This window comes from Amblyomma americanum, chromosome 9, assembly GCF_052857255.1.
Source record: "Amblyomma americanum isolate KBUSLIRL-KWMA chromosome 9, ASM5285725v1, whole genome shotgun sequence".
Lineage (NCBI taxonomy): Eukaryota > Metazoa > Arthropoda > Arachnida > Ixodida > Ixodidae > Amblyomma > Amblyomma americanum.
Window position 1 is genome coordinate 110,417,634 of NC_135505.1, and position 71,647 is coordinate 110,489,280.

General features: G+C 49.3%; 2 protein-coding genes and 1 pseudogene across 4 annotated transcripts; all 3 read right to left on the minus strand.

The window, feature by feature from the left end:
• Positions 1–2,578: 2,578 nt before the first annotated feature.
• On the minus strand, positions 2,579–55,598 carry LOC144104055 (TNF receptor-associated factor 6-like). 3 transcript variants are annotated; one of them, XM_077636838.1, is made up of 2 exons: positions 14,188–14,494; positions 2,579–4,731 (listed from the first exon to the last, which is right to left on the minus strand). In XM_077636838.1, exons 1-2 carry the CDS (start codon positions 14,455–14,457, stop codon positions 3,619–3,621), a joined length of 1,383 nt encoding a protein of 460 aa, XP_077492964.1. In that variant the 5' UTR covers positions 14,458–14,494; the 3' UTR covers positions 2,579–3,618. The 3 variants fall into 3 exon arrangements, with proteins under 3 accessions (XP_077492964.1, XP_077492965.1, XP_077492966.1); XM_077636839.1 differs by lacking the exon at positions 14,188–14,494 and adding an exon at positions 55,292–55,594 and having other exon boundaries at positions 2,589–4,731; XM_077636840.1 differs by lacking the exons at positions 2,579–4,731; positions 14,188–14,494 and adding exons at positions 44,768–46,082; positions 55,292–55,598.
• LOC144105340 (uncharacterized) lies at positions 21,911–24,235 on the minus strand. The gene has a single exon (XM_077638484.1). It carries the CDS (start codon positions 24,233–24,235, stop codon positions 22,424–22,426), a length of 1,812 nt encoding a protein of 603 aa, XP_077494610.1. The 3' UTR covers positions 21,911–22,423.
• A 13,434-nt stretch (positions 55,599–69,032) lies between the features above and the next one.
• On the minus strand, positions 69,033–71,111 carry LOC144105341 (uncharacterized; annotated as a pseudogene).
• Positions 71,112–71,647: the final 536 nt, after the last annotated feature.

Below are 71,647 nucleotides of genomic sequence, written 5' to 3' on the forward strand. Positions count from 1 at the left end.
CGGCCACACTCTCGTGTGTTGCAAGTCATATTGGGCGCTATAGTGCGTCAGGTTATCGTACAAAGCATACAAGGCACTCTTTGCCTACTTGAGAACGACTGGACTGAGTGACAAATTGTGACAGCGTTGTGCGTGTGTGTGTTATGCCTTTTTCCCCTTCTCTCTTCCTCCTTTTAGCCCCCTAATCCCTCTTCCCCAGTGCAGAGTAGCCAACCGGAACCCCTTTCTGGTTATCCATCCATCCATCCATCCATCCATCCATCCATCCATCCATCCATCCATCCATCCATCTCCAGTAACTGCTTGAAAATTTCAATAACTGCTTGAAAATTGCGGGCGCAAACGACATCTTTCGGATGACTATTCCAGTAAAGAATTTTGTTAACCAGAAATGAATACTTGAACACAATAACACGGCATTGATAATTCTTAATCTTTTTGTATTGTCTACTCTCTCCGATACGTAATATGACTGCTTTAAATAAGTGTTTTTATTAATGCCGGTGCATTTATATACATAATGCAAGAACTTCAGCTTGAAGATTTCTCTCCGGATGCACAAAGTCTTCACTAAACACTGTCGCGAATTTGACCTTTTTGTTGGGAAGTTATAATTCGCTGTCCAAAAACTTGCGGCGCATTTCTGTACCCTTTCCAACTTTTTGATCAGAATACAGGTGAAAGGACCGCACGCTACGCAAGCATATTCCAACACTGGCCTGACATTTGTCAAAATACAGAATTTCCTTCACTACCAGGAGAGCACTTAAAATTCCTTTTAAAAAAATACCCAAGTCGAGACCCTTTGGTAATTATCATGTCAATGTGGGCTGTTCATTCAAGTGTGCTGCGATTGTGAAACCAGGACATTTAACCTTTTCTAGATATATTCTTCGAGCTGCACATAAATGCCTGTAACCGAGAGAACCACTCTCACGTTGCTTTTGCTGACTTACATCTCTCTTGAGCAGCTCTGCGGCAGGGAACTCCCTCCAGTCGACGTCTTCCTCCTGGCACTCGCAGTCATCCAGTGGACATACGTGTAACCCTTTTTCGGTACACTGCTCGTGGCACGACTCGCACAGCGTGTGGGAACACGGAAGCAATAGAGTCTTCGGGCGCACCAATGCACAAGCACTGCATACTCTGTTCGGTGGAATGGGCTTCACGAAGCGCAGAGGCCTCCAGTCTACTGCCGCAGAGAACCCGACCAGAGTGTACAACATGCTTTCAAAAGGCAGCGGTCTGCACGCGCATACAGTTCGCAATAAAAGAACTGTGGTATACGCCCCGCCACCACGTGACCTTATCTTTCCTTTTCGTCTGTTGTGAAGTCAATAATTATCAGTTCGCAAGATATGATCCCATGGCGCCACTGCATCAGCCGGTTTTTTTTTTTGGCGGTGAACAACGTCCGTGCAACCGGGAAACTCATTTGAAGACTGGCTCTTAAGTGAAACTACAATGCGTGTAATAGAATGCACAGTGTCTGGTCCTCCCGGCATTTGCACCAAAATTTCTCTTAACGAAATAATGTCGCCTGTTTCTGGTGATGGGCACGGGTGAGAAAATATATAAAGTTCAACAGCACTTCTTTGTGTTTATTAGGGGGTCGTATCACTAGCGCAAGACAAATCTTAGCAATGGCAATGCGGGTTTTTGAAAAGCGATTTTGATTCTCACGTGCTTTGACATCCTGCTCCTGAAGCTTCGAAGCAGTCCCTGTTTACTTCGTATTTGCTTGCAGCGCATTTACGTCCCTCGACAGCATGGCGGCTTATTCAACTCCGCACCCTGGCCTGTGTTTTTTATTTCTTAATTGCAGCGTATTTTTCATAGGTGCCATCCGCTGCCGAGGGCTCCTGGGAGTGGCCACTGTTATTTTCTTTTTCCCTCTTTGGCGCCGGTTGTCATACCCTGTACACTTTAGTCAACCTTTCTGGAAGCTTTGAATGAAACTATCAGGGCATTTCTATTAGTCTAGCATTTATAGGTTTCGGTTAATTTTGTCATGGTGTTGCTGGGTAATGAGATGGAAATGATTAGAAGGATAAGCATGGGATGGAGCGCATATGACTGGTTCTCTCAGATCATGGATGGCAGTTTACCAATATCCCTCAAGAGAAAACTGTACGACAGCTGAATGCTACCAGTACTAACCTATGGGCAGAAACCTGGAGGCTAACGAAAGTGGTAAGCTTAAGTTAAGGACCACGCCGCGAGCTGTTGAAGTAAATATGGTAGCAGTGGCGCCTTCTTGCGGAGACTGCCGCGATTACGAACAGGGTAGGTCAGAAGTGACCAGGCCACAGGCTCTGCTTTTATGCACTGTCGACAAGCAGTTACGAAACTCGCGAAGCTCATATCTGCGTAGAGTAAAAGAAGCATCGTTCTAACCTCTTACTGCCTTGATAGCTTTTTCGGCATCCTGATCGGCAGGATATGCCGAATAAAATCAGGTCTGGCAACTTTTTAGCAACCCTGTACCCGGAGCGCAGTCAACCTGTCGCCGACGAGATGCCCATAAGAAGCGGCGACTTCGCAGCGGTGAAGCATCGCCGAACACGCAGCGAGTCGTGAATAGAGGCGGTGGTTGGCTTCAGTGGCTGAAAGGTCTGCAGACCCCGTTCCTTGTATACCGTGGGCCAAGCCTGTATTGGCACGGCATTATTCTGATCGTCCCGCGTGGTTTTCATTTGTTTTATGCAGCTCAGACATTTTGGCCAAGTTTGCTGTGGCTAACACAGCGTTGCATTTTTGCCTTCCCGTGGCCGCATGCCGGGTGGTCTGGAATAAACCGGTGATTTTATACCGCTTGTTAGGGTATCTCTCGTAGGGCACAGAACGACACACTGACCCGTTCAATTAGAGGGCCTAACCTACAAAATAAGTAAGTGCTCTAGACGAAAGCAGATTTCATTTTCTTCATTTATCGCATATTTTTATCCGCTTTTGCTTTTACAGCCACAAAAATGGCGGATCTTCCATGGACATCATTTGCTTTGTTTTCCAGAATGCAAGTTCACGCTCCTTGATCGCTTGTTTGGCATTCGTGTTTGTCGTCAGGAATTAGGCTTCTTTAGCGTCCCGGTTTGACAAATCTGTCAAAAGCTTCAGAGTCTTTATGATGTCTGGGGGGTCGATGGGACAAAGATTTCGATAAGCGCGGTCTTCTGAAACTACGTATAACCAAAATATCTAGGAAAGCAGCAGCTCCCTTCGGCAAAAGGAACTGTTTACTTTCGCATAGCTTCCGCCAGGGGTTTTCCAACAGAAAATACCGTATTATGAACACGATAAGAAAACCTCATTAATGTCGGTATGTGTTACGTTGGGTTTAACTTCTCGAAGCGACATGAACATGATTGTATGTGTTACACACATTCTTTTATTTGTGACTTGACTCTGTATTCGGAATACTAACAGAGAGTCGGAAATTTGGCAAGAAAGTCACTTTACTACCTCGGTGATTGACACAGAATATAAAGAAAAGAAACAAAGTGAGGAATGCTTTGGCAACTTTCGCAAAATGCTGCGGTGTGACAAATAGCAGTGGGGAGCAGTGGTTAGGAAATGTAAGCGTGTTGCCAAATGCAACCTGTTTCATTCAAGCCTCCATCATGGAAGAAGCTCGAATCTTATGCGAAGCTGATCATTTTCTACGTAACCATCTGCGATAAGGCTCTTCATCTCAAGCGTCTCTTTAGAAAACTTAACAGATTCGTTACTGGCCGTTGTTCGCTTTTGGTAGTATTTTAGAGAACGAGAAGTCTTGTTCTTAACCACGCGTTCTTCATCATATATGGGATGCACGACGCTCAGCTTTATCGTGTGCTCGAATGGCCACACAAGAGAGTCGTCCATGTCGCCCATGTGGAGGCAGAGCATTGCTTTCAGTTTTATAGTTTCGCCGTTCTTTTCGAGACACACTCCAGGTGAGATGCAATATCCGCGCAAGTACACCTGCTGGCTTTTGTACCTGGCCCAGCCTTCTTTCATCGCAGTCTCCTGTAGTGATTCCACATTTGTGACAAAAAACGTGCAAAGCGCCACACACTGCTCTGAGCGCCGGATAATGTTTTGGATGTAGGCCAGCGCCTTCTGACTGTTTTCATTCTCGCCAGCTCTGACGGCTTCGATAGCAGTGGCGATTTCCGACAATTTATGCTGCGATTCTCTGGCTGCATTGACAACTTCCTCTCTCAGGATTTTTTCCAATCTTAACATGCTCGCAGAAAGATTAAGGGAATCGGCGCTCCCGGATAACAACTCGAGTTGCCGGTTGGATGCCTCTATTGCACGCATGATTTGCGCAGAACTATTCTCATTTTGCTTTGCTCTGTCCGCCAGTTCTTGTCTCAGGGTTTCTTTTGAACTGTTTATGCCATGAGAGATTTCGTTTAGACGATCGCCTTGTGTGGTGATATCACCGAGTATTCGCGCCAGAAGTTCTTTGACATCGGCGGTTTCTTTTTCAAGGCACCCTCGAAAAAGAGTGCTGAATGCTCTTTCGTTCTCTAATCCTGAGTGAAGTTGGCTATCAGAAGCCGAAGTCGTCCCGGAATTGCATAATCCTGATTGCAAGTGGGCGATTACGCCACTGCAAGGAACGGTGGCAGAGCACTTGGGGCAGGAAACGGAGTGGTGACCACACTCGCGATGGAAGTGCTGGGCGATTCCCGAAGCAGGCGTCACGCACTGGCAACCGCTTTCTTCGTTCCAGCAACGCACCTGCAAGAACCGAACAGTCATCGTTTAAAGTTGGGTCTTCAGGAGCTGCAGACTCCCTAGCACACCCTTTGCGAACTGTGAGTTTTAAATGACTATATACATATAATTTGGGTGGCATGTTTTCTTCTACACAATGATGCGGAACTATCTACTATACATGAATCACCACGTTGTATTCTCCTACGACCGCGAAATAATTTATAATGCAATTTTTCTCTCATGCTGTTTCGGTTTCAACATCCGAACCACGGCTGTGACGTCAAATTCTAGTTATATGTCACGTGAGCCATGAAAAAATTGCAATATATTAATTGTTTCATTGTTTTAATTCAGCACAGTGTTGAAGCCAGCCTTCCTTGAGAGCCGGAATGACAACGATGTTGAAGCAGCGATTAGACTGAAGTTTTTCATGCCTTACGCGACCTACAACCACGCTTTGACCTTACAGTCATCGTTCGGCGGTTGAAACTAAAACAGCGCGAGAAATAATTTCCATTATCAATTATTTAGCGCTCGTAAAAGAATACCACAATTTAATCCATGTATATTAATGCCTTACGCATCATTACAAAGAAGAAAACACGGCGTCTATATTCTCTTAAAGCCCGGAAGCAGCACTTGGGCTGCAAGGGATGCCATAGTGGAAGACTGGAAACTCATTTAGACCACCCGGTTTTCCTTAGCTTGCGCTGACATCATACGGGCGTTCGTGCGTTTCTCCTTCACCGAAATAGGGCCGCCGCGTGTGGGGTTGAACACGCGCCCTTAGCATCTCCAACTGAACGCCAAAGCCACTCATCGACAGTTTTCGGGTCCAGGACACGCACTCTAATCCTTAAAACATAACCAGAGAAGGATGCATAGATTTGCACACATCAGAAACACTGACAATTTTCTTTATGCGACGATAAACTTCTCACTGATGATTGGACACTGTTGCTGAAAGGCATGCACAGAATGCTGGCAGAGAGAATGCCGCTGCTGCGTGCAACTGCACTGGCAATATCCAAAGCAGCACTGGTGATCGGCTCTAGTATTGGAAATGAATGGTTTTACTGTGGTCCTATCCAGCACCGGCCTTTGTCAATACATACCAAATTTTGAAACGATTACCTGCATTGGTTGGCATGTCGAAGCGCTACAAAATACTGACTTAACGTCTGCTTTTTTGGTGGGTTGGTAGCTATTCACGAGAATATAATTCAGTTCCAACCCTACTGAGAAATGTATATAGGTTTGAACGGGTCAGCAAATAGGATTATGGCACATTTGGTTTGGCTTTATAGGATGGACGCCCCAAAGCGGATCAGTCTATCAGGGACGCCGTAGTGGAGGGCTCCGGATAATTTCGACCACCTGCGGTTCTTAACGGGGACTAACAATGCACAGTACACGGAATTTTCACATTTTTCCTCCATCGAAGTGCTACCGTAGTGGCCGGGTTCGAACCCACGACTTGCATGCACTGTGTGATGTAAGTGCCCGGTAATTAACCACGGGTAATGGTAGTTATACGGAGCCCTCCAGTAAGGAGTCACTCAAAGGCTGAATCGCTTTGGAAGCTTCATCCTATAATGTTAAACGAAATGTTCCATAATCCTACTTGTCTCCTATTAAAACCTGTAGACATTTTTCAATAGGGAAGTTAGCGCTCGTCCGGTGTCTGCCTCGTTTGTCTCACGCTAAGCAAACCTGCAAATCTTAATTCACGAGAAGCTAAGCCTTACTTTTTTAAGCCTGATATCACAGGTCTGAAGATGACATGACCTTGTCCTGCGGAGGTTGGATGCTTAACTTAGCTTTGTTTTTCGATTATACAGCTAATTGTTAATTCACCGCTTGCACGTGTCTTTCTTTTCTCTTGTCCTTCACATAAGTTGCGCTCTTTCAAGAAGCACGTCTGAGGGCGAGGCTGTTTGTTCGGAACCTGTATTAAGTGGCTGGTGACCTTTCGGAGCATGTTATGAACTATAATCTACCCGACAAGAAAGTGAACTAACCACAGGCGTGCGTCTTAAAAACGACCTTTATGAGCTATTCTCTGAAGATCTTCCAGTCTTGTTATCACGAGGTGCTCGCCCCCATGCGCGCGCGTGTCTTATCCATGTGTTAGCGCATGGGCCTCCGGCATCCTTGATGTTAGTTTTTTTGCTGCTTGGCTAACAAGCCCAAGGCCCAGAAAAAAGAGGGCAAATGCTTACTGCTAACGACTTTTTTCAAAGAAAAACCATAGAAAAACCGCTCAATTACCGTGCACCAAAAATACAGCCCTTTCAGAATTATTGCCCGCTAGCAAGAATTTCTAGATCTAATCGCGTAACATCCTGAAGAATATTAGTTCCCCCAGCTTATTTACACTAGCAAAACCCCCGTTCAAGGAAAGCCTCTTAGGCGTCGTTGCGAATTTCGAAGCGTGTGCCGCTTTCTGCACTGCCACCTCACAATACAGGAGAATCGGTTCCTTATATCACTTAGAGGTGGCGCAACCAGACCTAGTCAGTAGCTCTATTTTCGAACTCAAGGCTTTCAAAACGCTATACGCGTCCGTTGGCAATGCGGCTCCTAATAATCAGTTCTGCGGAATGTGTCGCCTTGATCATGGCACATGTATAGACGCGCCGGACTGATTAAAGCGTTCCGCGTGATTGCGTGCGTCGTTAATATTAAAAGCTGCTGCTGCCAGCTAGCTGCCCAATATATGTGGCAGCCCAATATATGTGGGTATTTGGTTCCACTAACGTCTCTTCTCTCTATATCGTCGCTACTCGGGTATTATTGTGCACCCCCCCCCCCCTGCGCTCAACAGAAAACAGTACGAGAATAAACGCCAAAGCTTTTCGACCACCCCCTAAAGAGAGCGACTACTAGTGGTATCATGCCCAGGCCACGCTCCCCTGCAGCCAGCAGGGTTGATTGATGTCCCATCCTACAGGTCATGTGACTGCAGACACATTGTGAACAATGCCAGCTCCACTGCAAACATTCCCTTTACGGCTCCCGTTTATATTCCAATTCAATTTTATTCAGGAATGCATGTGAAACAGATGAATATAATAAAAGTAGTACAGCAGGAGGTCCTATATTACATGACTGTCGAGGGGACCTCCTAGAACAAAACAAGTGAGTAGAATAACAAATAATTTGAAGCAGTGAAGTACGTAATTAGTGTTAAGATACAACTCTCCAATGGACCTGTCTTCAGCACCTCCATCCGTGCCACCGGCTTCCCGCAGCTCTCAAAAGCGCCCATCAGGGGACGCTGCACAAGATTCGTCTTCTGCCAACTGCCGCTCACAAGGCAAGCGTTCCTGCCCAGCGTTTGCCAACCAGGTGACTATGCCGACATCGGGATCGGTATCGTATAAAGTGGCCATTAAAGCTCTGGCAGCCAAAACCCTGGCAGACATTCCGAACAGGATCCTCCAGGCGAACCTGGACGCGTGTCTTGGGACCAAAGGTTTTCGTGGCTTCACGTCATGAACGAAATATAATGCCATCGCTGTGTAGCTCCCAACTTTGGCTGCTGTCGAGCGTGTGCAAACACTCAAGTGCATATCGATTACAGGCGAGGTCTCGGTGCCAGTCTAGGTGTACCTAGTAGAAGGTTCGGACCTACAACGCTGTGTTGTTTACAACGTCGACGTTGCCGAAGACCAGACGACCCTCCAGCGTGAGCTGTACTATCCAACCCACCGTATCATCCAAGCGCGGTATATGGGAAAGGGGCGCTCGTGCATCGTCACGCTACAGGGCCCACCAACTCTCCCAGAACGACTTTACTACTATGGCTGTATTTCGCGGCCTCGCCCTTACAAACCGATTGCTGTCTATTGCTACAGCTGTTTCAGACCTGGCGACATGGGCCGATCATGCCCTTTTGCAACGCAAGATGAGGCTCGGCCCCAAGGCACACAGTCTTACAGGTGCGGACTTTGCAAGACTGACGACCACGAGATCACCTCTCCAACTTGCCCAACAAAACAGAAAGCAACTGAGAAGGTTCGGCGTGGGATCCGCAAGCAAGTGCCTCCTAATGAAAACTGAGCCCCGATGCAGACATCCAACAGGTTTGCGGCTCTTCAGTGGGATGAACACGACTGGCCGGAGCTTTCTGAGCCCAATCCACCTGCAGCCCCTGCCCAACAGTCGTACAGTGATAAAGTGCGCAAGAATCGCCGTCGCCTTCTAGCTACACAAAAGCACAGCATACTGGAACCGTGAGGACATGGCAGCAGTTGACGACCAAATTGCACGCCTTTTAGCCGAGGTCTCCAAGCTACGGCAACGCCGTGAACTGCTTGCTCGCCGCAGACAACCAGTGGAATCCCACTCCACATTAATCAACGCTGCAGCGCCTTCGACTACGTCCAGCCCTCATGCGTTTTTCGCCAACTCTACCAGGTCTTCTGCATCAGTGCAGGATAAGTCAACAACATCCCTCCTCCGATTGTATCTAACCTGGCATCAGTTCTATTACAACGCTTGGAAGCCTAATCGAAAGTGTCGAGTACACGTAGTTCTGGTGTGCTCCAATGGAACTGCAGAGGCCTCTCCACAAAGCTGGGAGAGCTCAAATCTCGACTTCGCATGAACAAGCTCCAGGTGTGGGCTCTGCTACTGCAGAAAACCAGTGACTTGCCATCCATTCCGGGCTTTAATGGATACATGTCTCCTTCAATGGACGACCGTCGTGTGCACACTGTTCCCCCTCCGGGAAAGGCGGCGGTGTACGTTGATGCGCATTCTCCTCAAGTTCGCCTCTCTCTAGAAAACTGGTGCACCTCGTATCAAGAGGTAGTCGCCGTGGCTGTGAAGCTTCCCAAGGCAACTGTTGTGGTCGTGTCATACTATGTAAGACCCGCCGGTGGAGCTTCCTCCCGCATTAATCTGGGGTGGTTATTAATTCTACGACGACAGCACCCATGGTGGTCTGTTTTAGTCGGTGGTGGCTTTAACGCCCCTCATCCGGACTGGGGGTACCCCATTTCAAGCCCCCGTGGTAGGCGTGTGCGGGACGCATTCGCGGATGCGATGTTTGTTTTACTCAACCATCCAGATTCAGCAACGCGGACTGTGCGCCATGCTCGCAGTCCAACATATGCTCCGGACCTTACGTGGTGGTCAGGACCCGGGGCTCCAACGTGGCACCTGGAGCCAGACTGCTGTGGTAGTGACCACCATCCTATCATCGGTCTCCATCCATCAAGGGCCGGCCGATTACGCCGTAGGTGTTCTGTGGTCAATTGGGACACGTTTCGCACCACCGTCGAAGATCTCTCTCTGCAATCATCTATACTACTTGTAGACTGCTTACAAACTGCGCTGAATAAGGCTACTGCTGTCACCTGGACGGACGTGAATCGCCTGGCGCCGGATGTGGGTCTGCTTAACCTGTGGGCTGCTCGCCGACAAGCGGACATGACAGCTTCCCGAGACCCGACAGCTTCCCGAGGCCCGTCGGAAGACTGCGCCCGGTCCGGACTCCATTCCGTACGAGGTTTACAAGAAATTAAGTTCCGCTGTACTGCCTCAACTCCTCGCCACCATTAACATGATGTCTCTGAGATTAAGTCCTTAATGTATGCTGATGACATAACGGTGTGGAGCACTCACAACGACCTGATGACTCAAGCAGCAGGCCTACAATCAGCCATATATATTACGTCGACTTTTGCTTCTTCAATTGGTCTGCAGCTTTCAGAGAGCAAGACCACGTTCGTGTCAGTCGCCAACCGCTGGGGGCGCCGTAAACTGGCTCCAACACCAATTCGTCTCCTTCTATCCGGAGCTCCAATTCAAGAAAGTTCGACCGTAAAAATCTTGGGCTTGACAATACACGAGTCAGGAACAGATACTGCTTGGCTTTCTCTGGCTAAAAAGCAAGCAATTCAGGCGTTGGGTCTGATTAGACGCATTGCTCCTAAAACAGGCGGAGCCCGCTCTCATGTTGCACGTCAGTTGGTACGGACGGTTGTGCAACCGCGCCTCGTTTACCAAGCCCACTTCCAGCATTTGACGAGGGCTCAATGATATCGTCTAGAAGCTGTTAATCGAAAGGCAATGAGGGTCATCACTTGCCTTCCCCGCATTACCCCGATCGTGACACTCCAAGAACATGCTCAGCTGAATACACTAGATGAGCTGGTGCAGCAACGACGCGATGCTCGCCGTCTAAAGTCAAGCCTTACACACACAACGTGTGCACTCAGGGTATATGCCTCATCGCACTCCATTCTACAGCCGCCCCCGCCAGTTCTTCCTCCTTGGCGTTTTGTGCAGCTAAGCGACAACAGGCCAACTGATCTACGTCGCCCATCATCTACTCGCGCGGCATCGTCGTTTCGAGACCGAATTACAGAGCAAGACGCCAATCTTCCGCATGGCTCCATCGTCATGTATGTTGACGCAAGCGTCCAGGCCTGCGAAACAACAACGGCAGTTTACTGTCCTTGCAAGCCTGCTCTGAACAAAAACTCCAGGTTTCGCCTCTCAGAACCTCCTTCCTCCTTCTGTGCGGAGATGCTTGCAGTTCAAGAGGCACTTTGCTGTGTGACCGCCGTTTCCATGCTACCCACGGCCCGCACTGTCATCCGCACTGACGCCCTACACGTCACCCGCCTACAACGACAAGTCAGTAGCACCCCAGAAATCTGTCAAGACATCCATCGTCTAGCGGCACGCATCCCGCAGCAAATCCGTATTGAGTGGGTCCCGCGTGACCTCCTGAGCGCACAAAGCCGCGCACATTCTGCGACCCGCCTTTCGACCCCCACCTCGTCTTTGCCTCGAGTCCTCACTCTGGATGACACCACCCTCCTTTTAACAAGAAAGGAACACCTCCGGCGCCACACACGTGCTCTAATCCACCCGTGTGCGGTAACCCTCCCCCGTGGTCTTACCCGTGGAGAGGAGGTTGCGCTTCGGAGGATACGGGTCGGGGTTGCCCTAACTCCAGCTGTGACACGCAAGTGGCCGCATTTCAGATTTATATCCCGGCCCCGGGTGTCCAGTCTGCAAGAATAGAGACTGTGAGGCGGATATCCACCACCTGTTGTTGGTTTGCCCGACGATGAAGCCGACGAGAATTCGGCACCTGGCGGCAATGGGACTCTCACTGGGCAATCTGGGTTGCTATATCACCTGGACACAGGGTCCATATCATCGTTCACTTCTTGATTTCATTAAATCAGCCCACCTATTTTCATTTCTTTAAGCATCTTAATCATCTCGCACATAGTTTTTATGCTCTGAGGCAATAAACATCGCTTCAAAAAAAAAACAACAACGAGGGAATCGACAACGGACGATTTTGCTCGGTGTTTGAACTCATCGAATTACGCACTAATCCGGCGGCCGCCGCGAAACGCAAAGGGGTCCCTGTGCTGTCCGATTTCACTGCACGTTAAGGACCCCAGGTGGTCGAAATTACTCTGGAGCCCTCCACTACGGCACCTCTTTCTCCCTTTCTTCTTTCGCTCCCTCCTTTATCTCTGACCCAACGCGCGGTTCAGGTGTCGAACGATATATGAGACAGATACTCAGCCATTTCCTTCATCAAAAACAAATTTTCATTTTCTTTTGTATCTCCGGCAGGCACGGGCACTGCCGGTACAATGAGAATAAATCGAGCGAAGAAAAAATTTCAGCCCCCTTTAGGCAGTCCGAAGTGTCACCAGTACGACGGAGAGAATAACCATGCTTTCGGGTGATCTCATTTAGGCGGCGGTCAATAACTCAGATTCCCACCTTTCTCCCTTCCCTTACGGCGCGGTTCAGGTGTCCACCGAGATGCAAGAAAATTACTGCGCCATTTCCATTCCACAGTAACCAATTTCTAACCAAGTTTCAATCGCAAGCTGCTGGGCTAGCCGTGAAAACCTCCATGCGCGCAACCATTCCACCCCCCCCCCCCTTCCCGACCCGCTCATTATCGCAGCTGCGAAGGTCATCGGCCCCGTGAGCCGATATAATCGGTTCTATGTTTTTCCCTACCCCGGAGGGGCTGCACATTGGATGCACACTGCTGTGACAGCGCGCGAAACCAAACTTCCCTCGGCGGGTGGCCTCAGAAACAAAATAAACCGAAGAACCGGCGCGCGCGCGCATGGCGCCAGCACATGACGAGCCGCGCTCCTACGGGCGATTCGGAGGCCTATCGTCGCGCTCTCGAGGCTCCCCGTAGACAAGATCCAGTTGCGCTCGCTGCGGATCGGCTGCGTAGCCACACCGAGGAACGGCGGACGCCGAAGTCTTAGCATCAACGAGAGCGGCGACTGCGCGCAAAGGGCGAACGTTCACCTTCGGGAACTCCCGTCTCGGACGAGAGTCGGGCTAGGGGGCCGCGCTTGGGCGAGAGCGTAGGAAACGTCAGCACGAAGCAGTAGGAACTCAACGCATAATCACCATCATCATCAGCCTGGCACCCACTGCAGGGCAAAGGCTAATCCCAGATCTCTCCAATTAATCCTATCCTTTACCAGCTGCGCCCGCCCTATGCGACTTCTTAACCTCATCCGTCCACCTAACTTTCTGCTGGCCCCTGCTACGCTTGCCTTGTCTTGGAATTCACTCCGTTACCCTTAAGGACCAGCGGTTATCCTGCTTTCGCATTATATGCCCTGCCCAAGCCTTTCTTCCTCTTGATTTTGACAAGGATGTCGTTAACCCGCGTTTGTTCCCTAACCACTCTGCCATCTTACTGTCTGGTAACGTTGCACCAATCAGTTTCTTTTCCATGCCTCGCTGCGTTGTCCTTAACTTGAGCTGAACCCTTTAGTTATCGACCATGTCTTTGCCCCGTAGGTGAGTACCGGTAATGTACAGCTGTTCTACACTTTTCTCTTGAACACAGAATGCAGTGAAGCAATAACAACAGTGCTGTCTGTGAACGCCTCCCACGTTGCTTAAGTCATGAAACTATCACTGCAGTTACGACATCCTAGCCCCTGTCGTCATCAAGAATTTGGCTGTCATGCCAACGTGCATTATGCGATCGCTGACGGGATATTTTCTCAGTAAAACCACATACGGACCTGCCTTTGCACAGCAGTGATCGACTGCTTATTGTTTTAAACTGAAACAGCTGGCTCTCTTTCCCGGCATTGGCTGTTCACATTACTAATGCCGTGCTTTTTATATTTTATTGAGTATTAAAAAATCTCTATCATGTAGTCAATTCTGAGCAATATTTTCCAGGTGAAAAACAAGTAGCCGGTTCCCCTGAGATACACCTGGCTACCCTTGCATGTTTATATAAATGCGAGAAGCAAGACCCCTGACAAATATGTCTTTACTATTTAAGCTCATCCTGGTTACATTCTCGTTCGGAACCATGAGAGCGGGGCACTTTATTTTCGATATGCTACGACACCAGCGACGCATACTCCACATGCAGTAACAGTATCCGTGCAACGGTGCGATATCGATACAAAAACGCCCGCTTCCGTCCTTGCTTACCTCTCTTTTGCGCAGCTCGTCGACTGGGAACTCCCTCCATTCGATATCTTCGTCCTCGCACTCGTAGCCATCGAAAGGACAGACGTGCAGTCCTTCTTTGGCGCACTGTTCGTAGCAGCAGCTGCAGAACGTGTGCCCGCACGGGAGCAACGCTGTCTTCGGGCGCACCAGACCACACCCACCGCACACCCTGTTCGGTGGAATAGGCTTCACAAAGCACAGGGGCTTCCAATCGAACTCCGCGGAAAATCCGACCAGCGTGTACCGCATGTTTCCGAGACGCGTACTACACCGTTCGCAGCAACTTCCGACTGAAAGAACTGCAGCACAAGCGGGTCCCGCACAAGGCTCGCTCTTATCTTCGCAACTCGTCGCCGGTTGTCAAGGCGACAATCGCGGATGTGTTTCCTCCCTCGCGGTCTGCATATGATGCAGCGACAGAACGCTCGCTGTGAATTATCAGTTCTGGTACCGGTGCTGCTGCCTCGTATCCTGTTTCCTTTCTTAAATCGTCATGCCCGCTTTGAGAGCATAGTTCTAGATTACTGTGAGCACAGTGAAGCCAACGACAGTAAAAAGTTAACGGTCTCTCTGCTCCCGTCGACATTTGTGCCAGAAAGTATTTGATGATAGCGCTAGTAGCTGTACCTGGGTCCTTTTGTCGAAGTTCAGTGAACTCGGCCTTGAGTGTTCACGCGACAGCGTTAAAGAGCCCATGCCGCAGAAAATCCGGTGGCGGCGTTGTTGACGTTGTAACACGATGACGTCCAAATAGAACGAAATTATGAACACACGAGGAATCGAACCCATGTCCTTAAGACTGCGAGGCGAGCAGGCGTAGAAGACGCTGCGAAGGCTTTTATTTTTTCAACATACGATTTATAGCAATAATGCCATGTTCTATGCACATGAGGTATCTACAAACGTTAAGAAAACAGTTGGAAATCAACGCACATAAGCAAGGAAGCACGAGAAAACAGTCAGGAGCGCATAGCGAATACACCATTACCATACACATCTGAGCAACAAAGAAATAGAAAAAAGGCAATGAACCTTACAGCACTAAGAGTGAGGACACTACTGTTCAAACTCATTCTAGCCATATAATTCTCTTGGTTTGAACTGAATAAAAGTGTACCTAGTGAATTCGTTGTGGCCTTTTACTTAGCGATGTCTCTTTGTGTACTTGAACACGCTCTCGCGTAAAGGCGAGGCATAACCGTCCACCATTTTTTTTTACCCTCTGTAAAATTGAGAATCCCGTATCCTGGAAGGAAATTCCCTGTTTTAAATGTTCCCCGAATTAGAAGGATATGCTGCAACTGAGGTTGGCGGCTCAGTCTGACTTATTCGCTCCAACTTTCGCAATTCATATTATCGGCGAATCGTTACAGATTAAAGTTGCACGCAGTAAGGGAGTAATTACTCATTGGCATCCAACCAAGCGCAGGCATACGGCTACAAAGGAAAGCTATACAGCTTTCTCAAAACATTTGTAGTTAAAAAAAAATTCCTCCCTGTCCGTGGTTCAAACACGTGACCACCGCTTCACCAGAACAGTCGCTCTACCAACCGAGCTAACCGGGTCGGCAAACTTATGGTAGGGAGAGAGGGAATTGATCAATAACTCGAAGTAGGAACGAAGTATACCCTATGGCTGCGCTTGGGTGGATGCCAATGACCAATTACTCCCTTATTACAAATCTACTCCACCTTGGGGGATTCCCTAAACATTTGACCAAAGTTGCACGTAATGATTCCTAATAAACCGTTGAAATCGCTCGGATAACACAGAATCTTGAAAGCGACCGCTGACTACAAGTAATTTTCAAAACTTGCAAAACTAGTCGCAGTCTGATGAGTGCTTAGTGTTTGAACAGAAGTAAATAATTCCTCACAAACAGATTGATTATTTCAATTAATAAAAATAGGCGTGGGACTTCCAACGCCACTTCCCACACACAATTGTGGACAAAAACATTTTTAAGAGGAAAACCGTTTATGAACGCAGTTTTTTCATATCATGTAAGAGTTCGCTATAACAATCAACATATCCGCTGATCAGCCGACAGCAGTCTTGTATATTTTTTTCTATTCATGTTTTTGCTATATCATCAAAAGCGATCCCCATTGGTTTTCTGTGACAGTCTTAACTCTTCGATGCGATCGATGGAAACCCTTTAACAGAAATATCTTGTTACATATCAGATTAAGAGACAATTACCTTCAATATTATCTAACAGTGTGTTACAATTTTCCAATTTTCAAACATTTGGCCAGAGAGAGCTAGACATGGAGATGGAATCAGTTCGGCGCCGCGGCAATATTTTCTTCTTCAGTATTTGTCTTAAGCTCAGCGCAACCTGATGGCCTGCATACGCTACTTGCTGTGGGCCTGCATTGGATAACCATTCTTTTCATCCGCGTGCACTGTGCGTTTCTTATAATAAACCTGTAAAGAAAGTAGGACAACAGCTGACTGTTTTACGTGAGAAATAACCACACGTCGTTCCGCTAACTTACCCCTGTGGAAGACATTTCGCAAGCTCCTGATACCGAACTGTTCATCGAAGATGGGCATACAGCTTTAGCCTCGCATTTGTATCAGTTTTGCGGATAGAGACGAGGTTCTTGGGCCGTTATCAACTATTCTTGTTCCTGTAGCCTTTGCTGCGTTGTATCTTTACTGAAAGCAAACTCTTCTGGCCGATTTCGCGAGCTCTTGACATCGAATATATGAGTGAGACCGTAAAATATAGAGTTTATCGTAACAACGCGAGTTTCCAGCCTCCTCTGGCCACAGCAGTTCTCTTGGCAGCGGGACACTGTTAAAGTGTCGTGCTCATTTCGAAGCTTCTGGGTAACGATGTTGGAAACCTCTTGACAGAAGCGAAGACCGGCTACACTGCTGCACCGTGTCGACTGATGGGGCCCAGTGGTTTAGCACAATAGAAGGCGATTCTTTACTGATATTATACGGCGTGACAATCGGAAACCACGAATGCATATTTTTTTAACTTGACGTGCAGTGACTGCGCGCATGTCCTCTTTATTTCGTTTCGGTGAGAAATAGTACTCAGTTTACATATTCGCCTTCCATTGCTTTCCCATGTTTGCGGGCAAAACTTGTTAATGCGAAAGCATTATATAGCTATGTCTTGTCGGCAAAACGTGTCAGCAAAATGTATAAGCAGAATTTTTCGGCATGCATGATAACGTCGTCCCATATGATGTGGGGACCTGCCCTGCAGCCCCCCCCTGTGTTTGCTTTCCCGCGAGGCACCGTGCAGCAGCAGTCTCACCCCGAGGATGAGCGCATTCCCTTGTCAGTTACGTTAACTGGCAAGGGAGGGCGCCAGCGTCGCTGCGCGGGAGACTGCTGAAGCCCGCGCATGGGAGATGGGAGCTTCGGCTGGGATGGTCGGCGCGGGCGGACGTGTCGCTCACGGCTCCGCTCTTCGCCGGAGGGGCGAGGAAGCGACGGGGAGACAGGCTCCCGTACTCGTCCCGTCGGGCCTTCGGAGTATATATCCGTTGCCCTAGTGCGGGCGAACATTTGTTCGGAACCTTGCTGGTGAGTCGGACGACCTTGATTCATTAGCGTACCATGTTGCTAGCTGGCGTTATTGTTGCTGTAGCAATAAATGCCTGTTTGTGTCAGCCAATGTGTCGTTCCATTGTTCCCTCAGAGCAAGGCCCGCCGTGGTCGGCGAGCGCTCGGTAGCGTGCGCGATCACGGGGTGGGGTCAGGGCGGCTTTGAACCGTGTCAGCCGCGATTGAGTGGAGAGAACGTATTTATCTCCGCAAGTCAACCCCCACAATGAATGAAAGTCAAAAAGTTTAATGGTGTTGGGTAATACGTTAATCAATGTGTAATATACATTATTGAGATTTACCAATGGTAATTAGTTAATTAAAAAATTAATCGAATGATTTAAATGTTTTCATCCGAAGCGTCATTTTGCGTGAATACATGTGTTGGTGAAAAAATACTTAGTGTGTAAAAAATATGCTGTACTTAGATTTGACAACAAAAATTGTGATTAATTAGTTAATGCATTTGTCAAAGTCATGGGCAAACAAGCTGCAGCGTGTGGGTGGTAACAAAATTTTTAAAATTATTGCGGGAATACAATCAATAAAACAAAAAATAAAATAATAAATAAATAAAAGCCATCAGACTTTTAAAGATTACAAAATATATGAAAAAAATTTAAAAAATAAACAATTATAAACGAAGGGGGAAGAGAGAAAAGGGAGAGGCTTTCGCATTTCCGCTCTTAAGCGGACTTCAGTGCAATCCTGTAATTTTTATTAGACATTTCGAAGTAATCGTAACCTAAGGCGAAAATGGCACAATGGATCTGACTGGCACCCAGGTGTCTTACTTCGCGTTCATCAAAAGTACTGTTTCGATATTTTTACTGTTTCTGAGTGAATAATTAGTTAAGAACTGTTAGTTTACTTATGAACTTTTTGATTGAGGACCAAAGCGCCAGATGTAAGTTGCTGATGACCGTTATAAACTTCTGGCTAGGGTTTTTGCGGCAAGGTGCCTTTAAAAGCCAGACAAATACAAAGACTAGCATTTAATAGCGCCACTATCTGAGCTATCTTAGAGAAAATTCGAAAACATTAAATCTTTTTCTAGAGAGAGAGAGAGAGAAACAACTTTATTGTAACACCAGTCAATGAACGCCAGGAGAGAAGTCCATCTCCCCTGTCGGCCCTAGCCGTCGGCCGGGATCCCTTGGGATACAGCAGCAGCAAGGGCTTGACCGATGATGTCTTGCTGGACGTTGGGGTCTGGGCTGCGGAGCAAAGCCTCCCAGGATTCTATAGTGCGTGAGCTATCATATTAAGCCGGGCACGTCCACACCATGTGGACCAAATTTGCTGGCTGATCGCAAAATTTGCACTTTGACCTGAATACTGTAGGATGCCACTTGCTGTAGAGTACTGGGTTGGGAAAAACCCCTGTCTGTAATTTCCTCCAAAGAACCTCCTCTTTTTTATTGAGCGTTTTGTCCGCTCCCGGATAAATCTGACGATTTATTCTGTAGTATTGTGTGATTTCCTGGTATGCGCGCATATCCTCTGTGCTGTTTGTACTTCCAGAGATTTGGGAGGTCCCAGGGGTCGACCGGTAAGTGAGACCTCGGGCGACCGAATGAGCCTCCTCGTTCCCTTTAAGTCCTTGGTGAGCTGGTGCCCAAACGAGCAGAACCAGTTCTCTGGGTCCTCCTTCCCTGCTTAATATACGGATGGCAGTCTCCATCACCCTCCCCGATTCGTAATTTCTCACAGCGTTTTTTGAATCGCTAATGACCACCTTGACCCCTCCTTGGCTGGCGGCTAAGGCTATCGCCACTTCCTCAGCTTCTACTGTCTTGACACCACTGATTGTGCAGCACGCCACCGGGGTTCCGTCTTCCTTAACCGCCACAGCCGCGTGTGCGGCTTTGCTCTCATATATTGCAGCGTCCGTATACAGGACGTCCTGTCGACCTGTATACCTAGCATGTAATGCTTCTGACCTGTCTTTGCGCCTGCCTTCGTGAAAGGCGGGGTGCATGTTTCTGGGCAGCGGAGGGATTTTAATCTTGTCCCTGATTTGTCGTGGTATGTCTCGTGAGCGGGCATGTTCATGCTTGGGCTCGTAGCCCAATCTCTCTAAAATTTTCCTCCCCGTTTCAGAACCGAGTAGCCTTTGATGCTGAGCGGTAAGGGCAGCCTCAATGAGCTCCGCGAGAGTGTTGGAGACCCCTAGCTTCATAAGTCTCTCAGTGGATGTGTTCGGGGGTAGGCCGAGTGCGACCTTGACATTTTTCCTGATAATGATTTCGAGCTTGTTCCGTTCCGCTCCGTTGAGTTTCAGGTGGGGTGCCACGTACACTATCCTACTGATTACGAAGGCTTGCACGAGTCTCAAGAGATTCGCCTCCTTCATCCCAGCGTGCCTGTTCGCTATACTTCTGATAAGACACGTCTGATTTGCACTAGCTTCTAACCTAGCAAGCGTTTCATGATTCTTCCGATTCGCCTGAATCCTTAGCCCGAGGACGCGGATACTCTCAACCGCGGGGATCTCTCCGCCATTGACATACAAGTGGATGTCTGCCTCGTGCTTTTGGTGAAGCCGCCGTTTTCCAGGGGGCATAAGGAACAGTGCTTCCGTCTTTTCGGCCGAGCATTTAAGTCCCTTGGGTTTCAGGTACTCTTCAATGATGTCAATTGCTTTTTGCAGAGAGCTTTCAATTTGTCCGTCACTCCCCTTATTTATCCATAATGTTATGTCATCCGCGTATATTGTGTGGTTTAAATTCTCAATGTCCGCCAACAGTTCGGGGAGTCTCAACATCGCAATGTTTGAAGAGGGTCGGTGATAACACCGAGCCTTGCGGCGTTCCTGTGTTACCAAGTATAATGTCCTCGATGGAGTCTTCCCCTATCTTGAGAGTGGCTTTCCTGTTCGTAACAAAGTCCTTGATGTAACTATACACTCTCTTACCTACATTTAGTGAGTTCAGATTCTCTAAGATAGACACGTGCCTCACGTTGTCAAATGCCTTTGCCACATCCAACCCCACAATCACTTTCGTGTCTCGGGTTTGCTTATCTATAATTTGGTCCTTGAGTTGCAGCATCACGTCGCATGCCGACAGCTTTGGTCGGAAGCCGATCATGGTGTCTGGGTATAGCCCATTGTCCTCTATGTACCTACTGAGCCGCGTCTGAACGACATGTTCCATAAGCTTACCCACGCAGGAGGTGAGCGATATCGGCCTGAGGTTCTCGAGGCCCAGTTTCTTCCCCGACTTGGGAATGAAAATGAGATTTGCGAGTTTCCACTCCTGTGGTATCGTCCCTTTCTCCCAGCACTCCTGCATGTACGTTGCGATGTTGGCGATGGACCTGTCGTCTAAATTACGAAGCATTCTGTTGCTCACTCTATCCGGCCCCGCTGCTGACTTAGTCCGCAGGCGATTAATCTCCGCTCTGACTTCTGCCAGGGAAAGCGGGGCGTCTAATTCCGAATTCTCTCCCCCTTCATAGTCCGGGAGGGGTTCGGGTCCGGCGGGATTTATGTACCTGTTGCGAACTTCTTCTAATAGTTCCTTCTTAGTGCCTTCAAACTGATGCGCCAGTCTTTCCAGCTGTTGTTTGGACGCTGACTTTGTGCTATCCGGATCTAAGAGGTGGCGAAGAAGTCGCCACGTTCGTGCGGTACTCATATTCGTCTCCATCTGATCGCAGACGTTCCCCCAATTCTGCTTCGTGAGTGCGATTGCGTGCTCTTCAATTTCTCTGTTTAAAGCCGCTATCTGTTTCCTGATATTCCGATCCCATCTCCTTTGTCGAAGTCGATCCTCCAACCCTTTCTTTTTCCTCCAGAGATTTATTAATCTCCTGTCTACGGCTTCGTTGTCCCCCTCGATTTCCACCGCTTCGGTGGCCTCTTTAGCAGACCGTACCACCCCATCGCTCCATTCCGCAATGTCAGAGGCGGGAGCCGGGTTGTCCCTGAGTGCCCTGAAAGCGTCCCAATTTACGGCCTCTACCTTCCGTTTCCCGGGAATTGTCGGGCCTCCTTCTACCACCACTTCTATGATCTTGTGATCGCTTCCCAGATCCTCGTTTGTATTGCACCACGTGGCTCTAGTGCCGCTCCCCGTCAAGGTGAGGTCAGGTGTTGTGTCACTCGTGATACTATTTCCCTTCCTTGTGGGTTGCAGCGGGTCGGTTATCAAATCCAGATTATGAGTCTGTATGTCGTCCCACAATTTCCTGCCCTTGATTGAAGCCTGTTTATATCCCCATGCCGAATGGTGAGCATTAAAGTCCCCCACGATCAACAGCGGGTTGTTCTTTATCTTACGTCGCGTCGTTGCGAAGAGATCCCCGAATTCACATTTCCTTTGTTTGGGAGAACTGTAGACATTTAATACGAACAAGCTACTTTCTCTCTTTCTTCGCGGTATCAGTTCTACGAGAGCATGGTCTATTTGTGTACTCCCGATGTTATGCTGCACCGCCGTGATGTTTCGTTTGACTAGGGTGGCCACCTGCGTGTTTTCACCCTCGCCTACGTATGATTTGTACCCCGACAATTTTGCTTTTCTGCCGCATTCTTGTAGTGCTATTAGCTCCGGTCGGTCCCCGTTCCTCAGGAATTCCTGCAAGACAGCACGCTTGCGCGTGAAACCTCTACAATTCCATTGCCAAACGGTGGTTTTACTGGATCTGTGAGCCATGATTTCCAATCAGCTGATTCATCTGGTTTCGTAGTACTTGTTGGGTGAGGTGTTCATACGCCCGGTCCCTTTCCGCAAATTCTTCCTTAAGTTGTTCAGTGAGGTTATTATCCCTCTGATGTATTTGCTCTGCGACACTGTTATCTCGTTGATGCAGCTGCTCTGAGAGGGTTTGGAACATCCCTAACATGCGTTCTTCAAAAGCCTTGCGCCATTCATTGTCCTGTCTAGATTTGGCCTCAAATTTTGCCTCCAATTGTTCTATTTTCATGTCTATCACTTTCTCTGTGTCCATATCTATTATGGGCTTCTCTACTTCCTTCGCCCTCTTCTTAGCCGGCGGCTGAGCCGCACCCTGCTCCTCTGATGCTCTTACAACTGGATTTTGTGGCATCTGCGATTGTTTCGCAGGCGCTGCATTAGGCTTAAGCGCTATTCTAAGCTCCTCAATTTGCTTGCTCATCGCTGCGAGCTGTGCCTTAAGCAATCGATTTTCTTCCTTAATCTGAAAGATTTCTTCATCGCGTTTATCCTGGGAGGCTTCGCTCACCCAACCCACCTTTCGGCTCGGAGACTTGGGCCTCGCTGGGTTGTTGACGACAGCGCCTCCGGAGGGGCCCGCAGTCCCGGGTTGGGCCTTCTTTTGCTTCTCCGCTTCCCGCAGATCCGGTAGACGCGGGAAGGACTCTGATCTCCCTCTCGACTCGCTCTGGTTTCCTGACTGACTCCTGGATCTCCCTTGATGCTTTTCGAACCGGCTCCTTCCTACTTCGGTCTCCTTCGCCTTCCGCGCTACCTCTTCCATGACTTCCATAGCCAGCTTGGCCTCCAATTGCCTCTTCTTTATCGTATAAGAGGTCCTGAAAGCTTCCTTGCATTTCCGGTCTGCTGTCAAGTGACCTTTGCCGCACAATTTACACTTGGGCTCGCATACGTGATCCTCGGGTGGGGCTATGATTCCGCATCCCAGACACTTAACTTGGGCGCTGACACATACGTCCGATCTGTGTCCTAGCTCGCCACAGCGGTAGCGCACCTCGTACCGCTTCTTGTAGAGCACGCACTTTAGGGGTACGTCGTAACAGTACACCCACCTCGGCACTGTCTCGTGTTTGAAGATGACGATCGCCGAACTGGATTTGCCCATCTTCCTAACGCCAAGTATCGGCGGGTTCCTCGGGGTGCCGAAGGCCTCTGTCAGTTCCTCTATGGTCAGTTTCGGGTCGATGCCGTGCACCACACCCCGCCCGCAGTCCTCGTGCGGCGCCAGGTACGCTGTGACTTCGTACTCGTCGTCGTCGATATGGATAGACTTAATCTTGGTCACCTTCCAGACAGTGTCCATGTCTGGGGTGCAGAAAATCAGGGTGCATTGTTTGTCGTTATGAATCAGCACATCCTTGTCCTGCCCTTTGACCCATGGAATTTGCGCTGCCATACGCACCGCCGCACTCAACCTCGTAGTCGGAACTTTCGCGAGCGCCAGCCCATTCTTCGGCCGAATAAGTATCTTGTAGTCATTAGCTGGCAAACGCGGAAGGTACGACGCAATTGAGCGCTCGGCGTTCTTCTGCCCCAGCTTTTTATATGCGGCGTTCACCTCCGCCGCTATCTTTTTGCCCTCTCCGGATTCGGCTCCGCGTTCCAATCTGGCGTCTCCATCTTTGCCTCCTCGCCGTTCGCCTCTCGTGAGGTCCTGCAGTTCTTTAACATGTTTTCCCACTTTAGTGATCCAATCCGAGGTTCTCAATTCTTCGGGTGTAATCTCCGTACCCTCTACGGTCACCTCCATGGTCATGCAACGGCGTTGCGAAGCGAGAGCCGGGGGCTTCGGCGGTCGCCGAGCCGCCGCGTTCGTTTACCGCTAGCGGTCGGCTTAGCTGGGCGGGAAACATGGTCGACACAAAAAGGCCATAAAATGTTCAAACGTCCACTCACGCTCATGAAAATGTCACCCAGATGACCCTTGTGACTTTCCACAGGTGATGGCAAACAATTATTCCATGAATCGGCACAATTTCCACCAGACAAACCAACTTTCCACGGAACCGACGTGAGTCACGTCCGCACTCCCTGGCCCCCTGGTGGCCGTCCGTCTTTTCTAGAGAAACGCATTTTCCGGTGTATTTTGGAGTTAGTGGAGGGCGCGAGACATGTACCAGCTTTCCTCACGGTTGTGCAAAGCGCATAACTTGTTGGAACTCAGGCATATCGTTCTGTATTATGGGTAGCTGTTTAAAACAATTTAAATTTCTTCGACCGTGAGTGGTCAGTGTTCAATACATTCTTAAGTTTGCTTTACTTGAGCCAACTCAGATGCCCACAGTACTTAGAGTGTTCTGAGGAAAATAGAGCTTCATTTCTGTTGAAATGTTTCATTTTCGGTACTGAAGTTCGTGTCACGTACGCCAGTGAATTTATAATATGGTAGTTGTAAAAACGGTCTTGCTCGACGGTCAGGGCACGCAACCCCGATGATGCGCCAATCTGAAAGGAGTGTAATCATAGTCAAAGACTATCTTTCGTGCAACATTCGCGAAAAATATTGCCTGGACAGCGCTGCCCTCGAACGATGGTGGCGCCACACAGTGACGTCCCGCGCTGATCAGCCACATGGCTTTATCATTTTCTTTGCGATGCCACCAGACTTATCTCGATTCATGGCGGCTGCGCTCAACTGCTTCCACATCGGAGGACGCTTAAGCTTCGTCTTTAAGATTGGGACGCGACAGCGTGTTGCAGCCATTGGACAAAGTTGGCCTTTGGCACAAATCAAGAAAGATTAAGCTCACCCCAAAGCACATGGTCGGCGGTTATACATTTGAGCTACACTGCGCTCACTTTGACTGCCTGCGGGCACATCCACTAAACAAAGCCGTCCAAGTCGCCCTCATGCGGTCCCAGCCATATACATTGTGTTTCCGGGAAGACTAAATAATCCCCAAAAATAAGTTTTTTGAGGTAAAGGTATGTTTTGCCGCCACTGCAATACCAGTGTTTACTGACGCCCGGAAACCCGTAAATAGTAGTAACTAGTAAATTGGTTCACTAGTTTCTAATAATTAGCTTTTTACTACTAAAGCTAGGTTCCTGGTTGCAGTTAGAGCTAGGTAGCTGGTTGTTAGTAATAGCCATATTTGTTGTTAAAATTTCGAAAACGCGATGCAAGTCATTGCAGTGGCGCAGCAAATTATGACCAGTTCTCGCGCAACTCGACAATTTCGCCATTCATCACTCCGCTGAACACATTAAAACTTGAAAACTGGTTCTGGGGGAAAGGAAATGGCGCAGTATCCGTCTCACATATCGGCGGACACCCAAACCGCGCGGTAAGGGAAGGAATAAAGGAGGGAGTGAAAGAAGAAAGGAATGAAAACGTGTCATAGTGGAGGGCTCCGAAATAATTTCGACCGCCTGGGAATATTCAACATGCACTGACATCGCACAGCACGCGGGCGCCTTTTGCGTTTCGCTTCCATCGAAATGCGGCCGCCACGGCCGGGTTCGAACCCGGGTATTTCGGATCAGTAGCCGAGCACCTAACCACTGAGCCTGCCCACGTTCCACGTTGAAGTCTGCTCCACGCCATTCACGCCTGGCCTGACGTAGCGAGGAGCGGTGGGCACCGATCATCGGGTTGGGCAGGTAAAGTCACGTGGCATGTGCTCCCGGAAGGGACGCGACTTGATAGGCAGCGCTCAGCAGCACCTAACAAATGTTGAAAGTCCGTCAATTCGACAATTCCTGGCGTACTGCTGACAATTTCCCCATCTTGCAGATTACCTGCTTGCTCATGTCGCCTGTTACTGCCCTCGAATTATGCCAGGGCCTCCCCTCTCCACCCAAGTTTCTGGCTACTGTCCTCCTCGGAATCAGCCCTCAGTGCCAGCCGTCCCGTCGCCTCTTTCACCTGACCGTTCTGCCTTCTCCATCCGAGGCCCACCTCGACGTTTAGGTCGAGGACAATACTGCTGCTATGGCGCTTGTCGACACTGGTGCGGCAGTTTCCCCCTGTCCACCAAAACTCTCTTTTTGAAAATTAAAAAAGATTTTCACCGCCACCACACTTTCCCGCTGATTAGTGAAAGTGACGACGTCACTTCCTGGTCTTTCGGTGCGCACGGCAAGAGCAATAAATTTAGCTGTCAGCAGCGTGCTCTGTTCAGGGCGTCCTATAAACATTTTAGTTCATCGTTTTGCCTTCCCTTATAAAAATGGTCTATAGACAGTCTATAGACTTCTTATAGACTCTGTTGCCTTCCTAAAGATATTTATTTTGTCTATGCATAGTCTATAGACTGTATATAGACAAAAGTATACTAAAAGTGTATGGCGATAAATCCATAGATTGTCTATAAACTGTCTACAGGATTTTTACTGTCTATACACTGTTCTCTAGGGGTTGCCTATAAAAAGTCCATAGACTGTATAGACAGAAGTCTATGGACAGTCTATAGACCATATACAGTATGTCTAAAAAAAATTTGTAAGGGTTCCTATTCTCACGACATCATTGTGTGTTCGGACTTGCTGTCACGCCATAACATGGTCATCGATTGTGATATAGCTTTTTAATGCTCCTCGCTCCCTCGCTGGCCGCTGATCCTCATAAAGCCGTGGTTGCCCAACTTTCGTGCCGGCTCTTCCATCCTTGTGCTTATTGCATGTGACTGTTCTCACGATGCAGGTGTGCTTTGTATGCCATCTTGCTTTTTTTCTCTGCTTATAGTGCCTTCTCCTGTTTTATGCCATACTCACGCTATCAAGTGGCCTCAACACGTTGTTTGTGTACACACCGTTCTCATTTTCTTCCGCCCTCACAAGTTGAAAGCCTCGCCGCCATTGAGGGCAATGGTTGTGTTCTCACCTGTCATTACAAAGACGACACTCAGTGTCCTGTCTTGCAAGCTCTCCCATCCAACCTCCTCCCGTGCGCGACCTTTCATCTACAGACAGCTTCTTTCGCTCCATCGACGCCCCTGTTCCTACGAATCAGCGCACTCAACTTCTTGAGCCACCTCATTAATATCGCTCTTGCTTTTGTTCTTCGCAACCCAATTTGATTCACGCGTTAACTGTTCCAGTCAAATTGACACCAGTTCTCATTTTACATACACCTTTGAGCCAGCGCCCATAGTGTGTAACCGCCACAGAGTCACATGTTATTCAGGAGAGTCCAGCGTGCATATCTAGTTGTCGGTAATAGTTTACGCCAGCAGGCACACTATCGAAACAAAAAAAATAGCTGTCGTTCAGCCCGCCTGACGCTAGTAAGAGGAGCGGCAGCTTTGTTAAGCATGGTTATACAATCTTACGCTTTCCCATATCGTAAGAATCATCAGATTCCGCTTCGCGGCGCCGACACATCGTCGAAGCACTAGTTTCGGCACGTTGCTCATCCATGCCTTTTTTAGAACGCAAGCACGAACCCCATGCCTTCATATAGCGAACGGCGCTTCACGCGATTTCCGGCAGTTGCGCTCCGCATACGCAGCTGTGGCGAGGAGCAGCGAGTCACGTGGCATGACGTCAGAGACACGCCTCCACTCCTCCTAATGTGAACGTCAAACTTCGTAGCCACATGACCTTCAGCCTTGTACGGAGGAGAAGGGCTCTCGCTCTCAAAACTGGAACAGGTTGGTAGCTTGCATCAGCGTGGTGCGATTCAGCCGATTCAGCTAAGAGCCCGTGCGCCTCGCCCGTTGTCTTGAGTAGAAGATGGTTTCGCTGGTGTCTACGTTATTGACCACCTCCTAAATGAGATAATTTCTACCATCTGGGAATCTTTAACGTGCACTGACATCGCACAGCACACGGGCGCCATTTGCGTTTTGCCTCCATCGAAACGCGGCTGCCGTGGTCGGGTTCGAAGCCGGGTACTCCGGTTCAGTAGACGAGTGCCTTAACCACAGAGCCACCGCGGCGAGTCCGGAGAACGCTCGAAAACCGCATTTGTGACACCTGGTGGCTTCTTTTGTTGACAGCGCTTAAAGAACACGGACAGAAGACATAAACTACGACGTCACAGGCGCTGACTTCTGTCTTCTGTCCGTGTTTTTTTAAGCGCTGTCAACAAAAGACTGGATCACCACCAACTAGCCCGACAACTTTACCTGATGGCTTGTATGAATATTCTGTGGTGCTTTCAACCTCTATACTGCCCCTGTTACTTCCAAACGTATGATGGACACAATTGTGTGTGGCCCTTAGTGAAAGACATGCCCCGGTTGCCTGGGTAACGTAGTGGTTTTTGCGCGAGAAAGTCAGACCCATCTGTCTCGAACGTCTGGACATGTCTAAGGAACACCGACCTGGACCTCAACTTAAAGTAATGTTGGTTTGCTGCTCTTTAAAATTCACAATTTGTGTCACGCTGTTCAGGGGAGGGTGTCCCGCCCCTTTCCGCTCACCTACCGGAGAGAGCATGGAGGCTGTCCCTCCCTGCTGCTCTACCTTAGAGAGTCAACGTGCTCTCATGGCTATGGCCCGAGCTGTCGCGGAAGCCACAAGGGTCCCGGACTAGGGACCTCTCCTAGGATTCGTAATGGGCTGGTCCTTAATGCCAGTCCCAACTCTCTCCTTTAAATAGCCTTGAATAAATGTTTTTCCATTACCAGCACCACCTAAGCCCAGTCAAACTTCGTGCTGTATCTGGCTTTTCTACATACTTCTATTGAGGAATTGAGTGGCTTCATGTCCGGCATTCTTGGACAGAAATTTTGAATATTGAAGTATTGTATGGTACTCTTATGGAGAAATTTAAGGTAATAGTGTATTCTTCCAATACGCAGCAAAACCTTTCTTTTAAAACTTTTCTATCGCTCCAATCGAACACTTAAGACTACCATAGCACACCAATGGGCAACGTTTCTGACGACACCAGAAGCGTTAATAGCAGAAAAATGCAAGCCTGCTGACGGGAGATCTACTGATATATTGATTGTTACAGTAAAATCTTATGATATGTGAAATAAATTGCGTTCATAAACTCTTTCCTGTGTAAAAATTCTACTGTCCAGTATTGGTAGGTATGAATGACTTTGCTCCTTTTTTAGGCATATTATTGGCAACTTTAGTTCCATTGTAGACACTTGAACCCCTCGGCAGGATTGTGGATTTTTCATTGGTCCCGAGAATACCACAAAACCTACAAAATCATGTGCAATCTCCTCACGGTACCATGGTTGGTATCCATCCGGTGCTATTTCTACCATTAAGCATTGACCGAAGCAAACTTGAAACAAAGTGGTACCGGCCTCGGCGCCGTGCTCGTCCAGCGAATATCTGGATTAGGCGAATAAATACTTGAAGCATACATTACTCGCGTCTGTTCGGCCTGCTGATTTGACATATCAGCTCAAATTTAGTTGTTCTAATTCGATTAGAACGTTTAAGTTAAGTAATCAAGATAATATAATCTCGATGGCTAGAGTACGCCTTCCAGCCGTTTTGAAATGTTTACCAATTCTTCATTTTATTAGCTTAATAAATTATTTTATTGTTTTCTATTATATTTATTTTATTATATTATATTGTTTAAATTATATTTATTGTTTTCAGGTAGCATGAGCACAATACGCACAGTGCTCAAAGACGAACTGGCGAACGCTACGGGACAGGGCGCTGAAAGCATTGCAGAAATCCCTGCTGCCGTCAAGGCAGGTGATGTTGAAGCGAACGAAAACAGTACAGAGATAATGGACCGGATTGCGAGAGTGGCCCGATGTGTGGATGTACATAGAAGCGGCGCATTTCGAGTGTTTTGTGAAGGCTGTAAAAGCTCTCCAAGAAAAAAAGCGATAAAGGTGGGTGTTTCGCTCTGTATGAAAAGAAGCAGGTGTACCTATGTGGCTACTGCCTCTCCCCTGGAGCTTATCTAAAAAAAAGATAGCGAATCCGCGAAAGTATACAAAATGCTCAATTGTACACGGGCAGCATGGACGACATTGTTGTACGGCCATTGGAATGGAGAATCAGGTTTAGTGTCGTACACCCGGAAGAAGGCGAGAAACGCCAATTTGAAGTGAAAGCGCGGAGTTCAGATTTGCGAAAGGAAAGGCCTACAAAGTCATCTAACGAGCCTACTTTTTTTCCAGCTCGCTGGCTTAATCTAATCGACGTAACACGTGACGGCTCCGTCTACCAAGACGAACTTCGGGTACAGGTAGAGCTGCTGTTGTGTGCTCGACTCGCACAAGGGTGCCCAAGGGAGTTTCTTGTGAAACGCCTTGAAAGTCAGTTTGTTTTGAAGGTTTACTTCTTTAAAAAAGTAAAAACAGATGAAAATTCACCGAATGACATCATCACTATCAGCAAGCTAGGACTGAACCATATGTGTTGATTATGAAATCGTGAAAAATGATTTTTTGTGTTGTCAACTTTTCTCCACATGCTTCACTTGTAGGCTTGCCTTGTTTGAACAGTTTCAAGCTTGATGCGATACGCGTACGTCCAGTGCGAAGCCAATATAAAAGCACTTCCGCGAAGCCTTCCCATCAGCAAATATCAGCAACATCTCGCAATCAATCTATCATTTGACGGCCACCTGCCACGCTGGGTGGCTAGTCCACAACAGTGCAGGCAAGTTGTGATGGGGCCATAAAGTCACGTGTCCTAGGTGGCCCTCCTTGGTTGCTCCTGCGGGGATGTTTTTTTTGCTCGCAACTCCGGCGACATTGACGGCGGATTTTCGGCAGACCAGGGGCCATCGTGCTGTCGCGTTAATTACTTTCAAATTATGCACAGTCTACTGACAGCTCTCGCCTTTATTTCCAGCCCCGACTTAACTGTTGCACTTAGGCTAAAAAGCCCTTTCCAAAAAGTAAGTCCTGCCCCATTACTCTTTTTAAGGTTACTACTTGTGTGTTGTGCTCACATAAAGTTCATTGCTTCATTATTGCACCATCTCATTCGCCCTTTGTCCGTTGCATTTTTTCGCGCTTTTCAATGCAGGTCTGTGCTTTGCTCATACCCTGAGATATTTGTATCCTGCAAGCACGGATATGTCATGTTCTTGTTCTCTAATCGTCTGAACTGTGGGATCGTTCAATAGCATCAGTCCCGACTTAAGGTAATAAGAAAGCAATCTATATAATAACCTTTCGTACATATTCGGCACAGCATAGGTAAAAATCTGATGTGTGCATTAAGAGACAAGGAGGCCCATGTCATTAGCAATATGGATAAGATAGTTAAAGTAGTCGAATAGTCGTACACAAATCTCTACAGTAGCCGATGTAACCAGAACGTTAATAAGAGAGACAGTAGCGCACAACAAGGCGTCATCCCGCCAGTAAAAAAAAAAAAAAAGGATGTAAAAACAGCCGTAGGAGCAATGAAAACGGGGAAAGCAGCTGGTGAGGATCAGGTAACAGCGGATCAATTGAAGGACGGAGGGGACATTGTGCTATGAAAACTAGCCACCCTCTATACGCAATGCCTTATTACCTCAATCATACCAGAAGCTTGGAAGAACGCTAACATTATCCGAATTCTTAAGAAAGAAGTCGCCAAAGACTTGAAAAATTACTGACAGATCAGCCTACTGTCCATTGCCTACAAGGTATTTACTAAGTTAATAACTCATAGAGTATGGACAACCCTATAGATTTTAACCAAATGATCAGGCAGGATTTCGTAAGGGATGTTCCAGAATTAATCATATTCACACTATCAATCAGATGATAGAGAAAAGCGCATAATATAACCAACCTCTATATATAGCTTTCGTTGATTACGAGAAAGCGTTTGACTGAGTGGAAACCTTACCAGCCATACACACATTGCAGAATCAGGGTGTAGAAGAACCTTATGTCAAAACATTCGAAAATATATAAAGAAGCTGCACAGCTACCATAGTCCTCCATAAAGTCACCTAAGAAATTCCAACAAGGAGGGCGTCAGGCAGGGAGACACGATCTCGCCAATGTTATTCACCGCCTGTTTACAGGAAGTATTCCGAGGCCTGAATTGGGAACAGTTAGGAATAAAAATCAATAGAGAATACCTAAATAGTCTGCGATTCGCTGATGACATTGCCTTGCTGAGTCACTCAGGAGATGAACTGCAAATCATGATCAATGAGTTAGACAGGCTGAGCAGTACGGTGGGTCTAAAAATTAACGTGCAGAAAACCAAAGTAATGTTCAACAGTCAAGCAAAGAAGCAGCAGATCACAATTGGCAGCGAGGTGCTGTAAGTGGCAAAGGAATACGTCTACATAGGGCAGGTAGTGACAGCCGATCCGGATCATAAGAGCGAAAAAACTCTAACGATAAGAATTGAGTCGAGCGCATATGGCAGGTTGTCTCAAATAATGAATAGCAGGTTGTCCATATCCCTCAATAGAAAAGTGTACAACAGCTGCATCTTAACGGCACTCCCCGATGGGGCAGAGACGTGGAGGCTAACGAAAAGGGTTCAGCTTATGTTAGAGACAACGCAGCGAGCCATGGAAAAAATGAGGAGGAGGATAAACTTTATTTTCGGCGACCAAGGAAGCAGTTAATGTGGGGTTGAATTGGGGAGAAAAATACGTTCTCCCCACTCCCGACGATCCCAGCCGAAGCCCCCATGCCCCCTCTCCCGCGCGCTGGCTTTGGCAGTCTCCCGCGCAGCGATGCTGGCGCCCTCTCTTCCCAGTTAATGTAACTTACAAGGGAATGCGCTCAGCCTCGAGGTGAGACTGCCGCTGCACGGTGCCTCGCGGAAAAGCAAACTCAGGGGGCTGCAGGGCAGGTCCCCACATCACGTTCTCCCCACTCAATCGCGGCTGACACGGTTCAAAGCCGCCCGGACCCCACCCCGTGATCACGTACGCTACCGAGCGCACGCCAACCACGGCAGGCCTTGCTCTGAGGGAACAAAGGAACGACACATTGGCTGACACAAACAGGCATTTATTGCTACAGAGAGAGAGAGAGGGAGAGACTCTTTAATGAAGAAACAGAGAATTTAGCCGGCGTTTCAATATCGCTGGCATGCTACTCTGCATAGGGAGGGGAATTTGGGAGATAAAGACTGAAGGAGAGCAGCGTGGAAGAGGTGGAAGAAAAAAACAAGATAAAATGCAGCCATGAAATGGGTACTAAGGATGCAGTGGCGAGTATTGATGTAACCTATGGAATGATGGAGTGCATAGTCCGACGAATGGGCTGACGAAGTTCACTGCAAGAAGAATGCATGAAGGTAACCTGCAAGTGAATTTAGAGCTTATCGAGATGTCCAATGTCTTTTAAATATGTAAAAAGAAAGTTCATTGCAAGTCTCTGTTGCCTGAAGCAGGCTAAGGGGCCTAAAACTTTGTCCATTGTTAGGGGCACTGTGCAGAGCTTCTGCATGCAATGTTCATAGTACGCACGCTCGTTAGCATACGCAGGGCACTCAAGCAGGATATGTTCCACAGTTTCTATCGAAGCACAGTTGTCACAATGCGGACTGTTCATTTGTCCAAAACGGTACCGCAGGCCATTTGTATATGCAGCATTCAGACGAAGTCGGTGATAAAGTGTTTCGAGTTGTCGAGGAATTCTGGGTGAGAGTCTTGATCTAAGATGTGGGTCGATTGAGTGAAGAAATTGGTACTGATGCGTCGGCAAACTCCAAAGCCGATACGTTTCTTCGTACGCAAAACTTTTAGCCATTTGGGACGCATCAGATTTCGTGAGAAAACTTCGAATGTATCTCTGATGTTGATGGCCCTTACGGGCCGCTTCATGTGCTTTTTTATTAGCCATAATGCCACAGTGAGCAGGTACCCACTGAAATGTTATGCAGTTGCCTGCGGCAATAGCTAAATGATGGATATACCCAATGTCCAGGGAAACTGGCTGGTGATTCGTTTTCTTCAGCAGGTTGGCCAGGATCTGCAGAGATGCTTTTGAATCGGTGAAGATAACCCAACGGCCGGCGGTTCGGCGCAGGATGTAAGAAGCTGCTTTCTTAATGCCGTGAAGCTCAGCTGTTGTAGAGGAGGTCCTCCGCTGCAGCCGGTAAGAAAGGGCATGGCCTGTTGAGGGCACATAAAGGCCACAAGCAGAAGTTTCTTTAGTAGTTGAACCATCGGTGAAGATATGGGTGTGCTGCGTATATTCTTCGATTAAGTAGGCGAGAGTAGCTTGCAGAAGTGCTGCCTCTGGCATGCGGCTCTTTGCATTCACACCTGGAGCAGACTTCTTCACCTTTAGAGGAGAGAGTGTCCATAGAGGAAAGGCCAGTGGTAGTAGTTTCTGAGGCTGATTAATAGTAGGAAGGGGCAGGAGCTGCACTGCCTGGCCAAAGCTAGAGAAACAATAACGCCAGATAGCAACAAGGTACGCTAATGAATCGAGGACGTCCGACTCACCACCAAGGTTCCGAGTGAATGTTCGCCCGCGCTAGGGCAAGGGATATAGCCTCCGAAGACCGGACGGGACGAGTACGGGAGCCTGTCTCCCCGTCGCTTCTTCGCCCCGCCGGCGAAGAGCGGAGCCGCGAGCGACACGTCCGCCCGCGCTTCAGTGAACTAGAATACTATCCTAGTGGCGCGAACGGAAAGGCGCGGGTGTGTCGTTTGGCGAAGAACCACCAGGTGGCGGCACTGCAACTTTTTCTAGCGGCGTCGTCGCTGGAGCTTGTGTGTGTTTCTCCGAGTCGTTGTTCCGGTGTGGTGCATTAATACGCCTGTAGTTAATAAACATGCATGCCATTTGCTTCAACTAGCTTCAACGTAACCTCATAGGCACCTTTTTTTTCCCCCTGCCGTTCCCCTTTGAGCATTTCGGCGATGATGAAAAATCGCCTCGTCGAATGCCGTCTACTACCGAGAACGGGCGCCGGGCAATGAGAGAGGCTCACGGATTTGCCGGTGGATGTTAGTTGTCTAGTTGTATCTTTTGCCAAGCTGATATTGTTTATCTGCGATTATAGTTTGGTGCCATGGGTTGTAACGTCCTAAAGCAACTCAGGCGATTAGGGACGCCGTAGTGGAGGGCTCTGGATATTTCGACCACCCGGGTTCTTTAACGTGCACTGACATCGCACAGTACACGGGCCTCTAGCATATCGCCTCCATCAAAATGCGATCGGCGCGGCCGGGATCAAATCGGTGTCTTTTGAGTCCGCATCCGAGCACTATAGCCACTGAGCCACCGCGGCGACTTAATTATAGAGAACTACACCCATTATTCATCTGTGCGCGCGCCTAGGCGCACGTAGCTACGTGTGATCTACTCTTACGGAAATCAGTTTTTTCCTGAGACGGTTAAGTGGCCTCAGAAACGCATTTTGTTCAGAAAATTTTACCCATGACTGAAAATATTTCCAACCCAATTTTCGGCAAATTTTACTTGCAGTGTATGCATGACATAAGCCAGGTTGATAAATCATACACGGGAGGCGAGCATTATACGTTTAATGGCAAGTGCGGACATGTAAAAGAAAAACTGAAGCAACTATTGGTTTGATGGCAAGCCCATTATTGGCGTAACCAGCCTAAATTAGGTTACATAGAAATTTCATCCGTGGAAACAAGGCTGGGCTTGCAGCTACCCTAACATGGTGCTTCGGAAATCGAAGTGCATCGACTCATTTTCAGGTACTTAAGCTTGGCATTTCCGGTTGTTGCGGCTATTGATGCTTTTCATAAAAAAGTGAAGGCGGGTTGTTATGTAAAAAGCAGTGAGCTCGGCTGCAACATTCTCACAGTGGTCTGGACAGCCAATTAAGTCGAAGCTCTGTTTTTACCTTAACAACATCTACAATATCAATGATACTGTCTGCATGTAGTTCCAGGAGGCTAAAACATGTTGTGAATGCATTTTCTAGGTAAGCTACAAATTTGTACAGGGCAGCAGCGGGATACAGAAGACCACCGTTGTCTTTCACGCGAGTGAACTGGGCTTGGTTTAAGTTCCCAGCCGCCTCTTTGGTCAACAAAAGCAAATTGAGGCAGCTTTCACAGCCCGCCTTCAGGACACATTTCCTGGCCACATAACTAGCTATAACCGGCTGTCACTTGATGCCACAGTGCAAGTGGAATGGTCTGGGGGTAATTTCGGGAGCACCGCATTTGCTGCATTTATGTTGCCTGCATCGAGCAGTTTATCAACAAGTTCCTGCCTGCCACTATGGGAGCTAAATTTGCTGGCCAGCATCTGCATCCAGAAGGGAACAGCTCGGATTTATCGTAAAGAATTTCAAGTTTGGTGTCTCTTCGTATCGATGTTGTTGCGAAGAGCATGCTGGCGTCACTGTCGCAATTTATCCGGCACCAGGTCTTTGAGGGAAGCTTCACTCCTCGAAGCATGTTAACTGTGAAGGGCTCACTCTCGGTGAGGTCTGCAGCATCATTTAGAGCGTTCAGCTCGGAAATCAAAACATCGGTTAATGGCTGACGAAGCGCTTCCTGCGCGACATCTGCACTATCATTATGTGCGTCCTGTCGCTTGCTGTTGCTCCATGGCCTTCTTTCTGGCCTCTGTTTCGCTCTTCGGGCAGAAAGCTAAGACGGACAGTCAGGCAGGAGGGTAGGCACCGCACCATGTGTCAGTGACGGCTTCCCACGGGGAAGTCGCACTTCCGAGCCATTTATCATGTGTATGTAGTCCCGCAATATGCACTCGGGCTCAAAGTGGCGCTCACAGACCGCTGAGGACTCAGTGAGAGGTTTGTCATCTCTTCGCAGATTGCGCTCCCACTTCTTCCTAAGTTCGTCGTCCGTGGTAGCGGCGAACAAAGACGCCTTGGGAGCTCCTGGATAACCGCTCCGACAGCCCGGGGCAAAGCAATGGGAGTCCGTCTTCCTTTTCGGCATCGTGCCTCTCTGTAGTGTCTTTTTAGCACGAACTTCACACACGCAAGACGATTTTCTCCGGATCACTCACAGTTTACAGCTCGAGGAGCCACGCCGAAACATAGAACGCAGACAAAACACTTCGTTTCAGCCAGTTCAGCGCCCGGAGAGCCGTTCCGAATGTGAGAAGCAGCACGGCAACAGCAGCGGGGGCTAGTAAAAGGCGCAGTAGCGCCCCTTGCGGCGAGGAAAGGCGTTCTGCCTCAGCTGCTACGCTGCCGCGCGCCTCCGTTCGCGCCACTAGATAGGTATTCTAATTCACTATAGCCCGCGCCGACGATCCCAGCCGAAGCCCCGCATGCCCCCTCTCCCACGCGCGGGCTTTGGCAGTCTCCCGCGCAGCGATGCTGGTGCCCTCTCTTGCCAGTTAATGTAACTGACAAGAGAATGCGCTCAGCCTCGAGGTGAGACTGCCGCTGCACGGTGCCTCGCGGGAAAGCAAACTCAGGGGGCTGCAGGGCAGGTCCCCACATCCCCCCAACCTTAAATAGACCCACGCGCCTGAAAGTACATGCTATGGAGAAGTCTCCTGGTCTTCATGTCCTTGAGGCAGGTCTTGCAGCGGAGGTCACGCCGACAGCGTTCACGCAGACTTCCGCGGTATTCCGAAAGCGGCGTGAAGGTCTCCGCTGGGACGACTCGCATGGCCCGCGGACTACCGTGTCCGCAGGCCCGCGAATCGAAGGCCGGCGGGAAAACTGCAGGCCAGGATCCTGCAGTAGTTGCCAGGGCAGCAGCAGCCAGAGGTGATCGCTGACTGGTCTCGCCACAGCTGCCCCGGATGGATGCGGCGAACAGGATACAGGCCGCTCCGTAGCAAGCAGGTGGCAGCGAGACGATGTGCACCGGACAGCAAGCCTGGGTGACTCCACCGGATCTGCGAAATTGCCGAAATGCTCTCGGCGTGCCTTTAACGTAGCTCACGGGAGGGGAAACGGCATCCGCAAGAGCCTCGTGGCACAATGCCTAACTCGCTAGCAAAACGTGTCGGCGGCTGTGCAAACTCAAAGTTCGAGTGAACAAAACCCTTTCTTGAGTTGAACGAGACTGCTCAGTTCGTGCGAGGTTCCAAAAAAAAACGGGCGGACAACAAAGTGCGCCCCCTTTCAACGACACGGTCCGGTGGTCGTGTCTCTTTTAACGTTGTCCAGGCAGCTCCGAAAAGCCTCAGGCCTAACTACCACTCCGACAACGACCGTGACCACAACAAAGACACGAAACGGGTTATGTGCGCACAGCCGCGAGGAGTCGTCAGCTTTGTGGGGTGGCCCTACCCCGCTCACTGCACAAAGCAGCTTCTGAGCGGTCGGCGCCCACCGTATCGAACGGTGTCGGAGCGCCCGGTGCCGAGCTGCAATACCAGCGAGCTCGTAGTGGCACCCGTGGCCCCAGGCCACCCGGCTCCCGGAGCCGCGACTCCCAGAGTCGAAAAAGAGACAGTAGAGAAAATATATACAGAAACTCGGACCACCCACGCGGCTTCCGTACTCACTCGCTTCGGGTTCGGTGACTCCGCGGGCGCTAGGCCTCGCGTTCCCTCGATGCGGACCAAGTGATTCTCGCGAAGAATCTCCGGGGAAAAAAATGTGCTGAGCATGTCGAAAAGTTCCAACATGCTGCAGTGCAATACACCTCGCACTCAAGAAAGCATGCCGCAGGTCCTAGCGATCAAAATTCACTCTAGGCCTAGCACTTGTCAAGTCCGGACAAAGAGCGTTCCTCGAACCGAACCGACAGTCGTCCAATGTTCCAAGAGCAGGCCCCACGTTGGGCTGCCAGATGTGGGCTTGAATTGGGGAGATAAATACGTTCTCCCCACTCAATCGCGGCTGACACGGTTCAAAGCCGCCCGGATCTCCCGCGCAGCGATGCTGGCGCCCTCTCTTGCCAGCTAACGTAACTGACAAGGGAATGCGCTCAGCCTCGAGGTGAGACTGCCGCTGCATGGTGCTTCGCGGGAAAGCAAACTCAGGGGGCTGCAGGGCAGGTCCCCACAGGTTATAGCCCCATCGATGGCCATGAGCCCGTGGCGTTCGGCTGCTTCTAGGGCTCTTGTCACAACCCGGGTCTGTGTGTCCAAGTCGGAACTGAGCAACGCGGCCTCCAAATGGTCTGGATTCGAGAGCTGCAAACCTCGAGAAGGGGAGTCCTGAGGGAAAGCCCAGAGTATATGGGATAGAGTGGCATGTTGGCCATATATCTGCCAGGAGGGAGAGTAGACCCCAGGATATATGCGGGCATATATCGCGGGCATATATCGCGGGGTTAGGGAAGGTGTTCGTTTGGAGTTGCCTCCAGGCAACCTCTCGGGTTTGGTTAGAGATATATGTGCGGGGGGATATAGAAGTCTACCTAAGCGGTAGTGCATAGTTATGTCATGAAATGTAACCATACGATCTCTCGTCGTCCGCAGGACGGGCGACAACACGTCCCGGTCGACGAATCCTCGGGAATGATTGTGGGCCGCCCCATTCCCTGGATGGGATGACTGCGCAGGAACCCAGATAAATTGGATCGGGCGGAGTTGGTCCTTGGTGGAGTGGAGGAGAGATAGCGTGACGGGGGAGACCCGACCTCTGGAGAAATTACGAATCACAGATTTAGAGTCGCTGAACGTGGTTTCTGCCGAGGTGGAGACCATCGCCGAGGCTATGGCCGCCTCCTCGGCCACTTCAGACGATCTGACGGGAATGGAGCACGCAACCAACGGCCGTCCAAAGTCCTTAGCATCTGCGCCCACCCTACGCCTGCAAGCTTCCTTATCTCATTACTCAACTAACCTTCTGCCGCCCCCTTCTACGCTCGCCTTCTCTTAGAATCCGCTCGGTTATCCTTAAGGACAAGCAGTTATCTTTCCTTCGCATTACATGCCCAGCCCGAACCCATTATTTCCTCTTGATTTCGACTAGAATGTCATGAACCAGCGTTTTTTCCCTCACCCGCTCTGCCCACTTCCGGTCTCTTAACGTTACACCTATCATTTTTCTATCCATGGCCGTCCACAGTAGTTACAACAGATTGTTACCGTTTCGGTTCGCGGCGCTCTTACCCCGAACAAAAGGGATAGAAAAATGATAGGTGTAACGTTAAGAGACCGGAAGGGGGCAGGGCGGGTGAGGGATCAAATGCTGCTCAATGACATCCTAGTCGAAATCAAGAGGAAGAAATGGGTTTGGGCTGGACATGTTTTGCGAAGGCAAGATAACTGCTGGTCCCTAATGGTAACGGAGTGGATTCTAAGACAAAACAAGCGTAGAAGGGGTCGGCAGAAGGTTAGTTGGGTAATGATATAAGGAAGTTTGCAGGCGTAGGGTGGGCGCAGCTGACTAAGAACATTGTTAATTGGAGAGACATAGCAGAGGCCTTTACCCTGCAGTACGTGTAGTCATCCTGATGATCATTATGATGATGGTGGTGACGATGATGATGGTGATGATGATGGTGGTGGTGGTGGTGGTGGTTGTGGTGGTTGTGGTGGTTGTGGTGATGATGGCGATGGTGATGGTGGTGGTGGCGGTGGTGGCAGATCAGAGAGACGCTACCGGCTTTATTAGTGGCGGACGCTATTCTACTATTATCTGATTGTCAGAAAGATTATCCGACCCTGGTTCATACTTCGGGAGAAGGAGGCTTTCCGGACTTCATTTTTAGCGCCATTATTTCTTTATTTATTATAAAAGTCGTGATCAGCAGCGGACAAAACCGACAACCCTGCCTTAGTCCTTTGTCTGTACCTATACTGCTTACACACTCTTCCCTCCTTGCAATATCAATTTCAGTATAGTGGTGTATTTACTTTGACAATTCCGTTCCCTTGAACGATAGTTTGCGCGTTGATTATGGAGCAGAGGAGCTCCCTCTGTCGTACTCCCTGCTTATGTCCAAGAAGGCCAAATAGAGATGAATGTTTTCCGCCATAGCCATTTATGTACATTTGATAAGCAAGAACAGGACATCATTTAAGCGAATGTGTTTTTTCTACGAAGTTACGGAAACGCACAGGAAATACGTGCTGTTGTGCGGATTGCAGGAGAGTTACAGGTGTGGTATGAGATCGTTTGCGAGCTTCGCAGCCCCGAAGTTCACAAGGGCGTACTGCTCCTGTTGGCCCTCGTTCGCCATTCACCCTTTCCGAACGGACGAACAAAGCAAACACGTCCGCCAATTCTAGATAGCTAATCTAGAAAGAAACGTTTCGGTCTTCGAAAGTCGTCGAGATCAACCACACATAGCCGCATGAACAAGCTTTTCCGCCGACTCTGAAAGTTACCTCGCAGGTCAGCGCTCACAGCTAAGTTCATTACTTACCACCAACGAAACCTCGAGCATTTTCATGTCCGCAAATCGAGCCTCGAGCGTATTACAATTTTGTGTGACGCTGACGCAAATGTGAACTTAGCGTAGCATAGACACGTTGCCATGCGCGCGTTGTTATATTTATGCAGTGGAATTAAACCTCGGAAACAGATTCACGCCAGCTAGTGAACGCTGTTTCTTGCATGACGTTGCTGCCATGGCAGTCAACATTTTTGTACAGACCTTATTTCTGTCACGTTCCTGTGTATAACAAATCAGTAGAAGATATTTTGCGCCAGCGAAGTACTGCTACCAGGCTGTAAACAAATGCGTACGATGTGCATGTGAACGTTTTATCGTCTGCATGCATGCCCCAATACGACAACGCCCTGCGCTGCCGCAGGAGCATTAAATCTTGTTTTAGATAACGATAAAAAGCACTCATCGAAGCATTCAGCGGAAGCAAAATAGACCATTCAGGCGATCCATTCGATGGTTCGAAGAGGCCGAATGCAGAGCGGCTCTCCGCACGCGACAAGAAGCCCTATTACGTTTTCACGGCTCAAGTGATCAAATTAGGGTTCTAACATGTCGTTTGAAGCTTTGGCCAAATCCTAGAGTGTCGCCCGCCCACTCCTTTACAACGGTACCAGCCGAAACACAGGCTCTCGGAACCGAACCAGCAAACGCAACAGCCGTCATGGCAAGGAAGGCGCCGAGCAGTCAGGAGGGGCGTAATGGCGGCGTGACCACGTGAGGAAATATGGCAGCCCCCATGACACGGCGCTGTAAGTCGTGTATGGAGCTGAAATTCACCGCCCTTTGACTGCAAATTACAGCTTTTTCATACATTAATTTAAGAACCCGAAGCTCCACCTCATTTCGGTTTTTTTTTTTTTGATGAAACGAGCTTATCCAAAGATACGAATATTCGCTGTGTTTCTCTGGCTGTTGAATCCCCAGGAAGGGCCGGGAACCACGTTCAAAGAAATAAACCCTGGACCCATTTTTTTTTTATTTTTCGAGAATCGACCCACTTCCATCCAAGTGCGATTCATACCCTTTTGCACAAATGGTTATAAAGTTTCTAATTATCAGCGTAAAAAATAGGAGTCAAGCTTATAATAGCATTGTTAATCATTTGTATAAGGCTAACACGTTATTTTTTGTTTGTTGTATATTTTTTTATGAAATACAGAAGCATCCCGTTATTGGAGCCCTTTCAATCGTATTTCCAACCGTAAAGAAGTATCGACACCTAAATTTTAGGTGCGTGCTTTCTTCTTTGAAATGATGCGTAAGGCATTATTATACCTGAATTACCATGTGGTATTCTCGTGCGAGCGCTATATAATATATAATAGAATTTATTTCTCGTGCTGTTTCGGTTTCAACAGGAAACGATGTCTGTGACGTCCCAATGTGGATATTGGTCACGTGAGGCTTGCAAAAACCGCAATATAATCGCTGCTTCTACATTCCTTGTCATCCCGGCTCTTGAGAAAGGCTGGCTTCCACACTTTACTGAATTAAAACGATGAAACAATTAATATACCGCTGTTTTTCCATGGACAACGTGACATATAACCACTCGTTGACATCACAGCCATCTTCCGGATGTTGAAACCAAAACCAATACGGCGTGACAGAAGAAATTCGATCATAAATTAGTGGTCGTAGGTGAATAGCGTGTGGTGATTCATGCATAGTAGTATCTCTCAGCGTTATTGTAGAGAAGAAAACATGGCACCAGAATTAGGCGTCTGTACTCCTTTAAGTCGCTCACAAAAGATTTTGACGTGTGCATGTGGCGCCATCCGCGTGGTGGCTCAGTGGTTAGGGCGCTCGACTCCTGATACGGAGTTCCCGGGTTCGAACCCGACCGCGGCGGCTGCGTTTTTATGGAGGAAAAACGCTAAGGCGCCCGTGTGCTGTGCGATGTCAGTGCACGTTAAAGATCCCCGGGTGGTCGAAATTATTCCGGAGCCCTCCACTACGGCACCTCCTTCTTCCTGTCTTCTTTCACTCCCTCCCTTATCCCTTCACTGACGGCGCGGTTCAGGTGTCCAACGATATATGAGACAGATACTGCGCCATTTCCTTTCTCGAAAGAAACCAATTATTATTATTATTATGTGGCGCCTTCTTGTGGGGACTGCCGCAAGAACGTACAGGGTCGGTCAGAAGTCCCCAGGCCACAGGCTCTGCTTTTATGGAGCGTAGACAGGCAGAGACACTCGCGAAGCTCATAATATCTGCGTAGAGTAAAAGAAGAATCCTTCTAACCTCTTACTGCCTTGATAGCTTTTTCGGCATCCTCATCGCCAGGATATGCCGAATAAAAGCAGGCCTGGTAACTTTTGAGCAACCCTGTACCTGTCGGCGACGCGATGCCCATAAGAAACGTCGCCTTCGCAGCGTGCAGCATCGCAGAACACGCAGCGAGTCGTGAATAGAGGCGTTGGTTGGCTTTAATGGCTGAAATGTCTGCAGACCTGCTCCTTGTACCACACCGCGTGGTTTTCATTTGTTTTATACAGCTCAGACGTTTTGGAAAAGTTTGCTGTGGTTAATACAGCGTTGCATTGTTGCCTGCCCGTGGCCACATGCCGATTGGTCTGGAATAAACCGGAGATTTTGTTGTTCGTGCATCTCTCGTAGCGCAGAGAACGACTTGCTGACCCGGTCAGTTAGAAGGCGTAACCTACAAAACAAATGCTTTAGACGATAGCATATCTTATTTTCTTCATTTATCGCATATTTCCATCCGCTTTTCCTTTTACAGCCACAAAAATGGCGGAACTTCTATGGACATCGTCTGCTTTGTTGTTCAGGGTGCAAGTTCACGCTCCTTGATCGCTTTTTTGGCATTCTTCGTGTTTTTTTGTTAGACATTGGGCAACTTTAGCGCCCCGGTGTGTTAATAAATCTGTCAAACGCCTCAGAGTCGTTATGGTGTCTGGTGAGTCGATGGGACAGATTTCGACAAGCGCGGTCTGCTGCAACTAATTATAACCAAAATATCTAGGCAAGCAACAGCTCACTTCGGCAAAAAAAAAGCGTATACTTTCGCATATATAGCATACCCCCAGGGGTTTTCCCACAGAAAGTTACAGTGTTCTGAACTAGAAAAGAAAACCTCATTAATGTTGGTATGTGTTACGTTGGGTTTAACTCCTCGAAGCGACATGAACATGATTGTATGTGTTACACACATTCTTTTATTTGTGACTTGACTCCGTATTCGGAATACTAACAGAGAATCGGAAATTTGGCAAGAAAGTCACTTTACTACATCGATCATTGACACAGAATATAAAGAAAAGAAACAAAGCGAGGAATGCTTTGGCAGCTTTCGCAAAATGCTGCGGTGTGACAAATAGCAGTGGGAAGCAGTGGTTAGGAAATGTAAGCGTGTTGCCAAATGCAACCTGTTTCATTAAAGCCCTCATCATGGAAGAAGCTCGAATCTTATACGAAGCTGATTCTTTTCTACGTAACCATCTGTGATAAGGCTCTTCATATCAAGCGTCTCTTCAGAAAACATAACAGCTTCGTTACTGGCCGTTGTTGGCTTTTGGTAGTATTTTAGAGAACGAGAAGTCTTGTTCTGAACCACGCGTTCTTCACCATATATGGGATGCACGACACACAGCCTTATCGTGTGCTCGAATGGCCACACAAGAGAGTCGTCCATGTCGCCCTTGTGGAGGCAGAGCATTGCTTTCAGTTTTGTAGTTTCGCCGTCCTTATGCAGACACACTCCAGGTGAGATGCAATATCCGCGCAAGTACACCTGCTGGCTATCGTACATGGCTAAGCCTTCTTTCATCGCATTCTCCTGTAGTGATTCCACATTTGTGACAAAAAACTTGCAAAGTGCCACACGCTGCTCTGTGCGCCGGTTAATGTTTTTGATGTAGTCCAGCGCCTTCTGACTGTTTTCATTCTCGCCAGCTCTGACGGCTTTAATAGCAGCTGCGACGTCCAACAACTTATGCTGCGATTCTCTGAGGATTTTTTCCAATGTTATCATGCTCCCGGATAACAATTCGAGTTGCCGGTTGGATGCCTCGATTCCGCGCATGATTTGCGTCGAACTATTCTCATTTTGCTTTGCTCCATCCGCCAGTTCTTGTCTCAGGGCTTCTTTTGAACTGTTTATGCCATGAGAGATTTCGTTTAGACGATCGCCTTGTGTGGTGATATCTTTGAGTATTCGCACCAGAAGTTCTTTGCCCTCGGCGGTTTCTTTTTCAAGGCACCCTCGAAAAAGAGTGCTAAATGCTCTTTCGTTCCTTAAACCTGAGTGAAGTTGGCTATCAGAGGCCGGAGCCGTTCCGGAATTGCAGAATCCCGATTTCAAGTGGGCGATTACGCCACTACAAGGAACGGTGGCACAGCACTTGGGGCAGGAAACGGAGTGGTGACCACATTCGTGAAGGAAGTGCTGGGCGATCTCCGAAGCAGGCGTCACGCACTGGCAACCGTGTTCTTCGTTCCAGCATCGGACCTGCAAAAATCGAACATTCATTGTTTAAAGTTAGGTCTTCAGGAGCTGGAGACTCCGCAGCGCACCCTTTTTGAACTGTGAATTGCGAGTTTTAAATGATTATAGGGCACCTAATTTGGGTAGAATGTTTTCTTCCTTACAATGATGCGGAATACACTACTATGCATGAATCACCAAGTGCAATTCACCTACGACCGCTAACTAATATATATTTGAATTTTCCTTTCATGCTGTTTCCCGGTTCTGGTTTCAGCAGCCGAAAGATGGTTGTGACGTCAAAGTGTGGTTATAGGTCACGTGAGGGATGGAAAAACTCCGATATAATCGCTGTTTCATAGTTTTATCTCAAGTGTTGAAGCCAGCCTTCTTGGAGAGCCGTAATGACAACGAATGTAGAAGCAGCGATTATACTGAAGTTTTGCATGCCTCGCGTGATCTGTAACAGTAATTTGACGTCACAGTCATCGTTCGTCTGTTGAAACCAAAACTGCGCGAGAAATAAATTGTATTAAAAATATTTAGCGCTCGTAGCAGAATAGCGCGTGGTAATGCATAAATACTAACGCCTTACTCATCATTACAAAGAAGAAAACACGATGGAAAATTTTAGGTCTGTAACCTTGTAACGCAACGCCCGGAAGCAACACTTCATTAACTTCCACTGACATCATACGGGCGTTTGTGCATTTCTCCTCCACTGAAATACAGGCGCCGCAGCTGGGGTCGAGCACGTGACTTTAGGGTCGGCACCTGAGCGCCAAAGCCACTGACCCACAGCTTGAGGGTGCAGCACATGCTCTCTAAACCTCAAAACATAACCAGGGAAGGACGCAGGTAGCATATTACAGCGAGCCAATATTAGAAATCCGTTGGCAAATCATGGCCCTAAGTAGGCCCATAGTTGCCATTGGGCATCTGATATTGGCTTGACCACTCACTAACACATCCAATGATGGCCCTGGTTCTCCGTCACTTTACTAGTACTGGATATGCCGTCATCACTTTATGGCTATATTGTGCCACGTAAGCCAAAATTCTCCCACTCTTTGCCATTGGTGGCTGGGTCATCTTGGAATATTCGCTATCACAAGCCATGTTAGCCAGAGTTCCCCCGCTGTTTGCGAGAATTGGCTATGCCATTATAGAAAGCTGTGGATATTGGCCTAGCTTTGCCGTCACTCATCCAGTGATAAAAATATACTGGCCAACGTTGGTCAACCTTATGCCATCTGCTAAAACGACAAGGCTTGTTCATTCAATATTGCCACAACAGAGACCGTTTATAATCTTTTGAACTCGCAGAAACTGACCTGAGCTCTATATAAGAGGTTTGAGACCTGAATAGGCCTGTCTTATCTCAGTTTAACTATAATTGGTATGTATACGTGGCCACACTAGATTTTTTATGTTGATCCTTGAGATCAAAAGGCATGTTCCTGAAGCACATCATAGCATTTGAGCAGTATTAGAGTAGTATCGCTGAGCTGTTACTTTACTACTAGTACTAGTGCAATTCTGTCATAATACCCACGCTACACGGACTTTTAAGTGCCATTTCAGTCAAATGGTATTCGACACTTAGAACGGCATTTGGACCAAACTGAGTTCTAATGAGCTTCACAACAATTTCGAAACGCATTCGGAATCATTCCAAACGCATTCGCTCGCTATATCTCAGTGGTGCTGCTGCCGTCGAGTTTTGTTCTGGTTCGCTGATTTTGAGTGGTACAATAACGTGACAACAACTTCGGTGGTGGGCAGTGGACTGTGCATATTCCGCCAAGTGGAACCGGTCTTTCGCATAAGACCAACGACGACACCATCCAGACAAACCACTACAGATCTATAGATTTATCTCGTTAATTCCAGGCAAATTGAAGCGACTGCAACTAACCACTCAAATTTCTGTCGAAAGGTCCCGTAAATTTAGTAATTAACAAATGCTCGCTGGCATGACCCGGCGGTAATGATGCGTGTAATTGTGTATGGCTAAGCCATGACGCTAAACAACAAAATATTTTCTTTTTTTTCAGATGTGGACAGACACAGCTAACGCTGTTTTTGTCCGGTTTCAGGCCATAACAGCCCGCCTATTTTTCATAGAGTTTAGGTATTTGAAAGCGTTTCTGCACGCTCTGCTTGCGCGATTATCTCAAAACCAGCCCAAGGAGGCGTCCTTCTAAAAAAATCAAATAACTTTCATTTCATAATTTTTTTAATTAAAAAGCACTTTTTTTGCTTCACTCTAGAGAATTCACGGCCACACTGCGCAGCGGGTGTCTGCTGTATGGAGATCCTAAATCAAGCGTAATAACTTAGTGCAAGTGTATTCGCTAAACCGCCTTTGTGCGCTATTTTAGAAACGTCCAGAAACGAAGCGGTGGCCTCTTAATTTACAGTTATAAGTTGGGCACGAAAGAAATATTAGGCCGCTGATTCATAAACGCACGCGGCCGCGCGCTGAGAGATTCCTACGCTTCCGTACGTCGTTCCCAGTGATCGCGCCTTTCCATATGTTTTCCGATTTGCTTTTTACTTCCTTTCCTCCAAATCATCATGTTGTAAATTGATGTTTTTGAGTATTCTATTCTATTCTACAAGGCGCTCAAGAACCTCGACGACGGCTCGATTGAGAACCTCGCAAAATACTTCAACAAGTGCTGGAGAGCGGCCGCGCTACCAAAGCAGTGGAAGACAGCCGAGACTATCCTGATACCCAAGCCGGAGAAGCCACCGGACACGGACAACCTCCGGCCCATCTCGCTCACGTCCTGCGTGGGCAAGGTGCTGGAGCACGTCCTGCTCAACAGGTGGCAAGACTACCTGGAACGAGAAGGGCTGTACCCGGCCACGGTGATCGGCTTCAGACAGCACCTAAGCACGTAGGACGCGATGCTGCAGCTCAAATACCAAATCATAGACGATGGCGGCAGCGCCCGCGACAACAAGGCAATCCTGGGGCTCGACCTAAAGAGCGCCTTCGATAATGTGAAACACTCGGCGATCCTGTCCCGAGTCTTTAAGCTCAACATCGGCGAAAGATCCTACAACTACATCAAGGACTTCCTCACGGACAGGACCGCCGAGCTACGAGCAGGCGACCTACAAACGCAAGAGAAGAAGCTCGGGAGCACCGACACACCACAGCGATCGGTCATTTCGCCGATGGTGTTCAACGTGGTAATGATCGGAGTGGCCGAGAAGCTCGCGGACATCGAAGGCGTCAGGCACACCATCTACGCGGACGATATCACACTGTGGGTGACAGGCGGCAGCGACGCCCCCATCGAGGGCGCGCTGCAAGCCGCCGTCGACGCGATAGAAGACCAGCAAATCGAAGCTCCTCATACTCCCACCTACCAACAATCGCAGAGGCAAGACCAGACAACGCGAATGCGAAAAAATCAGAATCGTTACCAAATCCGCAACGTGATCCCCGAGGTCAGCAAAATCAGGATCCTAGGCATGGTCATCGAAAAGCATGGAAGAAACGGCGAAACCATCGCCCGTCTCACGGCAAAAGCGGCCAACGCTATGCGACTCCTCAGAAGAGTCACTGCCCGGAATGCTGGCATGAGAGAGGAGAGCCTAATCAGGCTCGTTCAATCCTTCATCATCAGCCACGTCGCGTACGTTGCAGCCTACCACAGATGGCTGCAGCACGAACGCAACAAAATCAATGTAATCATCAGAAGAGCGTACAAGACGACGCTGGGCCTGCTCGAGTCCACGAGCACGACCCGCCTCTTACAACTCGGGATGCACAACACGCTCGAAGAAATAGCCGAAGCGCAACGGACCTCTCAACTGGAGCGGCTGTCAACGACCAAAGCCGGGAGGAAGATACTGGACGACCTGGGAATAGGACACTCGAACGAGGCGGAGATGAAGCTCGCCGTCCCCGAAGAGGTCCGACGCCAGACCAGAATCGACCCCATACCCAAGAACATGAACCCCGAGCTTAACAAGGGAAGAAGAGCAGCGAGGGCCAAGGCTCTCATCGACCTGCACGCCAAAGACGAGCACGCGCGGTACGTGGACGCGGCCGAATACCAACGGAACGCCTTCGCAGCGGTCGTCATAGAGGCGTCGACCGGCGCCACGAGGACGGCAGCGAGCGTGAGAAGCGCCGGAGCGGAACAAGCGGAGGAGGTGGCCATCGCCGACGCAGACTGCTACACGGTGCTGAGTGACTCGAGGCAGGCGGTGCGAAACTTCGCCAAAGGCCAAGTCTGCAGGGAGGCCGAGCGCGTACTACGAGCGACCAAACTGCAAGACAGAAGAGTAAGAATCAAGTGGTTTCCGGCGCACGCGGGCGACGCGTCGGAACGCAGTGAGAACCACAATGAGACGGCACACGCAGCGGCGCGAGCGCTAACCAACCGCGCCCCGGCAACACACCGTCCGACGTGGTTCGGAGCCAAGGACCGCATGACGGACTGCAGCGAAATCAGAAGGCCTACCGCCTGGCTCGCAGGACTCTCCCACCCCCACTCCCGAGGCTGAGTCGAGCGGAGGCGGTACTACTGAGACAGCTCCAGACCGGATCGCTACCGAGCCCGGGACTGATGCATCGCATGTACCCCGAGACCTACCCGACCGATACATGCAGAGTCTGCCGGAGGGAGACGGCAGATCACACGCACATCTTGTGGGACTGCATCAAAAATCCAAAGGAAGCAAGATCAAGAACAATCCCGCCGCGGCTGGAGGCAGCCGCGAAGAGCAACGACCAATACCAATAGCTATGGGCCGTCCAGCAGGTCCTCGGGACGCTCGAAAGGCAGGAACCCAGCGAGCCAGCGACGGCGAGCGGAGACCCGCGCCGAGTAACGGCAACCTCGTAGACGACGTAGGCCCTCGTCGGGGCGCGCGAGCGCCTAACTGCAGGCACAAATAAAGTTTGCTCCAATCCAATCCAATATTGTTCTGGTTCGTAATTTGCATTGAGGCCTATAGCTCTTGCTCAGGTCTTTGCTTGTTTGCTCGCAAATTATTTTTTCTTTGCTTTCGAACTTTACATTTATTGATGAAAAGCTTCGTAAATAGTTCAGAATCACAATTCAACAGTTTTTCGTTTGTTTTTTATTACTTACGTGAAACTTCCACACCAAAAAAAAAAATGAGGATTCTTCAAAGACCAGCGAATAAATCTACTGACAAATGATTTCAGACGCATACTAACCTAGCTTGTTTGCTACATGGCCCATATATAATACTCTGAAAGAGTGCCAACTTTCTGGAGTAATATTTTATTTATTGTTTTATATTTTGTTATTCTATGGTAACGGCTTGGTTTGGTAGAGTTTAGTTCATGGGGCTTTAACGTCCCAAAGCGACTCAGGCTATGAGGGACGCCGAAGTGAAGGAATCTGGAAATTTCGACCACCTGGGATTCTTTAACGTGCTCTGACATCGCACAGTACACCGGCCTCCAGAATTTCGCCTTCATCGAAAATCGACCGCCGCGGCCGGGATCCAACCCGCGTCTTTTGGGTCAGCAGCCGAGCGTTATTACCACTTAGCCACCAAGGCCACTATTTTTCTCGTAAAATTTTAAGCCATCTTGAACTAACACATGGCCCCACAAAATACGCGAGTGTCTAGAGTCGATATGGAGAAATCCATCTCGAAGCTCCATGTTTTCCGCATGGACGTTTTCGATCGCCGAACATGATGCTTTTCCTGTGGCTTTGCAAAACTACTTTAAGGCTTCCACGTTTTTCATACCCTTGTTTCTTTTAGATATTAGAGAGTCATAGCATATCGTTACCGTGTTTACGTCACCGTTTACCGTGTTACCGGACGCCGGACTTTCCGCTTAGCGCGGCGCACGCCTGAAGACGTTTTAGTTTCCGTCTTTCCCGTAACAAGTTACCGTAAGGATAAAACGAGTGATAATGGCAGATGCCCAGCTTTTAATGAAAAAAAGTACGGATGCATTGCAATCATTTCTATGAAGTGAGATGCTACACTTTAATAATCTTTTTCTCTGCATATAAAGACGTACCGACTACACTGCAGCTAACAGCCGACTCAGCGGCTTTTCAAATGTGCTCGTGAAGCTAGACGCCGTTGCCTGCCCTTGCCAGTAGACAATTTCACTACGTAAACCTCAGTAAGCTTGCATACACAGCGCACGTTGCGTTGCGAGCGCTCTAAAAAGCACAACTATGACACTTTGTTCGCCGTGCCGCATCGCCGCTTCATTATGTGTTTGGATGTAAACACAGTGGCGCCATCTAGTGGAAGTAAGTTAAAGCGCGCCAACTCCGGGCCGGAGAAACATTTTATCTTCTGCAATTACTGATGAATATAATAAGAGAATTGCCAGTTTTTTTTTTTCGAAGAAAAAATCATGAAAATATAGAAAACTTAAATCGGGCATGAAACTGAAGAGCTGCAGTGTAGTCGTTGCTCTTTGCCTATGTACACGACATACAGTCAGGCTTGACTGCTCAAAAATTGACTAATAATCTAAAAAACATGTCCTAGTTATTACTCAATCTTCCACGTATTAATGAGAGTTTGCAAATTAAAAGCGAATGCCTTCAATTAAAGCGAGAAATGGCGCCGAAGAACGCTGCGGCGGTGCTGTATTTGGTCCGAAGCGGCCGTGCAGGGCGCCGCCATGTTTGTTTACGAGCGAACGCTAAGGGCGCGGTCACACTTGTCCAAAAACCCGGTGAGCGAAGCGGATTCGCTCGCCGGAAAAACTAGGGCCCGTTCTCATCTGTTGACGCCCGGGCGGGGCGGAACCGCCGCGCCGCTGCTGTTTCTCGTTTTTCCACACACTTCCCGGCCACCACGTCACCGCTCGCGGTGCACTCAGATATGGTTAGAAAAGACCGTAAATCGATACTGTCTGTGTAGCATAACCGTATGCACGCTTGCGTACGTAAAAGCAAGCGCATTCCCATCTTTAGTTCAGCGTATGCAGACAGGCTCGCAACGAAACTTCCAGCCTAGTGGCGCCGTCTGCTTGTCAGGACGGCAACTAGTACTGTCAACAAAACCGGCGCTCCTCTTAAGCCTAGTAGCGGCAGAATCGTTGCTCTAACTAAAAAAAAATGAAGCACATTATACTTTTGATTATAGGTGAGGTGAGACGAAGCGATGTACCGGTGTCAGATTTATAGCCAGTGAACGCGCTGAAAAAGGCCGCAAAAACGACTAGTTCATTCTGAGGCGATGGGTCCTGGCATCGAAAAACATGGCGTCGAAGGGCGTCGTCATGTTTTTCGCCGCGGCGGCGGCGAACGCGAAGAATTTGTGTCCAGCCCGATCGCCCTCGCCGCGCCGCTTTCCGCCTCCCTCGGCGTCAAAAGCGCCCGAATCCGCTACGCTCGCCGGATTTTTGGGCAAGTGTGAACGTAACTCTCCGCAACGCTAAAAGAGATTCCGTAAAGTGCTAGGGGACCGGTAAGTGGCGGCGCATGCGCAGATGTCGCTAGCCGGGCCCTGTAAATGGTAACACAAACACAGCAACGATATGCTATAACTCTCAATTGCCTTCTGAACTGCCCATGACTCAATCTCCGAGAATTCCAAACCCCTTTCACATGTTTCGGCCCCCGTCTCCTATTTCATGACTGGCATCCCTACAACTCTTCTCCCGGCTGTGCCCTTTTCCAGGTAGCGCTCTAACCCTATACTCCGGAGAGCACATTTTTTTCTTTGCCATTTTATTCACTTTCTCCTAGCCGTTTCCCCCATGCGCAGCTACGCGCTTCGCCGTCCATGCCTTCGTGCAACCCCCCCCCCCCCCCCCCCCCCCCCTCGGCGCGCGCCCTCCGAAAATAAAACAGGAGAACCGGCGCGCGCGCGCATGGCGCAGCACATTACGAGCCGCGCTCCTTCGGGCGATTCGGAGGCCCATCGTCAGGCTCTGGAGGCTCGCCGTAGACAAGATCCAGTTGTGCTCGCTGCCGAGCGAGATGCCGATCGGTGGCGTAGCCATACCGAGCGACGGCGGACGCCGAAGTCTTCGCAGCAGCGAGAGCGGCGACTGCGAGCAAAGGGCGAACATTCACCTTCGGGAATTCCCGTCTCGGACGCGGGTCCTGCTAGGAGGGCGGCGCTTGTGCGAGAGCGTAGAAAACGTCAGCACGAAGCAGAAGGCATTCAAAAGAGAATCACCATCATCCTCAGCCTGACTACGCCCACTGCAGGGCAAAGAAAGGCCTCTCCCATGTCTTTCCAATTAACCCTGTCCTTTGCCAGCTGCATCCACACTATGCCTGCAAACTTTTTAATCTCATCCGCCCACCTAACCATCTGCCGCCCCCTGTTATGATTGCCTTCTCTTGGAATCCACTCCGTTACCCTCAAGGACCAGCGGTCATCTTGTCTTCGCATCACATGCCCTTCCCAAGCCCATTTCTTCCTCTTGATTTCGACCAGGATGTCGTTGACCCGAGTTTGTTCCCACAGCCACTCTGCCCTATTCCTGCCTCTTAACGCTACACCACATCATTTTCTTTCCATAGCTCTCTGCGTTGTCCTTAACGTGAGCTGAACCCTTTTCGTTAGCCTCCATGTTTCTGTCGCGAAGGGGAGTGCCGGTTAGATACAGCTGTTGTACACTTTTCTCTTCACAGAATGCAGTGAAGCAAAAACAGGAATGCTTTCTGGGAACACCTCTCCCGCTCATTAAGACGTGAAACGATTGCGACTGTTACGAAATATTAGCACCTGTCGTCATTAAGAATTTGGCTGTCATGCCAACGCGCATTATGTCATCGCTGATGGGATATTTTCTCAGTAAAACCACATATGGAGTTGCCATTCCATAGTAGTGATTGACTGCTTCTTGTTTCAAACTGAAACAGCTGGCTCTCTTTGCTGGCAGTGGCTGTTCACATTACTAATGCCTTGTTTTGTGATATTTTTATTGCGCATCAGAAGTTTTCTATCATGTCAATTCTGAGCAATTTTTTCCCCTGTGAAAAAGAAGTAGCCGGTGCCCCTGAGATACACCTTGCTACCCTTGCATGTTTATATAAATGCGAGAAGCAAGACCCCTGAGAAATATGTCTTTACTATTTAAGCTCATCCTGGTTACATTCTCTTTCGGAACGAAGTGTGCCGGGCACCTCATTTCGATATGCTAGGATAATAGCATATCGACGCATACTCCGCATGCAGTAACAGTATCCGTGCAACGGTGCGATATCGATACAAAAACGCCCGCTTCCGTCCTTGCTTACCTCTCTTTTCAGCAGCTCGTCGACTGAGAACTCCCTCCATTCGATGTCTTCGTCCTCGCACTCGTAGCCATCGAAAGGACAGCCGTGCAGTCCTTCTTTGGCGCACTGTTCGTAGCAGCAGCTGCAGAACGTGTGCCCGCACGGGAGCAACGCTGTCTTCGGCCGCACCAGACCACACCCACCGCACACCGTGTTCGGCGGAAGAGGCTTCACAAAGCACAGGGGCTTCCAGTCGAACTCCGCGGAAAATCCGACCAGCGTGTACCGCATGTTTCCGAGACGTGTACTACACCGTTCGCAGCAACTTCCGACTGAAAGAACTGCAGCACAAGCGGGTCCCGCACAAGGCTCGCTCTTATCTTCGCAATTCGTCGCCGGTTGTCAAGGCGACAATCGCGGATGTGTTTCCTCCCTCGCGGTCTGCATATAACGCAGCGACAGAACGCTCGCTGTGAATTATCAGTTCTGGTACCGGTGCTGCTGCCTGGTATCCTGTTTCCTTTCTTAAATCGTCATGCCCGCTTTGAGAGCATAGTTCTAGATTACTGTGAGCAAAGTAAAGCCAACGACAGTAAAAAGTTAACGGTCTCTCTGCTCCCGTCGACATTTGTGCCAGAAAGTATTTGATGATAGCGCTTGTAGCTGTACCTGGGTCCTTTTGTCGAAGTTCAGTGAACTCGGCCTTGAGTGTTCACGCGACAGCGTTAAAGAGCCCATGCCGCAGAAAATCCGGTGGCGGCGTTGTTGGCGTTGTAACACGATGACGTCCAAATAGAAAGAAATTATGAACACACGAGGAATCGAACCCATGTCCTTAAGACTGCGAGGCGAGCAGGCGTAGAAGACGCTACGAAGGCTTTTAATTTTTCAACATACGATTTATAGCAATAATGCCATGTTTTATGTACATGAAGTATCTACAAACGTTAAGAAAACAGTCGCAAATCAACGCACACAAGCAAGGAAGCACGAGAAAACAGTCAGGGGCGTATAGCGAATACACCATTACCATACACATCTCAGCAACAAAGAAATAGAAAAAAGGCAATGAACCTTACGGCACTAAGAGTGAGTGCCAATATGTCATGAACAATACAGCACTAAGAGTGAGGACCACTACTGTTCAAACTCATTCTAGCCATACAATTCTCTTGGTTTGAACTGAATAAAAGTGTACCTAGTGAATTCGTTGTGGCCTTTGACTTAGTGAATTGTCTTCGTGTACTTGAACACGCTCTCGCGTTCCACTCTTAAAGGCGAGGCGTAAGCGTCCACCATTTCTTTTACCGTCTGTAAAATTGAGAATCCCGTATCCTGGAAGGAGATTCCCTGTTTTAAATATTCCCCGAATTAAAAGGGTGTGGTGCAGCTGAGGTTGGCGGCCCTCTCTAACTTATTCGCTCCAACTTTCGCCATTCATATTATTGGCGAATCGTTAGAGATTAAAGTTGCAAGAAATAAGAGAGTAATTACTGATTGGCATCCACTCAAGCGCAGCCATACGGCTACAAAGGAAAGCTATACACCTTTCTCAAAAACTTTGCAGTTAAAGAAAAATTCGTCCCTATCCGAGGTTCAAACCCGTGACCACCGCTTCACCAGAACAGTCGCTCTACCAACCGAGCTAACCGGGACGGCAAGCAGTTGTGTTCCTTTTACCCCTTTCTCTTCCTTGATGTCAGCCCGAAGGGGAAAGGTAGAAGTTGTTGGATGCCGACGTCTTGAGGTTCTAAACTTGCTCAGTCACATTACTCGTGGAACTTCAGGAAGTAAACTGTTTAATCACACATAAAATAGTTAAGACAGAACGGAAGGTACAACAAGGAGAACAACTATGTACATAGTGACTGATCCGCAGAGTGACCAGACGAAATCAACCCCCGGTCCCACCAAAACGTCTTCTTTTAATCCTTAAGTCCCCGCCCTCAGTGGGGACACCAACCAATTAGGTCAAAACACAAGCACGCATCCAATCAAGGACCGGGGAAAGAAAAACACATCCAATAAAACTAATGGGAGAGGAAAACACATTGAAAAAGAGACAGAGGAGCGTAAAACACGCCCAATCAAAGATTGGGGAGAGGGGACAGGTCATTGTCACGAATACTAACAATTCCCCTCTCGGATCACTCCATCCTCCCCCGCGGGGCGGCATGATTACTCGCTTAAAGAGCATGCGAGGGCCGCACAGATTGTCGAAAGCCGTGCCACTTAAGCAGCCATCGCTCCCCAATTCTTCCTGATGCCCCACGTGTACAGGAAGTGCCTGGCATTCATATGGAGCTGATAAGCGCTCACAGTGAACACGCGGAACGCGTCTTCAAAATTGCCTCCTAGCCACACACTGAACGACCGCCGCCCGGGTAATGGCCTTGGGCAGCGTCGCCGCGGTAGGGATGAAAGGCGAAAGGCGACGCGCCTTCGTTGCTGCTTCTCGGAGCGGGCTGCGAACAATGGGGCCCGGCCAAGCTGGGTCGTCTGCGCACCCCGAACTCCCCTCCGTCGCCGTCCGCTTGACTCGTTAGTTCCATGTGGAGTCAAAAGGAAATGGATCACAGCGTACGCACTCTTGTCCACATACAGGCGGCGTTCCGTACGTGATTACTTGAGGCTCCGGATGTGTCCAAGCCAGCCGCGCACGACACCTCCCCACCAAGTGTGCTGCATAACATCTTGGAATGAAGCACACACAGAAAACCGAAACAGACCAACGTGCCGCGGGCCCGGAGCCGAAGAAGCACCATCTGCCGCTGCCGAACCATATGCGTTGCCAAAGCCTCAGGGTACACCTCCATACATGACATAACTCCAGGCCCCGGATACCCCCACGCCTCTAGTTGGCAGCTACGAGTCGCGACATTGCATCGGCATTAGCGTTTTGCTCCCCCTTTTTGTGCTCGACCCGGATATCGAATCTCTGCAGAGCGAGTGCCCAGCGTGTCAGCTTGGCGCTGTGCGGACTCCTCAGCGTCAAATATTTGAGCGGGTTATGGTCCGTTATGACCCTAATTTGTGCGCCACACAACCAGACTTCAAGTCGCCCCAATGCCCAAATGATGGCATAAGCCTCCTTCTTGATAGTCGCCCAGCGGGTCTGAGCCGAGCTTAGCTTTTTGCTCAGAAAAGCGATAGGCTGCTCGCGGCCCTCGTCATCGCACTGGGCAAGGCAGGCACCCACCGCGTAGTCCGAAGCATCGGTTGCGAGCACGAACTCCTTACTTGGGTCAGGCGCATGAAGTGAGGATGCGTTCTTCAAGCAAGCTTTCACCTCATCAAAAGCTTTCTGCGCCTCGTCATCCCATGGGAGCAGCTGCGGTGTCCGCCTGTTAGTTAAGCTCGTCAGAGGGAGCACGACGCGAGAATAGTCGGGGACATATTGTCGGTAATAGTTAGCTAAGCCCAGAAAGCTTCTAAGCTCCTTCTTTGTTTGGGGCCTCGGCATCTCGTCTATTGCCTTGACCTTTCCTGGATTAGCGCTGTGCTTCCCCGACCCAACCACATGGCCCAAAAATTCGACTTCTCGTCTCGCGAAATGACATTTGCCTGCGTTCACGGTGAACCCGGCGGCTGCGATCGAAGCGAGCACCGCCCGAACGTGCCTCAAATGCTCCTCCCAGGTGTCTGAATAAATCGCGAGATCATCTATGTAGGCGCATGCGTACTCGCGGTGCGGTGCTAGTACCTGGTTTATGACCCTCTGAAATGTCGAACTCGCATTTCGAAGGCCGAAGGGCATGACCCTCCATGCGTACTGCCCCACCGGAGTGACGAATGCCGTGAGGGCCTGTGCCTGCTCGTCAAGGGATATTTGCCAATAGCCTCTCAGCATGTCTATTAGGCTGATGAAGTTGGCCTTCGCTACTCGGAACAGCAGCTCGGACGGTAGGCTCATCGGAAAGGCGTCCTGCTCGGTTATCGCATTCAACTTCCGATAATCGCAGCACAGGCGCAGCCCCCCATCCTTTTTAGCGACGCAAACCACTGGGTGAGCATGAGGACTCTCAACGGGATATATTAGTCCCCACTCCAGGAGCTCATCTACTTGCCTCTCCACTTCCTTCCGATACGCCATCGGGACCTTGTACGCATGGCCAGCCCGTGGCTGAGCACCCTCCTTTAGCACGATTTTGTGCGCTCCTAGCGTGCATTTGCCGGGCCTACTGCTGAAAACCTGGCCATTCTCCTCGATCAGTGCCTCTAGATCTCGGCGCTGCGCTATTTTTAACACCTCTGCGCGTCGCTCGGTTGGGAGGACAAGCTGAGTACATGGATGCCCAGCAACAGGCTCCTGGCGGAACAAAAGCTCGTCCCGGACCGCCATGCCGTGTGTTCCCTCTCTAGCCTGAGCCCACGCTTCCTGGAGTGATTCGTCTCCAATCTGCGCCTCGCGAAACCGTTGCCGCGTCGTCTGTGCCACCGCGGTTTCCCCTTCGCTGCAATCTGCTGCTACCGCGCCCGCTAGAACCTCGTCAACCCGCTTCTCCCTCTCTTCGATTTCTTCGTCAGAACCCTCGGCTTCTCCCTGTTCTTGCGCATGGACACGATCGCTCAGAAGCCGCTCATAGTCTTCGGGAGTGATTAACGCGCTTATCCCAGTTATAAGCTCGTCTGTGACTGCACACAGTATGCCCCGCTCCGACGGGTCAAATGATACTCGCGGTGCTCCCTGAGTTGTTACTAGGGGAACGTACGCCAGCTCCGCGACAACCTGCTTTCCGAAAGCCCCGGTGAGTTTTATTGTTGCCCCCGCGCATTCATATCGCGGCACGAGCGACCTGCGGATGACCGTGATGTCGGCCCCTGAGTCAATGCGCGCACTTATAGCGTTCCCGCTACTCAACAATGTCACCTCTCCGGCGCTGACCTTCTCCTCCGCGGGCTGCCTTTCCACTGAGCCGTGCACTGTCTCCCTGCCATGCAAGGGGATCGATATTCGGGCGATTACTGATTTCTGGTCTGCGCGTCCGCCCCCCATGTCTGGCTTTTCCGCGGTTTGTCTTTTCGGGCAAAATCTTGCGATGTGCCCATGCCCGTGGCAATGGAAACACTGTCCACGTCCCCGGGGCCGCGTGTTGTTTGGTCGGGACTGGGTTCCGTCGCGCTGTGTTACCTCGACTGCCTCGTTCGTCGCCACCGCCGCGCTCGCTGCTTTCCCGACCTTATATCTTCGGCTTTCGTCGTGGTTTTCTGCCAGCGTGACAATCTCACTAGGTTTTAGGAACCCTGGCTTATCATTTAGAGCAACGTGCGCTCTCGCCTCTGCACTGAGGGCTTCCTTTAGTCGGTCCGCGACGGCTAGCAGTTTGAACTCCTCTAACGAAGTTACCTGACAGCTGTTTAAATAATATTCCAGGTAGTTCTGCAGGCGTACCGCAAACTGCTCCCACGTCTCATTTGGGTTTTGTTCGCGGATGAGTAAAGACGCTTGTATTCGGCGGCAGTGAGCCTCAAGCCGTCTAACACTTTAGCTTTCAGGAGTGCGTACTCGCTCCTTTCCTCTGCGGACAACCGCGTGAGTAGCATGCGTGCCCTCTCGCTTAGGTGTGGCAAAACTAGTCCAGCCCACCACTGGGTTGGAGCTTCGTATGACCCCAACATGGCCTCTACGTCCTCGAACCACCCTGGTACCAGGGCTTCTTGAAGCGGCATCGGCGTGAGGACGCCTTTCATAAGGTTAGCAAATTTCAACCTTCTGTCCTCATCCATTCTTCCGCTCGCTCCCGCGCTCTCACCAAGCCCACCCGCTGTTCCGCTCTGCTTAAGATTCAGCCTTGTATTTTCCAAAGCCAACCGCTCCTTTTCCACCGCTAGTTCAGCAATTCGTAATTGCACTTGCAACTCGGTAATTTGTTGCACCGGCGCGCTAACTGTCAGAGGGTACGTCGGACCCTCATTTGCCTGACCCGCGGCTGCCAACTCTCCGTTTCCTGCCCCGTTCTCCATCTCTTTCTGTTTAACACTGTCACTTCTCAAAACCCAAGGCTTTGGCATAAGCACAAGCCCGACAGAAACAGAAAGGTACTCGCCTGGCTACCGAAGCTCCGCTTTACGAGGCTGCCGGTGCCCCAGCATGGAAGACTGGCCCGGAAGTTGGTCGCTGCGCCGCACGGTCCCGGTTGGAACTCGTCTCCTTGATCCGCGTCGTCGTCGGCGCCTCCTGATCAGCAGCGCCCTCCTTGACTCTGGTCACCTGGTTCCTTCAGCTGCCCGCTGACTTGGACCTTCAGCGTCACGTCGGCGTTGACCAGCTGTCACTCTTGAAGTCTTCTCCTCTGGACGTGCCACGCTATAGCTCGTCCGCCGCCTTGTACTTCCGCCCTCCTTCAGTTGCCTCGAGTAGGAAGACGTCGCATTTCTGTCGACTGCGCCAGTTGCGTTCCTTTTACCCCTTTCTCTTCCTTGATGTCAGCCCGAAGGGGAAAGAGAAGTTGTTGGATGCCGACGTCTTGAGGTTCTAAACTTGCTCAGTCACATTACTCGTGGAACTTCAGGAAGTAAACTGTTTAATCACACATAAAATAGTTAAGACAGAACGGAAGGTACAACAAGGAGAACAACTATGTACATAGTGATTGATCCGCAGAGTGACCAGACAAAATCAACCCCCGGTCCCACCAAAACGTCTTCTTTTAATCCCTAAGTCCCCGCCCTCAGTGGGGACACCAACCAATTAGGTCAAAACACAAGCACGCATCCAATCAAGGACCGGGGAAAGGAAAACACATCCAATAAAACACATGGGAGAGGAAAACACATTGAAAAAGAGACAGAGGAGCGTAAAACACGCCCAATCAAAGATTGGGGAGAGGGGACAGGTCATTGTCACGAATACTAACAATTCCCCTCTCGGATCACTCCATCCTCCCCCGCGGGGCGGCATGATTACTCGCTTAAAGAGCATGCGAGGGCCGCACAGATTGTCGAAAGCCGTGCCACTTAAGGCGCCGCCTTTCCCCAATTCTTCCTGATGCCTCACGTGCACAGGAAGTGCCTGGCAGTCATATGGAGCTGATAAGCGCTCACAGTGAACATGAGGAACGCGTCTTCAAAATTGCCTCCTAGCCACACACTGAACGACCGCCGCCCGGGTAATGGCCTTGGGCAGCGTCGCCGCGGTAGGGATGAAAGGCGATGCGCCTTCGTTGCTGCTTCTCGGAGCGGGCTGCGAACAATGGGGCCCGGCCAAGCTGGGTCGTCTGCGCACCCCGAACTCCCCTCCGTCGCCGTCCGCTTGACTCGTTAGTTCCATGTGGAGTCAAAAGGAAATGAATCACAGCGTACGCACTCTTGTCCACATACAGGCGGCGTTCCGTACGTGATTACTTGAGGCTCCGGATGTGTCCAAGCCAGCCGCGCACGACAGCAAGCTTATGGTAGGGAGAGAGGTAATTGATCAATAACTCGAAGTAGGAACGAAGTGTAGCCTATGACTGCGCTTGGGTGGGTGCCAATGACCAATTACTCCCTTATTACAAATCTACTCCGCCTTGGGGGATTCCCTAAACATTTGACCAAAGTTGCACGTAATGATTCCTAATAAACCGTTGAAATCGCTCGGATAACACAGAATCTTGAAAACGACCGCTGACTACAAGTAATTTTCAGAACTTGCAAAACTAGTCGTAGCCTGATGAATGCTTAGTGTTTGAACAGTAGTAAATAATTCCTCACAGATTGATTATTTCAATTAATAAAAATAGGCGTGGGACTTTCAACGCCCCTTCCCGCACACAATTGTGGACAAAAGCATTTTTAAGCGCGGAACCGTTTATGAACGCAGTTTTTTCATATAATGTAAGAGTTCGCTATAACAATCAATATATCCGCAGATCACCTGACAGCAGTCTTGTATATTTTTTTCTATTCGTGTTTTTGCTATATTATCAAAAGCGTTCCCCATTGGTTTTCTGTGGAAGTCTTAACTCTTCGATGCGATCGATGGAAACCCTTTAACAGAAATATTTTGTTACATATCAGAGTAAGAGACCATTACCTTCAATATTCCCTAACAGTGTGTTACAATTTTCCAATTTTCAAACATTTGGCCAGAGAGAGCTGGACATGGACATGGAATCAGTTCTGCGCGGCGGCAACATTTTCTTCTTCAGTATTTGTATTAGGTTCAGCGCAACCTGATGGCATGCATACGCAACTTGCTGTGGGCCTGCATTGGATAACCATTTTTTTCATCTGCATACACTGTGCGTTTCTCATAATAAACCTATAAAGAAAGTAGGACAACGGCTGACGATTTTACGTGAGAAATAACCGCACGTCGTTCCGCGCTAACTTACCCCTGTGGAAGACATTTCGCAAGCTCCTGATACCGAACTGTTCATCGAAGGTGGACATACAGCTTTAGCCTCGCATTTGTATCAGTTTTGCGGATAGAGACGAGGTTCTTGTGCCGTTATCAACTATTCTTGTTCCTGTAGCCTTTGCTGCGTTGTATCTTTGCTGAAAGCAAACTCTTCTGGCCGATTTCGCGAGCTCTTGACATCGAATATATGAGTGAGACCGTAAAATATAAAGTTTATCGTAACAAAGCGAGTTTTCGGCCTCCTCTGGCCACAGCAGTTCTCTTGGCAGCGGCACACTGTTAAAGTGCCGTGCTCATTTCGAAGCTTCTGTGTAACGATGTTGGAAACCTCTTGACAGAGGCCAAGACCGGCTACACTGCGGCACCGTGTCGACTGATGAGGCCCAGTGGTTTAGCACAATAGAAGGCGATTCTTTACTGATATTATACGGCGTGACAATCGGAAACCACGAATGCATATTTTTTTAACTTAACGTGCAGTGACTGCGCGCATGTCCTCTTTATTTCGTTTCGGTGAGAAATAGTACTCAGTTTACATATTCGCCTTCCATTGCTTTCCCATGTTTGCAGGCAAAACTTGTTAATGCGAAAGCATTATATAGCTATGTCTTGTCGGCAAAACGTGTCAGCAAAATGTATAAGCAAAATTTTTTGGCATGCATGATAACGTCGTCCCATATGATGTGCGGACCTGCCCTGCAGCCCCCCCCCCCCCCTGTGTTTGCTTTCCCGCGAGGCACCGTGCAGCAGCAGTCTCACCCCGAGGATGAGCGCATTCCCTTGTCAGTTACGTTAACTGGCAAGGGAGGGCGCCAGCGTCGCTGCGCGGGAGACTGCTGAAGCCCGCGCGCGGGAGATGGGAGCTTCGGCTGGGATGGTCGGCGCGGGCGGACGTGTCGCTCACGGCTCCGCTCTTCGCCGGCGGGGCGAGGAAGCGACGGGGAGACAGGCTCCCGTACTCGTCCCGTCCAGCCTTCGGAGTATATATCCGTTGCCCTAGTGCGGGCGAACATTTGTTCGGAACCTTGCTGGTGAGTCGGACGACCTTGATTCATTAGCGTACCTTGTTGCTAGCTGGCGTTATTGTTGCTGTAGCAATAAATGCCTGTTTGTGTCAGCCAATGTGTCGTTCCTTTGTTCCCTCAGAGCAAGGCCCGCCGTGGTCGGCGAGCGCTCGGTAGCGTGCGCGATCACGGGGTGGGGTCAGGGCGGCTTTGAACCGTGTCAGCCGCGATTGAGTGGAGAGAACGTATTTATCTCCGCAAGTCAACCCCCACATTGAATGAAAGTCAAAAAGTTTAATGGTGTTGGGTAATACGTTAATCAATGTGTAATATAAAGTATTGAGATTTACCAATGGTAATTAGTTAATTAAAAAATAATCGAATGATTTAAATGTTTTCATCCGAAGCGTCATTTTGTGTGAATACATGTGTTGGTGAAAAAATACTTAGTGTGTAAAAAATATGCTGTACTTAGATTTGACAACAAAAATTGTGATTAATTAGTTAATGCATTTGTCAAAGTCATGGGCAAACAAGCTGCAGCGTGTGGGTGATAACAAAATTTTAAAAATTAATGCGGGAATACAATCAATAAAACAAAAAAATAAAATAATAAATAAATAAAAGCCATCAGACTTTTAAAGATTACAAAATATATGAAAAAATTTTAAAAAATAAACAATTATAAACGAAGGGGGAAGAGAGAAAAGGGAGAGGCTTTCGCATTTCCGCTCTTAAGCGGACTTCAGTGCAATCCTGTAATTTTTATTAGACATTTCGAAGTAATCGTAACCTAAGGCGAAAATGGCACAATGGATCTGACTGGCACCCAGGTGTCTTACTTCGCGTTCATCAAAAGTACTGTTTCGATATTTTTACTGTTTCTGAGTGAATAATTAGTTAAGAACTGTTAGTTTACTTATGAACCTCTAGATTGAGGACCAAAGCGCCAGATGTAAGTTGCTGATGACCGTTATAAACTTCTGGCTAGGGTTTTTGCGGCAAGGTGCCTTTAAAAGCCAGACAAATACAAAGACTAGCATTTATTAGCGCCACTATCTGAGCTATCTTAGAGAAAATTCGAAAACATTAAATCTTTTTCTAGAGAGAGAGAGAGAAACAACTTTATTGTAACACCAGTCAATGAACGCCAGGAGAGAAGTCCATCTCCCCTGTCGGCCCTAGCCGTCGGCCGGCATCCCTTGGGATACAGCAGCAGCAAGGGCTTGACCGATGATGTCTTGCTGGACGTTGGGGTCTGGGCTGCGGAGCAAAGCCTCCCAGGATTCTATAGTGCGTGAGCTATCATATTTAGCCGGACACGTCCACACCATGTGGACCAAATTTGCTGGCTTATCGCAAAATTTGCACTTTGACCTGAATACTGTAGGATGCCACTTGCTGTAGAGTACTGGGTTGGGAAAAACCCCTGTCTGTGATTTCCTCCAAAGAACCTCTTCTTTTTTATTGAGCGTTTTGTCCGCTCCCGGATAAATCTGACGATTTAGTCTGTAGTATTGTGTGATTTCCTGGTATGCGCGCATATCCTCTGTGCTGTTTGTACTTCCAGAGATTTGGGAGGTCCCAGGGGTCGACCGGTAAGTGAGACCTCGGGCGACCGAATGAGCCTCCTCGTTCCCTTCAAGTCCTTGGTGAGCTGGTGCCCAAACGAGCAGAACCAGTTCTCTGGGTCCTCCTTCCCTGCTTAATATACGGATGGCAATCTCCGTCACCCTCCCCGATTCGTAATTTCTCACAGCGTTTTTTGAATCGCTAATGACCACCTTGACCCCTCCTTGGCTGGCGGCTAAGGCTATCGCCACTTCCTCAGCTTCTACTGTCTTGACACCACTGACTGTGCAGCACGCCACCGGGGTTCCGTCTTCCTTAACCGCCACAGCCGCGTGTGCGGCTTTGCTTTCATATATTGCAGCGTCCGTATACAGGACGTCCTGTCGACCTGTATACCTAGCATGTAATGCTTCTGACCTGTCTTTGCGCCTGCCTTCGTGAAAGGCGGGGTGCATGTTTCTGGGCAGCGGAGGGATTTTAATCTTGTCCCTGATTTGTCGTGGTATGTCTCGTGAGCGGGCATGTTCATGCTTGGGCTCGTAGCCCAATCTCTCTAAAATTTTCCTCCCCGTTTCAGAACCGAGTAGCCTTTGATGCTGAGCGGTAAGGGCAGCCTCAATGAGCTCCGCGAGAGTGTTGGAGACCCCTAGCTTCATAAGTCTCTCGGTGGATGTGTTCGGGGGTAGGCCGAGTGCGACCTTGACACTTTTCCTGATAATGATTTCGAGCTTGTTCCGTTCCGCTCCGTTGAGTTTCAGGTAGGGTGCCACGTACACTATCCTACTGATTACGAAGGCTTGCACGAGTCTCAAGAGATTCGCTTCCTTCATCCCAGCGTGCCTGTTCGCTATTCTTCTGATAAGACGACACGTCTGATTTGCACTAGCTTCTAACCTAGCAAGCGTTTCATGATTCTTCCGATTCGCCTGAATCCTTAGCCCGAGGACGCGGGTACTGTCAACCGCGGGGATCTCTCCGCCATTGACATACAGGTGGATGTCTGCCTCGTGCTTTTGGTGAAGCCGCCGTTTTCCAGGGGGCATCAGGAACAGTGCTTCCGACTTTTCGGCCGAGCATTTAAGTTCCTTGGGTTTCAGGTACTCTTCAATGATGTCAATTGCTTTTTGCAGAGAGCTTTCAATTTGTCCGTCACTCCCCTTATTTATCCATAATGTTATGTCATCCGCGTATATTGTGTGGTTTAAATTCTCAATGTCCGCCAACAGTTCGGGGAGTCTCAACATCGCAATGTTGAAGAGGTTCGGTGATAACACCGAGCCTTGCGGCGTTCCTGTGTTACCAAGTTTAATGTCCTCGATGGAGTCTTCCCCTATCTTGAGAGTGACTTTCCTGTTCGTAAGAAAGTCCTTGATGTAACTATACACTCTCTTACCTACATTTAGTGAGTTCAGATTCTCTAAGATCGACACGTGCCTCACGTTGTCAAATGCCTTTGCCACATCCAACCCCACAATCACTTTCGTGTCTCGGGTTTGCTTATCTATAATTTGGTCCTTGAGTTGCAGCATCACGTCGCATGCCGACAGCTTTGGTCGGAAGCCGATCATGGTGTCTGTGTATAGCCCATTGTCCTCTATGTACCTACTGAGCCGCGTCTGAACGACATGTTCCATAAGCTTACCCACGCAGGAGGTGAGCGATATCGGCCTGAGGTTCTCAAGGCCCAGTTTCTTCCCCGACTTGGGAATGAAAATGAGATTTGCGAGTTTCCACTCCTGTGGTATCGTCCCTTTCTCCCAGCACTCCTGCATGTACGTTGCGATGTTGGCGATGGGCCTGTCGTCTAAATTACGAAGCATTCTGTTGCTCACTTTATCCGGCCCCGCTGCTGACTTAGTCCGCAGGCGATTAATCTCCGCTCTGACTTCTGCCAGGGAGAGCGGGGCGTCTAATTCCGAATTCTCTCCCCCTTCATAGTCCGGGAGGGGTTCGGGTCCGGCGGTATATATGTACCTGTTGCGAACTTCTTCTAATAGTTCCTTCTTAGTGCCTTCAAACTGATGCGCCAGTCTTTCCAGCTGTTGTTTGGACGCTGACTTTGTGCTATCCGGATCTAAGAGGTGGCGAAGAAGTCGCCACGTTCGTGCGGTACTCATATTCGTCTCCATCTGATCGCAGACGTTCACCAATTCTGCTTCGTGAGTGCGATTGCGTGCTCTTCAATTTCTCTGTTTAAAGCCGCTATCTGTTTCCTGATATTCCGATCCCATCTCCTTTGTCGAAGTCGATCCTCCAACCCTTTCTTTTTCCTCCAGAGATTTATTAATCTCCTGTCTACGGCTTCGTTGTCCCCCTCGATTTCCACCGCTTCGGTGGCCTCTTTAGCAGACCGTACCACCCCATCGCTCCATTCCGCAATGTCAGAGACGGGAGCCGGGTTGTCCCTGAGTGCCCTGAAAGCGTCCCAATTTACGGCCTCTACCTTCCGTTTCCCGGGAATTGTCGGGCCTCCTTCTACCACCACTTCTATGATCTTGTGATCGCTTCCCAGATCCTCGTTTGTATTGCACCACGTGGCTCTAGTGCCGCTCCCCGTCAAGGTGAGGTCAGGTGTTGTGTCACTCGCGACACTATTTCCCTTCCTTGCGGGTTGCAGCGGGTCGGTTATCAAATCCAGATTATGAGTCTGTATGTCGTCCCAGAATTTCCTGCCCTTGATTGAAGCCTGTTTATATCCCCATGCCGAATGGTGAGCATTAAAGTCCCCCACGATCAACAGCGGGTTGTTCTTTATCTTACGTCGCGTCGTTGCGAAGAGATCCCCGAATTCACATTTCCTTTGGGAGAACTGTAGACATTTAATACGAACAAGCTACTTTCTCTCTTTCTTCGCGGTATCAGTTCTACGAGAGCATGGTCTATTTGTGTACTCCCGATGTTATGCTGCACCGCCGTGATGTTTCGTTTGACTAGGGTGGCCACCTGCGTGTTTTCACCCTCGCCTACGTATGATTTGTACCCCGACAATTTTGCTTTTCTGCCGCATTCTTGTAGTGCTATTAGCTCCGGTCGGTCCCCGTTCCTCAGGAATTCCTGCAAGACAGCACGCTTGCGCGTGAAACCTCTACAATTCCATTGCCAAACGGTGGTTTTACTGGATCTGTGAGCCATGATTTCCAATCAGCTGATTCATCTGGTTTCCTAGTACTTGTTGGGTGAGGTGTTCATACGCCCGGTCCCTTTTCGCAAATTCTTCCTTAAGTTGTTCAGTGAGGTTATTATCCCTCTGATGTATTTGCGCTGCGACACTGTTATCTCGTTGATGCAGCTGCTCTGAGAGGGTTTGGAACATCCCTAACATGCGTTCTTCAAAAGCCTTGCGCCATTCATTGTCCTGTCAAGATTTGGCCTCAAATTTTGCCTCCAATTGTTCTATTTTCATGTCTATCACTTTCTCTGTGTCCATATCTATTATGGGCTTCTCTACTTCCTTCGCCCTCTTCTTAGCCGGCGGCTGAGCCGCACCCTGCTCCTCTGATGCTCTTACAACTGGATTTTGTGGCATCTGCGATTGTTTCGCAGGTGCTGCATTAGGCTTAAGCGCTATTCTAAGCTCCTCAATTTGCTTGCTCATCGCTGCGAGCTGTGCCTTAAGCAATCGATTTTCTTCCTTAATCTGGAAGATTTCTTCATCGCGTTTATCCTGGGAGGCTTCGCTCACCCAACCCACCTTTCGGCTCGGAGACTTGGGCCTCGCTGGGTTGTTGACGACAGCGCCTCCGGAGGGGCCCGCAGTCCCGGGTTGGGCCTTCTTTTGCTTCTCCGCTTCCCGCAGATTCGGTAGACGCGGGAAGGACTCTGATCTCCCTCTCGACTCGCTCTGGTTTCCTGACTGACTCCTGGATCTCCCTTGATGCTTTTCGAACCGGCTCCTTCCTACTTCGGTCTCCTTCGCCTTCCGCGCTTCCTCTTCCATGACTTCCATAGCCGGCTTGGCCTCCCATTGCCTCTTCTTTATCGTATAAGGGGTCCTGAAAGCTTCCTTGCATTTCCGGTCTGCTGTCAAGTGACCTTTGCCGCACAATTTACACTTGGGCTCGCATACGTGATCCTCGGGTGGGGCTATGATTCCGCATCCCAGACACTTAACTTGGGCGCTGACACATACGTCCGATCTGTGTCCTAGCTCGCCACAGCGGTAGCACACCTCGTACCGCTTCTTGTAGAGCACGCACTTTAGGGGTACGTCGTAACAGTACACCCACCTCGGCACTGTCTCGTGTTTGAAGATGACGATCGCCGAACTGGATTTGCCCATCTTCCTAACGCCAAGTATCGGCGGGTTCCTCGGGGTGCCGAAGGCCTCTGTCAGTTCCTCTATGGTCAGTTTCGGGTCGATGCCGTGCACCACACCCCGCCCGCAGTCCTCGTGCGGCGCCAGGTACGCTGTGACTTCGTACTCGTCGTCGTCGATATGGATAGACTTAATCTTGGTCACCTTCCAGACAGTGTCCATGTCTGGGGTGCTGAAAATCAGGGTGCCTTGTTTGTCGTTATGAATTAGCACATCCTTGTCCTGCCCTTTGACCCATGGAATTTGCGCTGCCATACGCACCGCCGCACTCAACCTCGTAGTCGGAACTTTCGCGAGCGCCAGCCCATTCTTCGGCCGAATAATTATCTTGTAGTCATTAGCTGGCCAACGCGGAAGGTACGACCCAATTGAGCGCTCCGCGTTCTTCTGCCCCAGCTTTTTATATGCGGCGTTCGCCTCCGCCGCTATCTTTTTGCCCTCTCCGGATTCGGCTCCGCGTTCCAATCTGGCGTCGCCTTCTTTGCCTCCTCGCCGTTCGCCTCTCGTGAGGTCCTGCAGTTCTTTAACATGTTTTCCCACTTTAGTGATCCAATCCGTGGTTCTCAATTCTTCGGGTGTAATCTCCGTACCCTCTACGGTCACCTCCATGGTCATGCAACGGCGTTGCGAAGCGAGCGCCGGGGGCTTCGGCTGTCGCCCAGCCGCCGCGTTCGTTTACCGCTAGCGGTCGGCTTAGCTAGGCGGGAAACATGGTCGACACAAAAGGCCATAAAATGTTCAAACGTCCACTCACGCTCATGAAAATGTCACCCAGATGACCCTTGTGACTTTCCACAGGTGATGGCAAACAATTATTCTATGAATCGGCACAATTTCCACCAGACAAACCAACTTTCCACGGAACCGACGTGAGTCACGTCCGCACTCCCTGGCCCCCTGGTGGCCGTCCGTCTTTTATAGAGAAGTGCATTTTCCGGTGTATTTTGGCGTTAGTGGAGGGCGCGAGACATGTACCAGCTTTCCTCACGGTTGTGCAAAGCGCATAACTTGTTGGAACTCAGGCACATCGTTCTGTATTATGAGTAGCTGTTTAAAACAATTTAAATTTCTTCGACCGTGAGTGGTCAGTGTTAAATACATTCTTAAGTTTGCTTTACTTGAGCCAACTCAGATGCCCACAGTAC

What these genes read in the sequence shown, in the direction of transcription:
- LOC144104055 (XM_077636838.1), bottom strand. Translation starts at nt 14,457, where the DNA reads ATGCGGTACACGCTGGTCGGATTTTCCGCGGAGTTCGATTGGAAGCCC. An exon ending in ACGAGCTGCGCAAAAGAGAG is followed by an intron (nt 4,732 to 14,187) that starts GTAAGCAAGGAC and finishes CGGTTCTTGCAG; the next exon opens with GTGCGTTGCTGGAACGAAGA.
- LOC144105340 (XM_077638484.1), bottom strand. Translation starts at nt 24,235, where the DNA reads ATGGAGGTGACCGTAGAGGGTACGGAGATTACACCCGAAGAATTGAGA.